Consider the following 72,089-nt stretch of genomic DNA (forward strand, 5'->3'; position numbering starts at 1 on the left):
GCCCTCTTCGCCGCTGGTCCTGCCCAGCTCAAAGCCCTCTTCGCCGCTGGTCCTGCCCAGCTCAGAGCCCTCTTCGCCGCTGGTCCTGCCCAGCTCAAATCCCTCTTCGCCGCTGGTCCTGCCCAGCTCAGAGCCCTCTTCGTCGCTGGTCCTGCCCAGCTCAGAGCTCTCTTCGCCGCTGGTCCTGCCCAGCTCAGAGCCCTCTTCGCCGCTGGTCCTGCCCAGCTCAGAGCCCTCTTCGCCGCTGGTCCTGCCCAGCTCAGAGCCCTCTTCGCCGCTGGTCCTGCCCAGCTCAGAGCCCTCTTCGCCGCTGGTCCTGCCCAGCTCAGAGCCCTCTTCACCGCTGGTCCTGCCCAGCTCAAAGCCCTCTTCATCGCTGGTCCAGGACTCTTTACCGGGGAGCCTCCCCAAGAAAATTTTGGGGGGGGGGCAATACACCTCCGGACCAGCCCGATCCGCCAGGACCGCCAGAGGGGTGGTCTCCTGTTCCGCCCTGGCCGCCCGAAGGGTCGTCTCCGCCCTGGCCGCCCGAAGGGTCGTCTCAGCCCTGGCCGCCTGAAGGGTCGCCTCCACCCTGTTCGCCTGCACCGCCTGATCCGCCCTGGCTGCCTGCACAGCCTGCTCCGCCCTGGCCGCCTGCACAGCCCGCTCCGCCCTGGCCACCTGCACAGCCTGCTCCGCCATGGCCTTCTGCCCTGCCGGAGTCTTCAGGCCCTCTTCTGCTCCACGGGCCTGGCCCCCCGTCCCGCCCCCGGATCCGCCTCAGACCCACCACCCTCCTGGACTTTTTTTTTTTTTCCTCTTCTGAGGAGTGTCTGGAATCCACTCCTTAGGTGGGGGGCTATGTAATGTTTCCTGTCCTGTGTTTCCCTTGTCTTGTGTGCACTTTTGTTATTTCCTGTTCTGTGTCATGTTTTGTAGTCCTTTGTAGTTTTTCTTGCTTATTAGTTCTCCCAGGTGTTTCTAATTAGCCACACCCCCTTGTTATCTTGTTTAGCTTGTTTGTCTGTGTATTTAAACCTCTGTGCTTCAGTTGTTGGTTGTCGGTCGTTGTTTAATGTAGCTGTTACCTGTTCATGTCCTGAGTTCCGTGTTCCGCCTGGATTACCTGTTTGTTTTATTAAATGTATGCTTGCATATGGATTCTCTCTCTGCTTCATCCTTGCTCAGCGTGACAGTTCTGTGATGATTACCACTACTACTAAATTAGTGTAGGGTGCAAGAGAGGACCACTTATTTTGCTACCTTGCTTAAGGAAAAGTATTATCTATATTTATAGACTGTTTGAGAAACTGCAAATGGAGGACTTCAGGAAGGCAAAGGAGTTCATGGAGTTGATGTCTGTACTCTACACGTCGACACTCTGTGTTTCTAGTGAAAAAAGCCCTACATGTGGCCAAATCATTCCAATTTTAAAAAAGTTGGAGTGCCACTATGCAGTCCAGGCCGAAGACTCTGCATTTGCAAGAAACATTAAGGAGAAAATCTGGACTTACCAGGTTCCTTGACAGATACTCATTAATTTCCAGTCTTCATGTAAATGATTCATTGTTCTATCTTTTTTTTTATTTTTTATTTTTTTATTAAGAATGAAAATGTCCAGAACTTCCTGGAAGAAGCAACGGTGACAGACCCAAGTTTCAAGTTGAAAATAGACAGTGATGCCATTTGGGACAGGCTGAGGTCTGCAGCAATTGTAGCAGCCACACGCAGAGAGACAGCAAAGGTATTTGATTCACAGTTTGAGGCTTATTTCTGTTGTGATGCTGTACTCTGGTTCCATTCGTAGGGCTGACATGTTCTTTCACAGCAGGAAGACAACATACAGAGTCTAGGACAATCTCAGGAGGTGGAAGAGAAGCAACAGGAGCGGGTAGAAAACTATGTAAGTCCTTTTAATCATAGTAAACGTGGCATAGATGAAGATATAATAAACTAATCAAATCATTGATCTAAACATTTTGGTGGTAAAGTAACAGTTCTACTACCAGTTGCACTAGCTTTGATAATAGAAGAAGAAGTAGTACATAAATATATATATTTTTTGGACATCAGATTTACTTGATATACCTTTCAGACACCACATGTAAAACACTGATGGAAGACAGCCATGGAGAAGCTGTTTGCGGAGGAGGAGCATGATTTACAAACAGCCCCACAACAGACTCAGACATTTTTTGAACGACTGGACTGAGAAATACTGATGTACAGAGGCATATCTTCCATCTCTGTATCAGTGGATGCTACTCTTTGGTGGTGGCAGAAGAGGGACACGATGCCTCTTTTGGCTGATCTTGCCCAAACATATCTGTGTGTTCAGGCATCTTCTACCCCTTCTGAGAGGGTGTTCTCCACTGCTGGAGACACTGTTAATCGAGAGAGAGAGCTAGGATTCTCCTAGAAAAAGCAGATGTGCTCATTTTTCTTCATAAGAATTGTTAAATGAATAAAATTTGGTTCAAACATATTTCATTGCAAGCCAGTTTGTCACTGTTAGGCTTCCATCCCTATTTTTATAGAGAATAGTTAATTCTATATTAGGAGGAAGAGTTTATGACCTGTATGCTTATGTCCACATATTTTTATTTTGTAAATCTTATTTATTATTCAGTACTCAAGTGTAAACTTTAAAACAAATAAAATTTGTTTTGCACGAAAAAGCAATTGACTACTTTTTTCCAAAATGTATTAGGAATTGTTAAGAGAATCGTTAAAGAATCGTATCGATAAGCAGAATTGTCAGTGGCATTGATATTGATCAAATCTTATCAATTCCCATCCCTAGTGCTCGGTGACTTCAAAATACTCTTTATGAGGGGTCGGCGTAATGAAACCTCTGCTGCAGTGGGCTTCATGCTCTCATCCAACAGGTCATTCGCACGTCCTGGTTCTGCCAAGTTAGACGCGTTCCTGGGTCAACAAGGGAGGTGCTTAAAGAAAAATTGATCGACCAATCAGATTCATCAGTTTGCATCATCCAGATTGAGCGCCACTTTTTGAGTTTCTCAGCCTTGAGCAAGCATTCAACGTCCCTACTTCGTTTTAAAAAGGTAAGTGCAATTTCTTTAAAATGTATCATTTCAAATGTGTGTCCGTCATCCATTTCACTAGGTATTCATTACTAACGCTAACATTAACTAAACTGCAAATATAAGGCGCAAATCACCCAAATCCCTTTACTGCCAGACAAGAATAGGCGCCCGCGATCGTTTCGCCATCCGACACGGGGTGCTGTTTTCCCCGTGATTGTGGCGTTGGATCTTTTCTCCCGTTGATTTAAATCACTTTCCCCCTGCATTCGTTTAGGAGACCTTTATAGGCCTACAAACGTTAATCCTTTTGCAAAAAAAAAAAAAAAAAAAGTTGGATGTGACCAAATAAGCTATCAATAATGCAGGTTATTGAATCACTTGATTTAAAAAATAATATCAATACAATATATATAAGACAAACTATAATATACCACTATGTTATGATATTAATTCAATATCTGTGTTGTTGTCCCAGGGACATCATTCCTTACAACTCATCTAAGACAAACAGTGGGCTAATCAATCATTGTATTTAAATAATAATAATAATAGTACAATATCTAATTTAAGACTAACTGTAATATACGAATAATAATAATGAAATAGCTTGTGTTGACCCAGGGACATCAAATGCTTATGTTGACCCAGGGACATCATTCCTTATAACTTCTAATATAAGACAAACCATAATTAAACACTGTATTTAAATAATAATAATAATAATAATAATAATAATAATAGTACAATATCTAATTTAAAACTAATTGTAATATACGAATAATAATAATGAAATAGCTTGTGTTGACCCAGGGACATCATTCCTTATGACTCTTCTCTCTTCTAATATGACAAACCATAATCAATCACTGTATTTAAATAATAATAATAATAGTAGTACAATATCTAATTTAAGACTAATTGTAATATACAAATAATAATAATGAAATAGCTTGTGTTGACCCAGGGACATCAAATGCTTATGTTGACCCAGGGACATCATTCCTTATAACGCTTCTAATATAAGACAAACCATAATCAAACACTGTATTTAAATAATAATAATAATAATAATAGTACAATATCTAATTTAAAACTAATTGTAATATACGAATAATAATAATGAAATAGCTTGTGTTGACCCAGGGACATCAAATGCTTATGTTGACCCAGGGACATCATTCCTTATAACTCATCTAATATGACAAACCATAATCAATCACTGTATTTAAATAATATTAATAATAGTACAATATCTAATTTAAGACTAACTGTAATATATGAATAATAATAATGAAATAGCTTGTGTTGACCCAGGGACATTAAATGCTTATGTTGACCCAGGGACATCATTCCTTATAACTCTTCCAATATGACAAAACATAATCAATCACTGTATTTAAATAATAATAATAATAATAATAATAATAATAGTACAATATCTAATTTAAGACAACTGTAATATACCTGTCACGCTGCGGCAAGGATGAAGCAGAGAGAGAATCCAAGTGCAAGCATACATTTAATGAAACAAACAGGTAATCCAGGCGGAACACGGAACTCAGGACAAGAACAGGTAACAGTACATTAAACAACGACCGACAACCAACAACTGAAGCACAGAGGTTTAAATACACAGACAAACAAGCTAAACAAGATAACAAGGGTGTGTGGCTAATTAGAAACACCTGGGAGAACTAATAAGCAAGAAAAACTACAAAGGACTACAAAACATGACACAGAACAGGAAATAACAAAAGTGCACACAAGACAAGGGAAACACAGGACAGGAAACATTACATAGCCCCCCACCTAAGGAGTGGATTCCAGACACTCCTCAGAAAACAAAAGTCCAGGAGGGTGGTGGGTCTGAGGCGGATCCGGGGGCGGGACGGGGGGCCAGGCCCGTGGAGCGGAAGAGGGCCTGAAGACTCCGGCAGGGCAGAAGGCCAGGGCGGAGTAGGCTGTGCAGGTGACCAGGGCGAAGCAGGCTGTACAGGCGACCAGGGCGGAGCAGGCTGTGCAGGCGGCCAGGGCGGAGCAGGCTGTGCAGGCGGCCAGGGCGGAGCAGGCTGTGCAGGCGGCCAGGGCGGAGCAGGCTGTGCAGGCGAACAGGGTGGAGGCGACCCTTCAGGCGGCCAGGGAGGAGACGACCCTTCAGGCGACCATGGCACAGGAACAGACACCGGCTCAGAGGAGACCATCTTGTTCGAAGACACAGGCGTGGTTTCGGCCATCTTGTCCGAAGACACAGGCGTGGAGTCGGCCATCTTGTCCAAAGACACAGGCGTGGAGTCGGCCATCTTGTCCGAAGACACAGGCGTGGAGTCGGCCATCTTGTCCGAAGACCCCTCAGGCGGCCACGGCGGTGAAGACCCTTCGGGCGGCCACGGCGGTGAAGACCCTTCGGCTGGCCACAGCGGTGAAGACCCTTCGGGTGGCCACGGCGGAGAAGACCCTTCGGGTGGCCATGGCGGTGAAGACCCTTCGGGCGGCCACGGCGGAGAAGACCCTTCGGGTGGCCACGGCGATGAAGACCCTTCGGGCGGCCACGGCGGAGAAGACCCTTCGGGTGGCCACGGCGGTGAAGACCCCTCGGGTGGCCACGGCGGTGAAGACCCTTTGGGCGGCCACGGCGGAGAAGACCCTTCGGGCGGCCACGAACCTTCAGGCGGCCAGGGCGGATCGGGCTGGTCCGGAGGTGTATTGCCCCCCCCCCAAAATTTTCTTGGGGAGGCTCCCCGGTAAAGAGTCCTGGACCAGCGATGAAGAGGTCTTTGAGCTGGGCAGGACCAGCGGTGAAGAGGGCTTTGAGCTGGGCAGGACCAGCGGTGAAGAGGGCTTTGAGCTGGGCAGTGATGAGAGCTCTGTGCTGGGCAGATCCAGCGATGAGAGCTCTGTGCTGGGCAGATCCAGCAATGAGGGCTCTGTGCTGGGCAGATCCAGCGATGAGAGCTCTGTGCTGGGCAGATCCAGCGATGAGGGCTCTGTGCTGGGCAGATCCAGCGGTGAGGGCTCTGTGCTGGGTAGATCCAGCGGTGAGGGCTCTGTGCTGGGCAGATCCAGCGGTGAGGGCTCTGTGCTGGGCAGATCCAGCGGTGAGGGCTCTGTGCTGGGCAGATCCAGCGGTGAGGGCTCTGTGCTGGGCAGATCCAGCGGTGAGGGCTCTGTGCTGGGCGGATCCAGCGGTGAGGGCTCTGTGCTGGGCGGATCCAGCGGTGAGGGCTCTGAGCTGGGCGGAACCAGCGGTGAGGGCTCTGTGCTGGGCAGATCCAGCGGTGAGGGCTCTGTGCTGGGCAGATCCAGCGGTGAGGGCTCTGTGCTGGGCAGATCCAGCGGTGAGGGCTCTGTGCTGGGCGGATCCAGCGGTGAGGGCTCTGTGCTGGGCGGATCCAGCGGTGAGGGCTCTGTGCTGGGCGGATCCAGCGGTGAGGGCTCTGTGCTGGGCGGATCCAGCGGTGAGGGCTCTGAGCTGGGCGGAACCAGCGGTGAGGGCTCTGTGCTGGGCAGATCCAGCGGTGAGGGCTCTGTGCTGGGCAGATCCAGCGGTGAGGGCTCTGTGCTGGGCAGATCCAGCGGTGAGGGCTCTGTGCTGGGCAGATCCAGCGGTAATGTAACAGCTACATTAAACAACGACCGACAACCAACAACTGAAGCACAGAGGTTTAAATACACAGACAAACAAGCTAAACAAGATAACAAGGGGGTGTGGCTAATTAGAAACACCTGGGAGAACTAATAAGCAAGAAAAACTACAAAGGACTACAAAACATGACACAGAACAGGAAATAACAAAAGTGCACACAAGACAAGGGAAACACAGGACAGGAAACATTACAATACCACTATGTAATAATTTATCACTGTATTTAAATAAACATAATAATACAATATATTTTGTTGACCCGGGGGCATAATTCCTCATTGCTCATTTAATAAGTTTTTTTCTCATTTGAATATGATCACAGGATGAAACCAATTAAAATTTCTTAATGTTAACATTAATTATTTTTTTTTTTTAGATCATCTATGGAGAAAGATAAAGGGTAAATATTCATTACAATATTGTCTGTCTGTGTATAAACCATATACTGTACTTACTGTAACATTTGTAGCAAAACATTTTGTATTTCTTTCTAAGGTCCTTCTGTGCGCCCTTACTGACGAAAGAGTCACTTGCAACACTAGACGATGGAATGTGGCTGAATGACATTGTCATGGACATTGTATTGAGGTTATTCTTTTGAAGCATTATAAAACTACAAATCATAATTTATTATATTATTATATTACAATAATATTCTACTAAATCTTTCTAGGTCTGTTCATGAAGAATTGGGACGTCATATAAGGCGCAAGTCTTTGATTTACCCAGTGCATTTTTACACCAAATTAAAAACCAGGAAGGAGTTACTGATATGTTAAGAAAGGTAAAGGAATAATTAAATTAATTTGATTTGTAGATGTTCATGCAACAGTATAGCCTTGCATGACCTTTGAAGAAGTGTCAAAGTTATATATTGAATCCTATTATTAAAGAATTATTGTAATCACATGAATTATCATGTCATCTATGCAATTTTAGTGGATTTTCTGGTGTCATCAATTGGACAAAACACGAGGACATTTTTCAAAAGGACTATCTTTTGATAGTCGAGAATGTTGGGTGAGAACTTTATTTATTTACTGGTTGTTATTCCTTATTACTGTTATTACAGCTCTGTGTAATTAGATGTATTATCCATAACCAGTTTAATGTACTTTTCATGTTACATATTAGATGTCTTTAACCATTTATAATTAAGGAAGTGATTTTTATCCTTAAAATAGCAGCACTATGAATGGCACATAATATGCATTTATCAAAACTTATTTTACTTATATTGTCTATTATTTGTTTTTCAGAAATCACTGGAGACTCATGATTGTGTGCTTCCCTGGAAATGAAGAAGTGGAACACATCAAAAGGGGGCAAAGATTGGTGCAAAAAAGGAGGTAAATATGTAATTTGCATTTGGGTTATTAAATTTGACACTGTTGCCCCTACAATGAAATAATGCTGCTATATTTATATTATTAGATTTCTCTGTGTTAAATCAGTTATTTTGTACATTTAGGCCTTGCATTTAATGCTAGACTCCCAGTCTGAGCAAGTGGGTGACAGCATGGATGTGTTCCAAAACATTCGAAGGTTGGTTCTGTTGTATATTGGCCCATATTTTTATGTGAATACAGCACAATTATTATTATTATTATTTTACTCATCCTCAATTAAGTTTTAAACATGCATGACTTTCTTCTATAGATCACAAAGGAGGACTTTGAAATGGTTACCTGGAATCATAAAGGGACAATTATAAGTACTGTATGTTAGCTTTTGAAACTCCATTAAAGGACAAGTTCGGTATTTTACACTTAAAGCCCTGTTTACAGATCGTTTCTGATGAAATAGAACGGTTAAGATTAAAATTTGGACACATGCTGCTGGCCCGAGAATTTTAGGTTTCTTTCGCTTCTCCCCCCCACCTACAGAATGGCAGCCTATGGGCACTGGAACAATCCTTCCAAAAAACGCATTAAACTTTCGTTTACAAAGACGTGAAACTCACCGAGTGGTCAGGGGTGTTCACTGATATGCTCACACAAAAATCGCTGCAAAAGATGCTTTCCAACAGGTTTTATCGTAGTTTTTGTCAAACACACAAAAAAAAACTTGGACAAAAACTACGATAAAACCTGCTGGAAAGCATCTTTTGCAGCGATTTTTGTGTGAGCATATCAGTGAACACCCCTGACCACTCGGTGAGTTTCACGTCTTTGTAAATGAAAGTTTAATGCGTTTTTTGGAAGGATTGTTCCAGTGCCCATAGGCTGCCATTCTGTAGGTGGGGGGGAGAAGCGAAAGAAACCTAAAATTCTCGGGACAACAGCATGTGTCCAAATTTTAATTTTAACCATTCTATTTCATCAGAAACAATCTCTAAACAGGGCTTTAAGTGTAAAATACCGAACTTGTCCTTTAAGCATGAAAAAGGACCACAGGATTAGTTGCAAAGTAGTAGTCATTACACATTTATTACATTCCAAGGCTTTTTAAATTATAGACATAGTTTGTAACAGTAAGACAGTAAAATTAAAATTCAATTTGATATCGGCAAACTTAAAAAGTGGATAATGGTTAGCGAACAATAATTGTAGTTTCTTAGCTATCCTTCTAAGCTGCGTTTCCCAAAACCTTCTTAACGCTACCTGGGCAGTTCTTAGACTATGGGCACTTTCATGTCCTTTGATCATATTTTATAAAAAACATTTAATTTTGAAAAATTAACACTTTCATAGTTAAATTTACAATGAAAGTACTTTAGGAACTTTTTACCGGTAGTCTACGATGATTTTTTCACCTTTTTAAACATCATTATACATGCAAATATTGCTGTTTTGTGCTTGTCCCACACCCAGACTTCTGACCTTCAATAATGAAAAAGAAGTGTAAAAAAATTATTTATCTTTTTTTTTTTTAATATGAGTGAATAAAGTATCAGTAAAAGAATCAAAACATAATTGAGGTATTTAAGGTCAGACAACTATAAATGTGATTTTATATACAAAATATAGTTGTCCCACAGTATTGCCGTAATTTCCACCACAACGCTGTAATGTCCCTTTAAAAAGTTTTTTTGAAAGATTGTTTGGGTAGTTTCTATGGAGATGAACAATGACATCACAGTACATGTCTGACTTGGAGGAGATTTTAAATTTCTTTAGCAACTTGAAGAAGAAAACTCAAGGTAAATGTTGCTTAAAATGAAAATATTTTTATTGTATGTCATTTCCAAACATGGCGTAACAATAAATGAGTTTGTAAATAAATTGATTTTTTAACACAAATAGATGTATTTTGCATGCATGCAATGCTAACTACCAATTCATAGCTAATATGTAATACTAGCTTGGATTTTTTTACAAAATACTGTAGGATTATCATTTCCACCACATTACCGTCATTTCCACCACCTTCGTGGGTGGAAATGACAAAGGTGAGGTGGAAATGACATTTATGCTTACAAGGTGGAATTCATAGATTGAGTGGCTACATATGAATATTTTATTTATTGAAATGTACAACGCTAATGTATTTATTCAAAAATATATTTGTTTAAATGCCTTTTCATCTATTTTTAAGATGCTGCGGAGGTCAACTGGATAAAGGTCTCACTATTTGTGGTTAAAGTTGTTTACAGTAAGACTGTAACTGTTCATCTGGTTATGGAACCAAACAGACTAATGACTAATGATTTGTTAATGTGATAAGGAAGAGATAGGATCCAAATGCAATTGAAAGGTTAGAGTTTATTGAGAGAGCAGTGAAAAAGGTCTCTTCAAACAGGAACACAGGTTGCTGCAGGTTATGCAGAAATAACTGTCTCTTCAAACAGGAACACAGGTGTAGCTGCAGGTTATGCAAATTAAATAGTCTCACTCTCTTCAAACAGGAACACAGGTAGATTGTTAACAAGTCTCTTGAAAAGATAACTGGTCGGTCTCAGAAGAAGGTCCCCCGTAAATGGGTCAGCAGCTCTCTCGTAACTCTCTCGTTCGTGGCTGGAATGCAGCAGATTACAGGGAGACGGCTAGTAGACTTAAGACCTCTCGTCTCCTCGTGCAGGGCGGCAGCAAAGAACAGAACACAGCTCAGGGCGTTCGTCGACAGCGGGTGGGCTGGACACAGTGTAGAAGAGAAGATTAATAGACAGTGAAATGGCTTAGCTGACCTGAATCAGATTGTAGAAGGGACTGGGACACGACAAGACAAGACAAGACAGGAACAGCAGGGTTCGTAGATTGCCACCAGCGTCATACTCTAACGAAATAATCCGGCAAAAGGCAAGAAAACAGGGAACATTAAATACCAAGCGACTAGAGGAGAGAACAGGTGAAATGAATCAGCAAGATAACAGCTAATGAGAGTCAGCTGAGGAAGGAAAAAAGGGAAAAAGAGAGGTAGTGACCAGCAGAGGGGGAAAGAGGACAGGAAAAGCCAGAGAAAAGAACCAGACTCATGACAGTTAAATGGGTTTCACATAAATGTTTTCTGTTTTTCTACATGGATGTCCATTCATTGTCATTTCCACAACACCCAGTCATTTCCACCACCTCATAACTTTTTAAAAAATATGTACAAAATTCTAATCACTCATTAAAAATGTCTGCATAGTTTATAATGTTCCACTTAATGTAATAACACAAGTAGTTATTTTTCTGAAATGTATCTAAACCAATGCAATATTATATTTCAGGTTGTGCTGGATGTAAGCTTTGTGTTTGGGCCTCATGACAATTAATTTACTTAATCCACAAATCTATGGTAATTGCAATATAGGTATAAATTGGTAAAACTATGTGTGAAAGTGGTCTTACACTTAAGAAATTATGTATATCATAATAATTTTAAATAATAATCAAATATTTGCATGTGATGGAAATGACATTTGTTCAGTGCGGATCGGAAAATATGTAAAAAAACACCAATTTGTCTTATAATGTAAGTGCGTTCTCTTATGGATCATTAAACTAGACTAGTTATATTTAACTGTTAGACTGTGACAATTTTGATTTGAACACTTTTTTTTACCTCAAGTTCACAAGGCCAAAAGTGCCCGTAGTTGAAGAACCACCCACCTACGTCATTCCTAAGTTTCACCTTAAACTGTACCTTATCATTAATACGTGTTTCCAAAAACGTTCTTAGTTAAAGGTCCAATATGTTAAAAAAAATTGTCGCTAGGGGTCGCTAACCTCTTACAATAACAAAGGCGCAAGTTTGATGATGCAAAATTTGCTAAGAATTATGGAGCTTGTCGTCAACGGTTGTCACAGACTGATCTAATGATGTTTATGGATGAGTGAATACATCTATGTTTTTATCATGACTGTGCAGCCCGTTCCCATTCCCAGGGCGTCATAAAGGTACGCTTTTGACATGTCCGTCGGCGTCTTCTTTCAACGCACATGGCACCCTTTAGCATCGATATGAGACGCAGATAGATATTGGCCAGAAGGCGCTTCCTGCGCCTACTAGCGGATAAACAGTATAAACAGTAATATAAAACACAGTAACGTCATGCAACACTGGAGACATACGAACACGGTTTGGGGGGGTAAATAGCGAGGGACATACACATTGCAGACATACAAACACGGCTCGGGAGGTACATATGTTACGTCAACACTCAGTTTGCCGTACCCTGGGCGTCCAATAGTACCGCGGATGGTTTACATTGGAGTCAGTGGAAAGCTCTGTGTGTCTCATATTGACGCTAAAGGGTGCCATGTGCGTTGAAAGTAGACGCCGACGGACGTGTCAAAAGCGTACCTATATGACGCCCTGGGAATGAGAACGGGTTGAAGCATGAGAATGAGAGCGTGATATGAAGCAGATTGCGATTGCTAAGAGACAGCTATCAGCTCCACACGTGACGTGAGTGCCGCGGATATAAAGGAATATGGTCATTTCTATTCTACCGAAATACACTGTGCTGAATTACATATTATAACATTGATTAGTTTTATGTACATTTTCTTACCTGTCTAATAAAGTACATGTAAGAGCGTCAAATGGAAGTTAGTCTCGGACGTAGAGCTCTCGACATCTCGAAAACAGTGCTGATGTTGATACACGTTTTAGTTCTCCTTTTTTATCCAAAGTCTGCTTGCCATGGTCCATAATGTTTGAACAAAACAACAAGCGTGCAGATAGACATTGCAAACTACACAGTTGTCCACGTCTGTCGCCTTGGTTACAATCAGAGGGCTCTGGTTACTATGGCAGTACGAGCGGAAACCAGGGAGAATGCGGATATGACGCCATTGATGGGCGACAAAACGGAAACAAAGAAACGGTCTGTGTCTTCAAATTTATTTACAAATGTTGGAAACAATCGGGATAATGTAAGTACACAACTAAAAAAAATATGTAACATAGATATAATGATTTTTGCTATAAAAAAAAAAATTAAACTACATATTGTGGCTTAAATCTTACTGGCTCTGGTTACTATGGGAGTACGAGCGGAAACCAGGGAGAACGCGAATATTACGTCAGTGAAAGGCGACAAGTGAAAAAAAATTCCGGAACGGACAATTATTTAAAATTAAAATTTCTCTGAAAATAAAAATCTTTGGGGACTTTTGGGATATTGTAAGTACACAACTGCAGGAATATATAACACTGTTCAAGTGATTTGTGGATATTTTATTACAAAATTCTTACATATTGGACCTTTAAGAATACCTTCTATAAGTCATACGTTCACACTCTTAGCTTTACCTTATCACTGTTGCAGGTCTATACAAATATAATTCTGAAGTTTTAATAAACTCAGACAGTGTATGCAAAGAATAAAATTGTCATTATACAGTATATGATACAATTTAAAAATACGTAGGCTAGGGAGAAAGTGAAGAGTTTGGATTATTTTATATTGTCCTAATAAATCCAATTTCCACTATTTCTGAAGTGTTTCTTTTATAAAGAACACCGCTTTCTCACATAATGCAGTGAAGCAGCCCCTGCACAAGAGAATAATTGATTCTCGAGCCATCAATATCAACCAATTCAGCAAAATAGTCACAGACAGCACCGGGTAACATCGCATGTAAGAAGGTATCCGACTTATGCAGCTTCCTAAGGGATGGTTCGGGCAATACGCCTAGCAGTAGTATACCTTCAGTTAAGTTACACCTTAAGGGTCTTATAGCGTGCTAAGAGACAACGTTATCGGGAAACGCAGCCTTTCTAATATACATATAAAGTGATACAAAGTGTCTTAAAGTCTTCTGTTTGGCTAAACAAATAATTAGACTGTGCTTCACAGACACGTTCATTACAGTATGAGGCTGTCACAGAGATAGATGTAATTTCAGGACTATTCATTCTCTATTTATAAAGCTTGAAATGTTATATAATGTTATGTTATATAATGACAATTGTCATTGACTGTAAACTGACTGAGAAGGACAATCCTCAAAGATGACAATCTTCTTCTATTCTGTTTGGCAGAAGAAAGTAATTTAAAGCAGTGGTTCTCAATCCTGGTCCTGGGGACCCACAGCTCTGCACAGTTTTTGTGTCTCCCTCATTTAACACACCTGATTCAGATCATCAGCTCGTTAGGAAAGAGCTCTATGAACTGAACTGGGTGTGTCAGATAAAGGAGACATATAAAATGTGCAGAGCTGTGGGTCCCCAGGACCAGGATTGAGAACCAGTGATTTAAAGTACATGAGGGTGATTAAATGATTGATACATTTTTCATTTTAAGGGTGACCTATCTTTTTAAGATATGAGTAAGAGCTATGTTGCAAAACAAGGACAAGATGTGGTTTAACAAAAAGTTGAATAAAATGTGGCTGTTATAGAGATAACAATTTAATAAGGTTGTTTTCTTTCAGTTATGCTGGGTACACACCAAAAGATTTTTTACATCTTATAAGATTTTCAAAATGTGATAGACCACAAACATGAGGACAAAAAATCCTAGATTTAAGCATTTTGCTCCTATAGTGTGTGGTGTGCCATGATAAGACAAAGACAGCACACCACACACAAACAGATTTTCAACCAGAGTCTCAACTGTGAACACAGGACTTCTCGCAAAATGACGCGAGACTTCAGAATAAGCATGGCGGACGATATGCTGGAAGAAATTGCGTTAGTGTTTGGAATGATTTTCACATAAAATTCAAGTGAAAAAAAAAACCCATTGTACCCACCATTAGCCCATATATAACCTTTTATACAGAAATATATTCATTCTTTATTGTCTTTATTTATTCTTTATTGGATTTATTGTCTCTTTAGAAAAAGTTATAATCCCTCTTTTTTTAATCTTTTTTTTAATTGATTTTAAGAATTACAATTACAGTCAGGGGGGTACAAAGAGTAAAGCCGATAAACAAACATAAAAAGACATACATAAACAGTGACAAACTTAAAAGTTAAACAAAAAATTTAAAATGTTTACAGATTGAAATGCACTTTGCAGCTTTCTTATTTTTCAAACCCAATATTGTGTTTAGGTTTTGTAAAATGTCTGCTCTTAAAATGAAAAACAAAGGCTTGTTTCCTCCAAATTTACACTTATGAATATTAAATCTTAACACTCAGCTTCCTGCAAGTGTGTGTGTGTGTGTGAGAATGACCGTGTCTGTCTCGCTTTCTGATTGGATATTGTTTTGTTTCACGTGATAATCTCCAGAACGTGTGCGCGTTTGTCCTCGGGGTTCCCCCCACACATCAGGATTTCTGATCGTAAATATTAAACATGTTGAATATTTACGATTCGCGATCGGAGCGGCTCCGACGTTCTTCCGAGCAGGTTAGGACACTCTTAACACACCTCACACCAAGGGAAAATCTGATAAGATAATCTGTTGAACCATCAAGATAATCGGGACATAACTAGGATTGTCGGAAGGGGGGGAAATCGGCCCAAAATCAGCCCGATTATCTTTTGGTGTGTACCCAGCATTACTTAACAGAAATGTGGAAAAACACAAGAAAAAAGCCCCGTATATTTTCTGCAGATGCTATGCCAGCCCTGAAAGTGCAGGTTCCCGGACAGCAAGGAAACACCTCTGAATGCGGCATATTTGTGTTACTCTATGCAGAGAAATTTCTGAAGGTAAGTAAAATGGTTTTGTAGATGTTGGCTAGCACTTGTTTTTTTTTTTTTTTTCGTTTTTGTCTCTTCCTATCATGGCACTGTGCATGTCACTAAAAGAAAATAAATAATTTATGTTTCAATTCCTTCCTCTAGGATCCTCACAAAGAACTAATCGATGAGCTTGACTGTACATCCTGGTTTACACTGGCCGATGCATTTTCAAGGCGTGCACAGATCAGGGACAAATTGCTAAGTAGTTTAGAAGGTGTATATATTTTTTTATGATTACAGCCTGATGAATTTAATTCAGCTAAAATATCTAAAATCATGTGCCACTATTTTCTTACATTTTATGAAGATACTTTAAATACAGTATAGGTTGCACAAGCATAACTTTCTATTGTTTTGATATGGCAGATGATATGTACATAACCTGTGCTACAATAATCTGGTTATACTGGTTATTGACTGACTTTTGCTTATACAGCACAGGGAAGAGAAGCAGAGGAAAACAATGCAGAAGAAAGAGAAAGTGAAGAGGAGCAAATGGTTGCTGAGAGTGGGCAAGAGGAAAACATAGCCAAGAAAAGAAAGATAGAAGGTATAGAGGAAGGAAAGAGGAAGGAAAAAGAAGAGGATGAAACAACTCAGGGAGGAAACTATACAGTTCTGATGGAACTTCATAAAGGTATGTGTCGTTGGATATAAGATTAATGCTATCTTGCCAACCTTTTTCCACCAATCTAGAGGCAGACTTAAGTACTTCTCCTGACTTCAAAGAGGAATTTTTCATTCTTCCAACTGCCTGCAAATCTTGAATGACCTTGAAGTATCCATCTGTCTTCTTGATGAGATTGCTGATAAGATCATCCAGTCTACGGTTCCTAATCCCACCCAAAAACTGATATTTTAGGCGATGGAAAAATCTAATTGGACAAGCAAAGAAAAACAATGCATGTTTTATATTGATTGTGTTAGTTTAAAATGTAATAGCTAAATGTGATTTTATTACGTTAATTTGCATTAACTCATAATCAAGTTTCATAAGTTTAATTTCAAATATTACCTTTCAACAAGAGTGTTTGTATCGGAGTCAGCATGGTTGTAGCATCGTCCAAAGTCAGACCATGTGTGTCCTATTTCCAGCCAGTGATCCTTGAAGTATGAGCAAAGAGCTGGGAAATCTTCAAACTTCTTGAGGAATTGTTCAGAAGTTGACTTAAAATCTTGATGCTATTTTAACAAAATTTAAAAAGAATAGGTAATTTAATGTTAAAGGTAACTGTTCAATTTAATGCTTATTTTAAAATAGTTATATAAATAGTAATGGTACAATTAAAGGGGCTATATGCAACTGTTTCCCCAAAATAAACGTAACAATAGCCTTTTTATTTGACCATGTATGACTCAAACATCTCCTGATGAGCATACTGACACCTTGTCAGCTCACAGTGGGTGCACCTATAAGCCTGTATCCTATTTTTCCTATTTTCTGTCGGGTCGGATTTTTCGCGCGCTGTCTGCGGATGTGACGTCAAGCGCGTTCATGTTAAACGTTTCAGATCACTCTGCCACCACCGCTAGTCAGCAAACAAACTTAGTTTCTCAAACAATATATGTATTTGACTGTTCTTACCTCTGTAAACATAATGTTGACTTCTTTGCAGCGGATGACTTGTGAAGTGTGCACGTACGAGAGCGAGCAGAAAGGAAGAGCAGTTCCGTTTTTTGGCCACAGGTGTCAGTTGCGAGTTTAAATTTCAGAAAAAAGCATATAGCCCCTTTAAGGAAGCAAAATTGAAGTGTTCATTTTACGCACCGTTGCACAAAGCTTCATCTTTCTGACAAAGGAAATTATTTCCATTCTAATGTCAGTATTTGATGGGTGTCATGCTGATAGAACGAGGAAGCAATAGCAGGTGCAATAAACTCTTTATTGGAAACACAGATGAAACATATAAGGCAACAAACACTGGCGGGTGACGCAGGGACCTCGATGGTCAAACACAGGTGAGTCTGAGCTGGTGCAGAGTGAAGTGATGGTGATGGTGATCTCCGGCGTGAACAACGAACTGAACAACGAACAGGAATCCAGGAACGAACACCACACGATCACAGAAACGGGAACAGGAACACCAGACAGCAAGACTTCAAACAACGATCTGACAATGGAGAGGAGAAAACTGTGAGTATTTAAGGAAGTGATGATGAGTCGCAGGTGGCGCCGATAATGATTGCAGATTGATGAATGAGCATGATTGCTCCGGCCACACCCAAGGATCCACGCGACACACACACATACACAAATAACAAACACACGAGACAAAAAGGAAGCAATGCATTCGTAAACCGTGACAATGGGCCACTGACTCCAGAGTCTGTCTTTGAAAGCCAGCGGACAACAGCCTGAAAACAGAGACAATAAATAATTTTGCAAAAAAATGTTTTAATATAAGGAATATATACATTTGTATGTATACATACTTGCATAACATGATACCAGCAAAGCAAGATATCTGACTCTGGGAAGACTTTCCGCAAGGCATTCATCTCAGACATATCCTTGTCCACCATAAAGCACCTAGATGAAATAAAATAATACGAGCGTATGGGACGCTCAAAGGGTTCGTTAAGCACTAGTAGAAATGGTGGTGGGAGTTTCCGGTTAGAGAAACTGTAGCCAGAGAGAGAGTGTCCCAGCAGAAGGGATTTATTTTGATTATTTCAGCATGTATGAAGTATTACAGGCATTTGCCCATAGGTATGTGTGGTCTACAATGAACAGAGAAAACAAAATACAAAATAAGTTTGCTAGTATAAACAGTATTACCGATAGCATAAAGAATAGTCACTATACAAAACAGAAGTAATAGTAAATCAGGTTATCATTACTCTGGTAAAGTGTATTCAATTATTTAGAATCTAAATATATAGCATAAATGATTTGCTTACATATCTGAATTATACTGCAGAACATAAACCACTGAACAGTATCAAACTAGTTTCAATATGACTTTACATGCATTTAGATAGTATGCAATTCACACAGAAATATAATTATAGTTGAACTAGTACATTCTGCAGATGACAGTAACTGAATATACAGAATATTAAAGTTCGAACAGCATAGAATGTAAATCAGATAACTTAATTCTTAATCAATCACTCACGGGAACAACAAACATGCAAAAGTCCGCTTTGTGTAAGAAAGCAAGTCAGTCTCTCCACCTATGTATATGGACTGCCCTCTGTTACTAGTTCAGACATGCCCCGACTTGCCGTGCAAGCACCAACAAAGTAACTTACATAAAGATACCTCCAGGGGGCATTGTTGGGCTTTCGTACAAAAATAGCATACAAGAAGGATATAGAAACAATAGCCATGTTAACTATATATATATATATATATATATATATATATATATATATATATATATATATATATATATATTATGGCAAGCCGTTCAGGAAATTATTATATTTATAATATGAAGTCTGAATATATAGAATGAATGTCTGAATATATAAAACGAATGTCTGAATATATATGGAATGAAAGTCTGAATATATATAGAATGAAAGTCTGAATATATAAAATGAAAGTCTGAATATATATATATATAGAATGAAAGTCTGAATATATAGAATGAAAGTCTGAATATATAGAATGAATGTCTGAATATATAAAACGAATGTCTGAATATATATGGAATGAAAGTCTGAATATATATAGAATGAAAGTCTGAATATATAAAATGAAAGTCTGAATATATATATATATAGAATGAAAGTCTGAATATATAGAATGAAAGTCTGAATATATAGAATGAATGTCTGAATATATAAAATGAAAGTCTGAATATATAGAATGAAAGTCTGAATATATATATATATATATAGAATGAAAGTCTCAATATATATATAGAATGAAAGTCTGAATGTATATATAGAATGAAAGTCTGAATATATAAAACGAATGTCTGAATATATGGAATGAAAATCTGATGCTATCAGCGCCATCTTGTGTTATTCATCTACTATTTTTTATACACATTTTGAACAATGAGCGAGTCCGCACGAAATTTAGTAGCAGCAATTTTAAGTAACGATCATCTAATTAACACCCTGGCGAATGCGTGTACGGGCCAAAATACTAGCAACCGTACTCAACATCGTTCTACTGATGAAGAAATGAATTCGCTATTTCATCGCGGAAGAGTGAATGCGGTGAATTCATAAGATTCATAAATTCCTTCGAGAATGATGCATAATGTTCTTTCAGCAACATTTTGTTGAACATGACTGCCCATAAGCGCTAAGAATGTTGCAAGAATGGAAATATGATCCTCGGGATAACGTGATGTAGACTCCAAATTGTTTATGTTGTTTGGAGTATGACCAACTGTTGCAAAAAAGTCTTGTAGCTCACCAAAGTATTGGAAAATTTCAGGGAATGACATTTTTAAATGAATCACAATTCAAAAGGCTAAAACAAGCTACACATTATTCAGTGAGAATTGTCAAATGTACACTTTCTTTTCACATATTCACACTTTCACATACATTTAGACTTTCATTCTATATATATTCAGACTTCCATTCTATATATTCAGACTTTCATTCTATATATATTCAGACATTCATTCTATATATATATTCAGACTTTCATTTTATATATTCAGACATTCATTCTATATATTCAGACTATCATTCTATATATATTCAGACTTTCATTCTATATATTCAGACTTTCATTCTATATATTCAGACTTTCATTCTATATATAGTCAGACTTTCATTCTATATATATATTCAGACTTTCATTCTATATATTCAGACATTCATTTTATATATATTCAGACTTTCATTTTATATATTCAGACATTCATTCTATATATATTCAGACATTCATTCTATATATATATTCAGACTTTCATTTTATATATTCAGACTTTCATTCTATATATATTCAGACTTTCATTTTATATATTCAGACATTCATTCTATATATTCAGACTTTCATTCTATATATATTCAGACTTTCATTCTATATCTTTCATTCTATATATATTCAGACTTTCATTCCATATATATTCAGACATTCGTTTTATATATTCAGACTTTCATTCTATATATTCAGACTTCATATTATAAATATAATTATTTCCTGAACGGCTTGCCATAATATATATATATATATATATATATATATATATATATATATATATATATATATATATATATCATTCAATAAAGTTACATACAAATGTGTTATATCCTACTGCATTAGCAGGTTTTTTTTTTTTTTTTTTTTACTTAAAGATTCATTCTACGCACAAATCTTTTTAACTTATGTAGTGTTGCATCAGAACGTAATTATTTTTGTTTTAAGGATGTAATTACTTTGGTAAGTACATGTATGAAGGAAACTGCAAAGTAAAGTGTTACCCAGTAATGTTTTGGCAGGGCAGTGATATATCTGAGGCTAGACCAATGATTCTACTTCATGCATGTCAATATAAACAAACTAAATAAAAAAAATATACATACCTTGGTGCAGCAGGACACACTCTCCTTAACTGCTGTAAAGCTATCTCTAGTGTTGCCTCTTTCTCATTACCTGTTACCATAAAAACAACTGGAACTTCATGGCCATAGTCATCTCTTATAGCCAGGGTATAAAGTGGAAAATTATACTGGTTGACGCAGTGAGTAGCATCCAAAAATATGACATTATTTCCATGTCTGTGTAGATTCTCTCTCATGTTGGGAGTCTGAAGGATAATTACGAGATCCTTCTCATGAGAAAAAGGCTGAAAAAAAACAACATTGTCCTTGAGGTGACTGGTCAATAATTTTGCTGAACTAACAGCATCATCTTTATCCAAATGGCTTCGGCGTACCAAGCATGTACGTATATTCTCAATGTCCTTTGGAGTGACAAAGTACTGACGGTTGTTCAAGTCAGTGTGTCCACGAGATCTGGACCATTTGTGGGCTTCCAGTAGAATGATATCTGGCTTGACACCCAATGAGATCCATTCTTCAATTTGTTTGACCAAATCTGGAAACACTGTTTGAAAGTGTCCTTCTTGTTCACAAGTTGTATTGTGACCATTGTGCTCTTTACTGGTGCGTTGTACAATGATTTTGTGGCTCAGCCAATCATTTTTAACCTTAAATGATGTGTAAGCCATACATCCTGAGGTCTTTTAACTTCCATCAACAGGGTTCCCTGACCGGATACAGTAGAAAATGTAGTACCCTTTATCCTTGTCCTTGTGACTTGCAGAATTTGTGTTTCTAAAATTTGTCAAAGTTTTAAATTTTTCTTGAATGAATATGTCATGCTTTTCTTCTTTCTTCAGGATATGCACATCAACTGTATATTTTTATTTTTTCCTCTTTGTCTTTCTTCACGCAACACTCTTTTCTTAATGTTATCCTCCATTTCTCTTTACATTGCTGGGGAAAAAACAAATACTTATTAACTCTAGGGTTGTTGTCTCAGGATGAAGCTCTTAATAACAAATAAGAAGAAGAAGAGGAAGAAGAAGAAGAAGAAAAATAAACTATCACCAATTATTATATTATTAGGATAGTGTAATCACTATTCTTATTAGAGTAAATACAACTTAATGATGTTCCCAGGTCAACAATAGACTGCAAATGCTCAACATAATATTTTAATTTCATTCATAACATCATAGGTCAACTTTTTTTTTTATTTTTTTTTATTATTATTATTATTATTATTATGACATAGTGGTAGATTACTGTTTGTCTTATATTTGATATTGTATTACTATTATTATATAATGAAGTGATTCATAGCTGTTTGTCTTATAATAGAAGAGTTATAATAAATTATGTCCCTCGGTCAACAGAATATATTTCATTATTAGTATTCCATAGTGGTAAATTACAGTTGTCTTAAATTAGATATTGTATTATTATTTTCATTATTTAAATACAGTGATTGATTATGGTTTGTCTTATATTAGAAGCGTTATAAGAAATGATGTCCCTGGGTCAACATAAGCATTTAATGTCCCTGGGTCAACACAAGCTATTTCATTATTATTATTCGAATTTTACAATTAGTTTTAAATTAGATATTGTACTATTATTATTATTATTATTATTATTATTATTATTATTTAAATACAGTGATTGATTATGGTTTGTCATATTAGAAGCGTTATAAGGAATGATGTCCCTGGGTCAACATAAGCATTTTGATGTCCCTGGGTCAACACAAGCTATTTCATTATTATTATTCGTATATTACAATTAGTCTTATATTAGATATTGTACTGTTATTATTATTATTATTTAAATACAGTGATTGATTATGGTTTGTATTATATTAGAAGAGTTATAAGGAATGATGTCCCTGGGTCAACATAAGCATTTGATGTCCCTGGGTCAACACAAGCTATTTCATTATTATTATTCGTATATTACAGTTAGTCTTAAATTAGATATTGTACTATTATTATTATTATTTAAATACAATGATTGATTAGCCCACTGTTTGTCTTAGATGAGTTGTAAGGAATAATGTCCCTGGGACAACAACACAGATATTGAATTAATATCATAACATAGTGGTATATTATAGTTTGTCTTATATATATATTGTATTGATATTATTTTTTAAATCAAGTGATTCAATAACCCGCATTATTGATAGCTTATTTGGTCACATCCAACATTTGTTTTGTTTTTTTGCAAAAGGATTAACGTTTGTAGGCCTATAAAGGTCTCCTATACGAATGCAGGGGGAAAGTGATTTAAATCAACGGGAGAAAAGATCCAACGCCACAATCACGGGGAAAACAGCACCCCGTGTCGGATGGCGAAACGATCGCGGGCGCCTATTCTTGTCTGGCAGTAAAGGGATTTGGGTGATTTGCGCCTTATATTTGCAGTTTAGTTAATGTTAGCGTTAGTAATGAATACCTAGTGAAATGGATGACGGACACACATTTGAAATGATACATTTTAAAGAAATTGCACTTACCTTTTTAAAACGAAGTAGGGACGTTGAATGCTTGCTCAAGGCTGAGAAACTCAAAAAGTGGCGCTCAATCTGGATGATGCAAACTGATGAATCTGATTGGTCGATCAATTTTTCTTTAAGCACCTCCCTTGTTGACCCAGGAACGCGTCTAACTCGGCAGAATCATATGACATTGCAGCTGCACAATGGTTGGAGCCAGGTTGTCAAGAAATATTTTCTTCTCTGCTTGGAGGATGTTTAGTGCAAGTGTTAAAGGCCTCATCACATCCACAAACTTGTGTATGAAGTTGACTTCCTGTGGAGAGAATCGGCGAAAGCCAAACTCATCACTCAAAGTGTGCAAAATCAGCTCGTCATGTAGGGGAGTGGCATCATTTTCAGGGGTGACCTCAGCCACGTTCATTTCTGCCTTGGTAGTTATAGTGTTGCTATGCGAGACAGTCGCTCCATGGCAAGAAATACTGAATGCCATCTTGTGTCATTTGGCACAACAAAGCCAATCCCAAGCTTTTCCACCACAGCATCAGAAGCCTTTGTACTTCGCTTAACCAGGTTCCACAGTGCAGATGCTTTTACAAAAACAGCCCTTGACATTGTTTAGTAACATTTTTCAGTTACCTTTTCCATATCTTTGGCCACTAGATTCAAGGTGTGAGCCATGCACCTTCTATGAGGGGGGAGAGAGGGATGATCCAGACCTGAGAGAGGCTCAGGCTCCATCTGGTCATCTTCATCTGAGCTCTCACTGGCGGCAGCAAAGGCTAACACTGGTTCATTGTCATCTTCACTTTCAGTTTCATCAAAGTGGACCAGTCTCTGGCATTTCAGTATCAATAGCACCAACATCCACCCCTTCCGTCTGGTACTGTACACCCTTATTGTGGATTTTGAATTCTTTGTTTACATCTGACAATAATTTTGCCATATACACAATAAAACATCCCAGTGCCATAATCAATATCAGCACTAACTCTTATTTAATATCAAATATATTACTATTGATTAATGTATATTTTTAAAGTCTTTAGAAACCTAGCTAAACATTGATATTGTGTAGTTTGTGATCCTCCATCAGCAGCTGCAGTTTCTCTCAGCTGTATCAGTGCAGTCACTGTGACGTCTGACTGACAGAGGTTTTTGTACGACTCTTTATCACTGTGTGAACCATCTAGTGCTGCCCGGCCAGTGTAAACTCTGACAGTAATAATCTCCTGTATCTTCAGTCTGGACTCCACTGATGGTCAGAGTAAAATCTCTGCCAGATCCACTGCCACTGAATCTAGATGGAGTTCCAGTAAAACGGTATGTTGCTGCATATGAGGAGTTTAGGAGCTTCTCCAGGTTTCTGTGAGTACCAGGCTAACTCATCATAAACCCCATTATACAAATACACATCACTGCTGGTTTTACAGTTTATTCTGACTTCTTCTCCTGGTTGAACTGCTAGTATTGATGGACTCTGAGTTACAGTGATCTGTCCTCTACACTCTGAAAGAAAACACAAACAAAAATTATATATATGATGATATACAGTATATGATAAACATATATATTTAACATATTAAGATAATTAATAATAATTATAAAAACTACACAAACCTTGAATAAACAGTGCAATGGTCCAGATGAAGATGTTGATTGTGTTCATTGCTGTAGTTTAGTCTTGTGTGATGATGAAGAGTGTGTTCTGTTCTGCTCTCAGTCATGAAGTGTTAAACTCACAGCACTATAAACACTCTCAGAGCACTGAAGCATGTGCTGACAATGCAAAGAAGTGGGCAGGATTTACAACAGCTTGTGCTGATAACAAACTAATATACACTAGAGTTACAGAATCATGACTTTATTTAGTATTTTTATTGTGACTCCTGAGACACTGAGGATGTGCAGATGAACGTCCATCCCTGTGTCCATATTCAGTCATGTGACCATCATCACTGCTACACTTCCACTAGATGAACCGCCATCACTAAAGTAAGATCATGAATCATGAATCTGTTCAGAAAGTATCAGGACTGATTGTGAATCTCTAATCAGAGTTCATGGTGTCACTCCATCTATCATGAAGCCTCATGTGTGTCTGAAATCATCAAATGGAGAAGAAACAGACTGTTAAAGATGGAGACATATTAGAGCTTGTTCACGTTTCATGATCTTGTGTGGAGATTCATAACCAGTCCAGATACTTTTAGAACAGACCTTGAATATGAAAACATGCTTGACTGTGTAGAACATGCAAAATACCTTTTATATTTTCATTGTTGACACTTTCTATTGGCGACGGGTCAGACTAAGAGCGGTTCAAAACCCCTTATGATGAAGAAAAAACAGAGGACCGTGACGTCGCCCGGTATGGCGCAGCCGGGGCCCCACCCTGGAGCCAGGCCCGGGGTTGGGGCTCGTATGCGAGCGCCTGGTGGTCGGGCCTCCCCCCATGGGGTCCGGCCGGGCTCAGCCTGAAGGAGCGACGTGGGGCCACCCTCCCGTGGACCCACCACCTGCAGGAGGGACCGTAAGGGGCCGGTGCTAAGTGGATCGGGCGGCAGTCGAAGGCGGGGGCCTAGACAACCCGATCCCTGGACGCGGAATCTAGCTCCAGGGACATGGAACGTCACCTCTCTGGCGGGGAAGGAGCCTGAGATTGTGCGTGAGGTTGAGAGATTCCAACTAGAAATAGTTGGGATCACCTCTACGCACGGCTTGGGCTCTGGAACCACACTCCTCGAGAGAGGATGGACTTTTCACCACTCTGGAGTTGCCCATGGTGTGAGGCGGCGGGCTGGTGTGGGTTTGCTTATAGCCCCCCAGCTCAGCCGCCATGTGTTGGAGTTCACCCCGGTGAACGAGAGGGTCGCTTCCCTGCGCCTTCGGGTCGGGGATAGGTCTCTCACTGTCGTTTGTGCCTACGGGCCGAACGGCAGTGCAGAGTACCCGGCCTTCTTGGAGTCTCTGGGAGGGGTGCTGGAAAGTGCTCCGACTGGGGACTTCGTCGTTCTACTGGGGGACTTCAACGCCCACGTGGGCAGCGACAGTGACACCTGGAGGGGCGTGATTGGGAGGAACGTCCCCCCTGATCTGAACCCGAGTGGTGTTCTGTTATTGGACTTCTGTGCTAGTTACAGTTTGTCCATAACGAACACCATGTTCAAGCATAAGGGTGTCCATCAGTGCACATGGCACCAGGACACCCTAGGCCGGAGGTCGATGATCGACTTTGTGGTCGTCTCATCTGACCTCCGGCCGTATGTCTTGGACACTCGGGTGAAGAGGGGGCGGAGCTGTCAACTGATCACCACCTGGTGGTGAGTTGGATCCGATGGCGGGGGAGGAAGCTGGACAGACTCGGCAGACCCAAACGTACTGTGAGGGTCTGTTGGGAACGTTTGGCCGAATCTCCTGTCAGAGAGATCTTCAACTCCCACCTCCGGCAGAGCTTCAACCAGATCCCGATGGAGTCTGGAGATATTGAGTCCGAGTGGACCATGTTCTCCACCTCCATTGTCAACGCGGCCACTCGGAGCTGTGGCCGTAAGGTCTCCGGTGCCTGTCGAGGCGGCAATCCCCGAACCCGGTGGTGGACACCGGAAGTAAGGGATGCCGTCAAGCTGAAGAAGGAGTCCTATCGGGCCTGGCTGGCTTGTGGGACTCCTGAGGCAGCTGATGGGTACCGACGGGCCAAGCGGACTGCAGCCCGGGTGGTTGTGAAGGGAAAAACTCGGGCCTGGGAGGAGTTCGGTGAGGCCATGGAGAAGGACTATCGGCTGGCCTTGAAGAGATTCTGGCAAACCGTCCGGCGCCTCAGGAAGGGGAAGCAGTGCCCTACCAACGCTTTTTACAGTGGAGGGGGGCAGCTGTTGACCTCGACTGGGGATATCAGCGGACGGTGGAAGGAATACTTCGAGGATCTCCTCAATCCCGCCGTCACGTCTTCCATTGAGGAAGCAGAGGCTGAGGGCTCGGAGGCGGACTCGTCCATCACCCAAGCTGAAGTCACCGAGGTAGTCAAGAAACTCCTCGGTGGCAAGGCACCGGGGGTGGATGAGATCCGCCCTGAGTACCTCAAGTCTCTGGATGTTGTGGGGCTGTCTTGGCTGACACGCCTCTGCAGCATTGCGTGGCGGTCGGGGACAGTGCCTTTGGATTGGCAGACCGGGGTGGTGGTCCCTCTTTTCAAGAAGGGGGACCGGAGGGTGTGCTCCAACTATAGGGGGATCACACTTCTCAGCCTCCCTGGGAAAGTCTATGCCAGGGTACTGGAGAGGAGAATCCGGCCGATAGTAGAACCTCGGATTCAGGAGGAACAGTGTGGTTTTCGTCCCGGTCGTGGAACACTGGACCAGCTCTATACCCTCTACAGGGTGCTGGAGGGCTCATGGGAGTTTGCCCAACCAATCCACATGTGCTTTGTGGATTTGGAGAAGGCATTCGACTGTGTCCCTCGTGGCATCTTGTGGAGGGTGCTCTGGGAGTATGGGGTCCGGGGCCCTTTGCTAAGGGCTATCTGGTCCCTGTACGACCGGAGTAGGAGCTTGGTTCGTATTGCCAGCAGTAAGTCAGACTTGTTCCCGGTGCATGTTGGACTCCGGCAGGGCTGCCCTTTGTCGCCGGTTCTGTTCATAATTTTTATGGACAGAATTTCTAGGCGCAGCCAGGGGCCGGAGGGGGTCAGGTTTGGGGACCACACGATTTCATCTCTGCTCTTTGCGGATGATGTGGTCGTGTTGGCCTCATCAAACCAGGACCTCCAGCATGCACTGGGACGGTTTGCAGCCGAGTGTGAAGCGGCTGGGATGAGAATCAGCACCTCCAAATCCGAGGCCATGGTCCTCAGTCGGAAAAGGGTGGCTTGCCCGCTTCAGGTTGGTGGAGAGTTCCTGCCTCAAGTGGAGGAGTTCAAGTATCTCGGGGTCTTGTTCACGAGTGAGGGAAGGATGGAACGGGAGATTGACAGACGGATCGGTGCAGCTTCTGCAGTAATGCGGTCGCTGTACCGGTCTGTCGTGGTGAAGAAGGAGCTGAGCCGCAAGGCGAAGCTCTCGATTTACCGGTCAATCTACGTTCCTACTCTCACCTATCTCGGGGTCTTGTTCACGAGTGAGGGAAGGATGGAACGGGAGATTGACAGACGGATCGGTGCAGCTTCTGCAGTAATGCGGTCGCTGTACCGGTCTGTCGTGGTGAAGAAGGAGCTGAGCCGCAAGGCGAAGCTCTCGATTTACCGGTCAATCTACGTTCCTACTCTCACCTATGGTCATGAGCTTTGGGTCATGACCGAAAGGACAAGATCCCGGATACAAGCGGCCAAAATGAGCTTTCTCCGCAGGGTGGCTGGGCGATCCCTTAGAGATAGGGTGAGAAGCCCGGTCACTCGGGAGGAGCTCAGAGTAGAGCCGCTGCTCCTCCACATTGAGAGGGGTCAGTTTGAGGTGGCTCGGGCATCTTTTCCGGATGCCTCCTGGACGCCTTCCTGGGAAGGTGTTCCGGGCATGTCCCACCGGGAGGAGACCCCGGGGAAGACCTAGGACATGCTGGAGAGACTATGTCTCCCGGCTGGCCTGGGAACGCCTCGGTGTCCCCCCGGAAGAGCTGGAGGAAGTGTCGAGGGAGAGGGAAGTCTGGGCATCCCTGCTTAGACTGCTGCCCCCGCGACCCGGCCCCGGATAAGCGGTAGAAGATGGATAGATGGACACTTTCTATTGACTTTGGCTCTAATATTCAATAAACTCAGATTATTTGAAGAGATTTTCACTGAAGATTGAAGTCTGAAGCTGCAGGTTTTTCTGTGAATCATGATGATTGATCTGCATATGAAGAACAGAAGCATCATTATGAGAAACTCCACAACATCATCCATGATCAAAGAGGTCAAAGGTCACCTCAGAGGTCACAGCTCATCAAATATATTTCTTTAAACAGTGTTATATCAGAAAGCATTTAGTCAAATCTGAATGAGTGAGTGTTGAGAAGAGCTGAGGATCTTCTAATATCAGTGTGTTGAAGTGTTGTTTCTCTCTCTCTGCTGGAGTGTGTGTTCACTCAAGTGGAATAGAGGTTTTTGTACGAGCGTTTCATTAGATTGTATCACTGTGGTACACATTCGGTGGAGGAACTAAACTGGTGATCAAATGTAAGTCTATTTAATTACATATTTAAAAAAATACAATTTTGATTTCAGAAAGTGTTTTACAGTTGAAACAAGAACAACATTTATTAAGAATAATGATTATTAGATATTGTGGCAAAACTTTACTTGAAGCCTTTATGTATAATGCATTATAAAGGTATCAATAGCGTATGTTAAAATGTCATATATGTTATCATTAATGTAGATTATTTTATATATTATTTAGATTTATTTAGATAGATTTTATTATATATATATATATTATAAATATTTGTAACCAAAGTTAAAATGCATTAAAATATTTGCAAATTTCTTTTTACATCTCAAAGTTTTTTATAATGTGTTTTAGTGTATTATAATGTTTGGGAGGTGTAACAATGAATAGATAATATTATCATGTGTTATAACTACAGTTACAGTTATTCACGCTTTATAATGTGTATTCAAAATACTTTTTATATTGCAATACATATAAGGGCTTTAAGTAAAGTGATTAAGTTATTCATTCAAAAGAACGGCATTTCTGTCTCACTATGAGTTTATTCAGTTTATTAAAGGTTTGTCTTTACTTCATTTATTTCTACACTGAGTTCATATTTAGTTCATCTTTTATTGTAGAAATCATACATGGAAAAAAGAGATTTGACATCAGAATGTAAATGTTGCTCCTTTCTGTAGTTCAGTCAATGATACTGAATCTCTTTTGCTCATGTTTATAATTCAGTGTTTTGTTCATTCTGTGTGATTCAATTGTGTTTTAACTCTGTTTGAAATTGAGTTACATTTTCAGTTCAGGTGAATATCTCAAAATTTAAGATATTTATGTTCAGAATGAATAATTGCTGGAATTAAAGCAGTCAGATCGGCCTGATAATAGATAATGTGTTATAACTGCTGTTACACTTATTGATTAGATCATACATGCACTTTAATGTATATAGCAGTGCATAATTAATGCATTAAAAATACTTTTATAATGCAATATGTATGAAAGCTTTAAATAAAGTGTTACTGATATTGTTTTATAATGATTTATGTGTGTGTGTGTGTGTGTGTGTGTGTGTGTGTGAATATGTTGTGTTTGTCTCCTGCAGCTGGTCCCACAGTGAAGCCCTCAGTGTCACTGCTGCCGCCCTCTTCTCTGCAGATCTCTGGAGACTCAGCTGCACTGCTCTGCCTGCTCAGCTCTTACTCTCCACAGGGGGCGCTGGTGAGCTGGACACTGGACGGGTCAGAGGTCACCGAGGGGGTTCTGACCAGCGCAGAGAGCCAGCAGGACGGCCGCTACAGCCGCAGTAGCGTCCTGACCCTCAGCAAAGCACTCTGGGAAGCGGGAGAGCTGTACGTCTGCAGAGTAACACATGATGGAGCTCCTCATGAGGTCTCGTTCCACAAGAGCTCTGAGTGCTGATGTTTCTCTCCTGAAGATGAGCCGTATCTGAGTGTCCTGTGTCAGGCAGGATTCACATGAGTCTAGTGCTGCAGCTGTAGTGATTTACAACTCAATACTGAAACTGAGTGTGTGTGTGTGTGTGTGTGTGTGTGTGTGTGTGTGTGTGTGTGTGTGTGATCTTTCAATCTGCTGTGTTTGCTGCAACATTCAATAAAGCTTCTCAACAAGTTCACTTTGTGTCTGACAACATCATTCAACTAACAGATGAAGATGCAGGTGCTTTTCAGAAGGTTGATGTAGCAGTAAATGTCAAATAAAGCTCTTGGGGTTTGAACATGGTCTCTGGAGACAGAGCTGCTCTATTCTGAGAGGATCACAATCACTCCACCCTGACAATGCAAATGGGGTTTCAGTCTCACTCTCTGATTGGTTACATGATCTGGACTGGAACACTTTCACTTCTGCTTTAGTGAAGCAGCGCAGACAAACTGATCATTTATAGGAGATTAAAAACTTTATTATATAAAAATATCATAAAAAAGATCAAGATCAAGAATCAGCTGTTCTGACACTAATTGTTACATAATCATTACATTTAATGGCGATGGTGTAAATATACTGTATATGAAAATTTTATTAAAAATATAATACATGATTACAGATCAAGAATCAGCCGTTGTGACAGTAATTGTGTAAGAATGTAAAAGTTTGTGTGTCTCAAATGGAAAGCATCACGTCCAGACAGCAGAAGTGACTGAATGCAGTCTGTTCAGTTTGATTGACAGGATCATATATTACACCTAAAACATGATGATCGTATTGAAACACTGACTCATTCTCTTCATAAACACAAGAGTGATGTTGATTGTAATGATATATTGTTATTAGTGTCTGGATCAGTGGCAGAGGTTTGACAGTTGATGCTGGAAGGCCAAGAGAGCATTACAATAGTCCAGTCTGGAGAGAACAAGAGTTGTGTAGCTCTGATAGGAAGGGCCTGATCCTCCTAATGTTGTATAAGGCAGATCTGCAGGACCGGGCCATTCTAGAAATGTGCTCTGTGAAGTTTAACTGGTAACACTTTACAATACCAATAATTCATGCTTAACTAATGCACAGATAATCATGTGTATGACTCATGAAGAACTAAACCATTAATTAAAGGTCCCATTCTTCGTGATCCCATGTTTCAAACTTTAGTTAGTGTGTAATGTTGTTGTTAGAGTATAAATAATATCTGTAAAATTATAAAGCTCAAAGTTCAATGCCAAGCGAGATATTTTATTTAACAGAAGTCCCCTTTCAAAGCCTACAGCGAACGGCCGGTTTGGACTACATCCCTCTGCTTCCTTCTTTAATGACGTCACTAGAACAGTTTTTTGACTAACCTCCGCCCACAGGGATACACAAAAAAGGGGGCGTGGTCTTGTTGCGCTCCCACGGAGAAGAGGAAGAGTTGCGTTTGTAGAGTGTGTTTGTCGCGTTTGTAGAGTGTGTTTGTCGCGTTTGTAGAGTGTGTTTGTCGCGTTTGTAGAGTGTGTTTGTCGCCATGTCGTCGAGACGCTGTTATTTTCATCCCGGAGTCCAAGTCTACTCAATCCTCTTCATCAATGTTCTCCGGGTCTGATTCTTGAAGGTAATATTAAAGACATGTTTACAATAACACTGAGCGCATGCATCTCCACGTTATGGTAAGAGGTGTGACCTTTCCGGGCAACGTGCGCTAAGCTGCTGTCGAATCACAACACAGGAAACGGAACAATCAGACAATCAGAACTCGTTACGTATTTCTGAAGGAGGGACTTCATAGAACAAGGAAGCCATCAGCCCGTTCTTAGGACAGTGAAAACAGCGGTATACAGATAAGTAAATTGTGTGAAAAACACGTGTTTTTTTACACGCGAAACATGAACACATGTTATATTGCACACTGTAAACACAATCAAAGCTTCAAAAACACACGAAAAACGGGACCTTTAAGGATTATTATATCAGCAACTAATAACGTTTCTAAATGATTAATAGATTAAGTAATATATTGAAGATGGTGAGTCTCTCTCTCTCTCTTATATGCGCCCTGTCCACTGATCTAAATAATTCGTTGTTACGAGTACAACCATCCCTCATTTTGATTTAATGAATTACAACGTGGCCACAATATAGTAAAACGAGGGAACAAATTAGTAAAACGTGCAGAGGTATTATTAATTCGTGGCCACGAAACAATATTCACTTGAATATTCACCAATTCACAAAAATATAGGTCTTTAGCATTCACTATTTTATTAATAGTATCAAACTGTTTTTCTTACCTGTGAAATAGCTCTTAAGTGAAGGCCAACTAGTGTTCTCGTACAGCTTTTTATTCCTTTTGCAAAGAAATTGCCGTTTTAGCTAACGTTTTGGGGTTTTAACTAGCTATACCACTGATCTTAAGCTACACGGAAGTCCCATAAGTGAATAACGAACACTGGACACTTAAAAATTAAATATTATATTTTAAACATGTATTTTAACAAGGAGTTAAGCTGCTTCTTCTTCATTCAAAAGGCAAATCACAAAATAAAACACTTCTTCATTACTGCCACCAGCTGTTAGCCTAGACAGACTCTCTCCAAGCTCCTCTACCCAGTAGTCCAGGCAAAGTAACTCATTTTGGAGCCAATAATAGAACTAATTGTAAAAGATTTTTTTTCAGCATAGATCATTTCTATGAGGTGTCCAGACCAACATACTAAAAGTCCTAAGAAATCCTAGATGAGGAAATATGTTAAATTCTCATGAATCCGAGATGTGTGCCAGTAAGGCCAGGCAACAATACACCCCAATGGGGCTATTTTTTTCCTTTACTCCTTTCAAAATGAAACTTTACACAATGTTAGTACCCATGAAAAGTAAAAAATTTTGAATTACAAGTTTCTTTGAAAATGAATTTGAATATGCAAATGAGCTATACACTAATCGAATATGCCCAAAATACACCCAAATAGGCTTAATTTTTTCCTTTACTCCTACCACAATAAAACTTTACATAGTAAAAGTATGTACAATTAGTCTGTCCTAAAACGCTACTTTGCCTGGACTACAGTATCAAAGCGATTTTTAATAAGCAGGAAAAATTTCCGACTTTAAACAAATACCCATTTAAATGCTTAGGGTGTTTGCGTTGTGAGAATGTACAGGGAGACTTTAGATTTAAAAACGGTGTCTCGCTAGGCAATGTTTTCTCAGTCAAATCATAACATTTCCAATTGATTCAACAGAAAGCGTGAGCTCACCAATATGGCAGCGCGGTGGCTTCACTGTTTATGACGTCATGAGCTATCCAGTCATTCTATATAGATCAGTGGTTATGTATTAATTCCTTAATAACATATTTTATTAACTAATATTGTAAATTAATGCATTAATTACCACAATGAATTTCCCTTTTTGCACTTTGAGTCCCCCGAATCTGCTGTTAAAAATAAATAATCCACCCGACAACCTCCTGAACCTATATGATATTCTCTGATTTAGATATCTGCATCTGATCATCACATTTCAATTATTCAAATTCTCAGTGTTAAGCATGATAATATGATAACATATCACACTGAAGTAGGCTGATTTAAAATTAAGATTTATTTAAAATAAAAGTTCTTCTTTTGTCAAAATTACATTTCCAGCCTAAACAGAGACTTTACTCCCATCAAACTTAAATTGTCAATGTTTCATTACATCGCTGTTGGAAAACACTCTTATCAGAATATTTTTTTTGCTTTATAAAGGGCATTTCTTTCCCTAATTTTTACTCTCTATACTCTTTCCCTACTCTCCGGGAACTGAGGTTACGTTAGTAACCAAGTACGTTATTTCTTATTTTATTTTTTTGATATTGAAAGTTGTTTTAATCAGGTCATTTGTCCGGTTGGGCAAGTACAATTCTCTTTCACTTGTCCCTTAAAAAACACAGGCACGTGTCCCGGACAAGCGTTAATGTCGAAATTCTACACATCAGTAAATTACCAAACAATCATAAAAGAAAGAAATATTATCTTACCGTCATCGTGAGGTGAAAATGAGGATCCACTCTGCCAGACTCTCGAGAAAGTGCTTATCTATAGCACGAAATTTATTTCTCGTACCATTTATTCGCCAAAAATAGTTTTTGCGTGCATATGATACGCACTTTATGGCGTGTAATACGCACATACTCCACACCCCTAATCCTACCCAAGGGGGTTGCAGTGCGTATCATTTACACGCAAAAAATATTTATAAATTCAACAGTCTGTAAATTCCTTCAGAAAACAGCGTGTGGCGCACTTGAGCGTCTTTTCAGACGCAAATCTAATTTGAATTACTTTTTAATGGGAGCAGCAGCGCAATACTTTGATTTAAAAATATATATATATATATATTATCTAATAAATTATGTTTCTATTATTTTAGTTTTAATGAAAAACCAGGGGACCCCCCTAGGTAATTTTTTTGGGCCTTATGGGGGGTCCCTTGATGCTTATGGGGGGTCCCGGACCCCCCCAGCCCCCCCTCAATTCGAACACTGGTTATAATCCTAAATTAGTCTGGGTTACATGATCAAATTAAAAGGACATCGTGCCTTCACTATAAATGAGCTGTGTGCTGCAATACAACACTTTCGCTTGCGTTTCGGGACAGCTGACGGATATCACTTGCCCACATCATTTTAAACCTTGCCAATTTGAACATCCAATGGATTTAATATTATTTAATAGTACGTTGGAGCTGTTTTAGAGACGCTTTTGTTTGCTCTCATACCAGCAACGCACACACAAGCCGTCTGTAAAGAGCTTGCGCATTCAAAACTGAGTATGTTTTCCTCAAACGGTCAAATACACACACAATTATGTCAAAATGTCCGTCTTGTTGAGTATTCACATAAACGCAGTCGGTTATGTCTTGTGTGAATGTAAATGGTGTAGTGTGCGTCATTGCATGTAGTGTATATTGGATCTGTGACAGCAGCCTAACACATGCTCCTGTCTGTCACTACATCATTTTTCTAACTTTAATTGTAAGGATTTTCCCGTTTAATGTATTAACAGTAAAGACTATCCAGTGTTTTTACATTTGATTACTTTTATTCTGTTAGACCTGCCTAAACTTAAGTGGAAATATTATGAGATATAGACATCTTTGGTTCTAGCGTGTAAAACGCACGCTGTAACATTGTGTAATTTAAACGATATGATCATATGTATGTGCGTTGATCAGTGTTAGAAGAAAATAAATGTCTAAATCAGATCGTTTGAATGATGAACTCGCCTGTCGATCTCTTAATGTCTTGTACAAGTCCGGATGGGCAAGTGACAGATGCTTGGCAAGGTTTAATGGTTCTGTATCAGTTTTATAAGCAAAGTATTTCCAGATTTTACTTCTACTGCCCTGTGTATTAAATAGTTTTGGGCATGTTGAGTGAGATTCAACTGCCTTATACATTTTGTTCTATGTTGTCACATTTGCCGGGTTCGGGTCAGTTTGGGAAGCACACTTCAGAACAGCAGCATAAGTACCGAAATTAGCAAAATCATGACATTGTACCGTTTCAAATAATATATATAAATACTGGTATTTTCCCAGTACCGGTACACAGAGCAACCCAATACTTCATTTATTTTTCTAGATTGCCTTTAACCCCTTTTAATCCTTTAAATGTTTCATTCCTTTAAATAAAAAGACCAATAGTCTAACCCAAAAACTGCATTATGAAAACTGCATTACTAGTGTTTCAGTTCTACCTGCAGACAATATGAAATAGTGATCCTCTGTTCTGACGTACGACCCAGAAGCGCTGCGCTGTTACACTCGTGAACTCACTCAGAGAAACACAGAAGAAAATGAAGAGTTGACTAAAGTTGTTATTTTTGTTGTTTTTTGCGCACAAAAAGTATTCTCATCACTTGATAGACTTAAGGTTGAGCCACTGTAGTCATTTGGACTATTTTAACGATGTCTTTACTAACTTTCTGGGCAGATGCAATTACCTTGAAGCCTATGGAGGAGTGATCCAGCTCTCAGATTTAATAAAAAATATCTTGATTTGTGTTCCGAAGATGAACGAAAGTCTTACGGGGGTTGAACAACATGAGGGAGAGTGATTACTGACAGAATTTCCATTTTTGAGTGAACTAAAAGTGCTAAGCTGATTTTGTGACAAATGAGCATTTAACTCCATTGCATGAGTATTCTTCTGCTTGGCTTGACTTGTTTGCATGTAAATGGTTGTAGGTCTACAGTATGTGGGTCATATCAATAAAAAAAAAAAAAAAAGGGTCGCTCTTAAAAAAGTTTGAAACCCACTGGTGTAATGACGTATGACGTGCTGAACGAGCTGTTCTTCCTGTTGAATAAAGTCTCCTATAAATGAGTGTCCCGTCATCCTAAAATCCTCCTTTCACTGCGTCACCCAGGTGAAAAGGAAATATATTTAAATTATACTACACTAAGTGCATATTAAATATATTATTGTGAAACAACTTCAATAATATTAAGTTCATTAAAAATACATTAGCATTACACTACTAGCTTATTATAAAGCTGTTTTTTTTTTCAGTATTCAAAATGGTAATAAAAGTGCAAAAATAATTAATATAAATGTTACACACTTTGAAATAAAAAACAGTTTAATATACTATATTGTTGTGTACATTGCAGCATGTATAATCTTTTGAACAAAATACATGATTGTGAACAACATGAACAAATACATGAAATACATCATTATAATACATGAAAGATCAGTGAAATGCTATGGCAAAGCTATATTTATACATTTCTGTAGAACATTTCTGTTATACTTGTATTACCGAAATGTACACTATGAATATTACATCACTAAATAAGCATCACAAAAGTTACGGAAAAGCAATGTGCAGAAGTGAATAATGCATGATTTACAAACTCAGGCCTACAAACGGAGAAACAGAAGAGTTTGAATATGAGTTAGTTAGACTGAACATGAGATTAGAAGAAGCCCAACACAACTTACAGTGAGCAGAGTTTAATCAAACTCACTGATATTAGCCTGACTTCGTCATACTCATATTCTAGCCAGAATGTGAGTCTGATACTGCTCCATAGGGCTGTGATTACGAGGCGTGTCTTAACCGAACCAGGAAAAAAAAACTCTGCACTCAATTGGATAGACCTACAACCAATCAGAGCAACGCAGTAAGTGACGTATGTTGAGCGAGGCATAGTTGTCAACAGAGCTCAACTGCACACACGCAGGAAGAAGTAGTAAAGTAATGAGTAAAGTAATAATAAAGCACTCCATGAGTGCGACCAAAGGAGAAACCACAATGACCACAGGGTTTTCATTGCGTCCCATCTTCTTAGCGACCATCGGAGTCAGCTGATAAATTAAACCTTTGCCGAATCCCGTAGGAAGGATGGCAAACACATCTTTCCGATCGACAAATGCCTTGATTGTGGTTCTCTGTTCGTCTTTTAAAATTAATGCGCTGTCGATTTATTTTATAACAGACGCGATAGCGGAATCTAAACATCTCAATTCTCCAGCGGCAGTCGTCTTTGTTGAAAACCAATTCAACCCAAGCGCTCTTTGGTGACGTGGGTGATTACGTAACCGCAGATCATCTGTCCATCATCGATTAAAGCCCGCCCTGGCAATTTGATTGGCTCGGCCTTCTGGGAGCCGAGCATAATTACTCCTCAACGGATCGAGTCCAGACCGAACTTCCCGACCAAAAAATGTTGTGGGCGGGGTTCAGGCTGGCACCCAGGCTACACTGATATAGTTATTTGCAGCAATAAAGCGACCTGTGAGTATTAGAGGGTATGTTGTATATGTTGTATATTGATAATTGTGGTTTATTTAAACCTAGGGTTTTTTTCTATGAACGTGTCTATTGAGTTCACGGTAACATATTCATCTCTGTTAAAAATATTTAAGGAAATTAGAAGTTGTGCATAATATTGTATGCCAGGACACTCGCAGGGCTGGACTGGGACAAAAAAAATCGACCCTGGCATTTTGGCCCAGACCGGCCCACTACATATGATCATAAACACCAACCATCTTTGAACGCCCTAAACGCAGTTTAATGTTAAATTCATCAATCTGGTGCACTTTGAGAGTTCAAAATGAAGAGCTCCAACCCATATTCAGTGTGCAAACTGAACAAAGAAAAACTCAAACCGCTTTTAGTCCAGGGTTGCCAACTCTCACGCATCTGGCGTGACACTCACGCTTTCAGCATCAATCTCACGCTCTCACGCACGCGCAAGAAATGTCACGCCAAAATCCATTTTTCTCCCCTCTCAATCTGTTCATTTTCTGTTGATGACTAGACCACAGCGTATTAATGACAGGAGAGGAGTTTAAGGCCCACAGCTGTAATATCTGCCTACAACGTTCTCACTGCAGTTTTCTCTGATTGTTGATTCGCTGAAAACCTTGCACCTGATACATCAGTTGCATGTGAGAAGTTCAGAGAGAGTCCAGAGCACAGGTTCGGAGTTGGAGCCACTGATGCACGTTTGAAAGTTTGGATGACAATCAAGGTAAGCAGATAACGAAATGTGTGCCTTTCACTCACGGGCGCTTTTCGAAATACCGTTCGTCTCCCCCCACTTTCAAATTAGTTTGTTATGATTTTTTAACCGCACGCCGTCATCGCCACAGAGGAGCAGGACATGGAGCGCCTGTCTGCGTCATGCGCGCAGCCGCGTCCAGGAACGTCGCTTGTACACACTAAAAATACCTCACTGAAAGTTATAATGAGCAGGTATCGCGCTGTCTGTGAATGTCCTGACGCACACACACTCACACACACAACGCACAGAAAGACTCGCGCCAGTGTCGAGCGCACAGACAGCGCGTCAGAATCAGTTTTGCTGGGCAGTTCTCTTTCGCGCTTGAACGAACAACACATGCTAAAATATCCGTTTTGTCGAGTATCCTCATAACAGAAAAGCAGTCTTAAATTAGTTACATAAAGTCTTAAATGAACAAGAGTAAATGAGAAAATGAGATGCGTAAGAGCCCGTCAGCAGCGGCAGATCTTAAAGTGACAGCAGCCACTAATGTAGTCACACTGCATGAAAAGAGGTGTATCCGGACCAGTATACTCCTGTATACACTGCTGAAATTCGGAAGAATCCAGGAGTATACTAGCCGGATAGCTCAAATTCCATGGGTCTGTATATGTCCGTATACATCCGAAATGATACCAAATCGGATGTATGTTGTGGACGTATACTCCCGTGCTACAGCCATTTGTTGCCATGGCAAGTAATCCCTCAAAGGATTTTTCAAGAGAACATTTTCACACCTTTGTGCACCTTTTGGCCTTCCCCCCCATTGGTCCTTTTCTTTTAAAACCACTCCCATTACCCAGACCACTATTGGAGGACAGGACACATTGAAAACCCAGGAAAGTGATTTGATTGGTTACTTTTAGAACATAACCCACCCTAGGCCTTATTGCACAGTGATTTGATTGGTTATAGGCCAGCTATGCAGATATTGCTCAGTATACACTAAACCCCCCTTACCCCAATTTTAATACATTCAAATATAATTTTAAAAACACACACAAAGAACAATGAGAAAGTCTGACATTTTTATTAAGGTAAATAAAACATTACAAAGAGCATTATAAACAAGCATTAAAAAGGAATGGGGGAACACAAATATTTGAGGGGATGAAAATGTAAAGGAACAAAAACAAATATAACATGAACATTCCAAAGAACATTATAAACATACATTAAAATGAATGGGGAAAAAGAAATGTTAACAAAGGTGTAAAGGAATAAAATACAAAACGTGGAGATCAGCAACATGCACATCAAAAAGGAACAAATATACAAAGTATACAATATAAAACGAGATCAATAAATAAATATAGAAATTAAAGTGTATATATGTAAATATTCATTTTTTCAAAGTGCCATGATGCACTGGTGGTGTGACGTAGCGTGGGTCAGCCTCTAGTCTGGTTTGTAGTACCTGGCAGAGAGCAGATAACTCTGTGGTTCTGTTTGGTGGAGACCTCAGCATCCACACTGGCCTTCCATCAGCAATAGCATCTTCATCAGACATCAGTTCTATTGTTGCAGTCTTCCACAGTTCCCTTTCTGTGTTGGGTTTGTACAACACTGGACATGGTCTCCAGCATCTGCAAAACATAACAGTAATTTAACCACTAAAACACAGAGAGGAGGATAGTTACATTCTGAAAAACAAAAACTAAAAAAACTGCTTAACCAGTTTCTTAACTTACCCGTCTCTTTCGTTGACGGTTCTTTGCAGTGTTCTTCATAGTGTTTCTTTTCTGGGCCTTTTCAGGCTGAGCCAAAGAATACTTCCTCTGCAAAGTCTCAAAATACGTCTTGCAACCTGTTAAATAAATCATAAATAAATGTAATGCCAATAAAACTAAGTAAAACAGAGGACATTAAAATGATTACAACATCTTTAAGATTACCTTTTGCACATTCAGGGTCAACGTCTGTAAAAGTTGTCCTTAATTCTTCGAAGAGGTTAGTGGTTACAGCCAGGTTATGTGATGAATTTATTCTGGGGGAAAAAGTTGCAGGCATCATTAATGAAATTCAGTTTTAGTATTTCAAATCCATATAGTGGTAGATTAAACTAACATTTACAGTATACAATACGCAGTCTTACCCGGTTTGTGGATCGTATTTGTGTGGGTTGTTCTCTGAATTATGGAGGCGCTTTACGGATTCCTGTAAAGTTTGAAATTAAAAAGCGTTTAAGTGGATTCACAATCTGCAAGAACCACAAAACTGAATTTTCAGTTTGAATAAGTTGGCCATCACAGTAAACATAAGAGACAAAACATATCAGTTCATAAGTCTTTAAGATGTCACGCGGCGCCTCTGATATCTTTCTGGTTCGTGCCGCCTTCTGCCTATACAAGGCCACCAGTGCAGGTGTGTGTTGGTCAAGCACAGCATAGAACTGGTTCCGTATGTTGACGTTTGTGATGCGTTGGAACTTAGCACAAAGCTACAAAAACAAACAAAAATAATTATATAAAAAGACTAATACTCGATTTGCAACAGAAAACACATTTGTGATGCAACATGTTCCGTTAAAATACATTGTTGAGCAACATGGTCACATGCAAAGTGATAGTTCTTACACACAGTGAATAGTGGCATTTGCTGTTCCACTTGAATGTGATACATATAAAAAATTTGGCAGTGAAATATGTGTGAAGAGTGGCAGAAAAGAGAAGTGAGTCTGTTTTACCTGTGATTCAATCCGAAGAGCCGGCCATTTCCCCAAGAAGTCCTTCACCTGCACAGATAAAACAATCAATATGAAACCAGTCAAATTATGCAATCAACCTCTTTACAAATTAATGATACAAAATTTCAACTGAATGTAACTTACCGATAAAGTTGCTCTCTGGTGACAATGTAGGTCTGCACATGCACACAAAAACAGACAGCAAGATATTTAATTTTTAAGAGACGTTTGATTGATGCTAATGAATTAGGCTCCAAATAAAAGAAATGGTGAAAAATAGTTACAGCCTAAATTAACATTTGAGTCACCTTGATTTTGGGGATGCTCACTGCACTCCTTCCACTTAAACCTATAATGAAAAGACGTTTGTAAAGGGTTTAATAAAAACTTGCATAGTTCATTCGGTAACTATTATGTCCATAACCTTAACTTTGTTTGAGTAAAAGTTAATGTAACTGCTAAACGTTAGCCACTAGCTCATTTGGGTGCATGTAGATAACATCACATTGAACTTGCCAGAGCAGGGCGCTTAACACAAACAGCAGCAACACACTCAAAAACAGAAGGACTATCGCTTGCTGAAAAGAGGTATTGACTAACGTTAACATTATTGCCCTGCCACGACATTAACAGTACACAGGATATTATCTGTAACTAGCAGGCGGACTGACGGCAATCGCGCCCGCGGCACCGCGCTTGCAACTTTAAAATTAGCCTCGTCCAACAGTCAAATATCACGTGTAATATGATATTCTTACAATATTACAACAAGCAAAGTAGTTTTGAAGTGTTTTGGTTTACTTACAAGTTGTTTCATTCTTGATACACGTCGCTCGAGAGGGTAGCCATCTTGGACAGATTTTTCAGGTAACGTCAGCTGCACGTCATGACGTCATATCACGTGATCGACAGTACACTTTAAAATAGTGAGTAAACCAGCGGTGTTCACTCAGAAATGCTGAGGCACACAAACATAAAAATACATATTTGTTCATAGACATTAATAGTTTAAAGGTGGATTAAATCAGCAAGAGATTTTAACTGTAGTGACCTCGGTCTTCAATTCAGTGGAGTAGAAAAGCTCAGGTTCCTTCTACCTTTTTAATAAATATCAAGTCACCTTTATTTATACAGTGCTTTTTACAATACAGATTGTTTCAAAGTAGCTTTACAGAGATAACAGGAAAGTAATGCAAGACAGTTTGTTTCCAGAAGAAAATAGCTTCACAGTCCAGCTTAAGTCAGTTCAGTGGTGATTCATTTTGTTGTATAAATAAATAAATACATTTAAATGTGTATATATATAGCCACTTTGGAGAAAACCGTGATATCATCGTCCAGCTCAGCTCAGATCTATGGAGGTATTTTTGGTGCAAAACTACTGAACGCCTGTGACAGTGAAATTTGTAGTTGTAGAGAATAGCCACACATGTGTATCAGTAAATTTGAAGTCACAGAGAGAAATGTTTTAAGAGTTGCAAACTTGTAGACTTTTTTTTATCTTCCACAAACACAACACAACAGTTACACCTTCTCAAATACTTCATTGCAGGTGCACAAATCCTATTCTACAAATCACAAATTAAGAAACTCATACGCTCACATTTTTGCTACAGTTGCTGCAGTGAATATGGTGCAAAACGCATTTAAACACCTGCATAAAAAAATGTGAAGTCACGGAGAAATTTAGCTCATCTGCACATCAGTATGTGAATTCATCCAATGAGAGTTGCACACTTGTAGAATATTTTCTCACAAATGTCTTGTATATTTTTCTAGCACAAACACAAGTACATAACTACAGCTGCTTGAATCTGCTGCGACGAATCTCAAACACTGTTTTTCGCTTTCAAGTGACAAGTTTCGCGCGCTCTCCCTTTTGCACCAAGTGCACCGTGAAATGTGGGGCAAAAGTGAGTTGTGCATCTGTAGAGGCAGTGGGCGGAGCCTACATGAATATTCATGAGTTTCCCGGGCATGCGTGTGCTCATTCTAGTTCACGCTCCTCGTTTCTCAGCAGGTTTAATGGATTATTTAAAAAAAGGTAAATATAGTTTCAGCGCGAACTTAAACTGTTGTGTATCGTTTTGTTCAATTTGTTAAATGTTTTTATTAATTCGTCACTGACTGAATGATTGCTGGCATTCACTTCGTGTAGGCCTTTATACAGTAGCTACAGCAAACTTCAACTCGTCCTATAAATTGCACCTTGCGAAGCTTTAAAACTGTGGCTTTTACTAATTGTTATCATTTGTTGATTGCAATAAATAAAATAAACCCTCATAAATGTTTCTGTGGGCTAACACTTTTTAAAATATATATATAATATATCCTGGTGTGATTGTTCTTAAATTCTTGTTCGTTTAAATAAGCCAAATTATTTAAGACCAAACTCAAGAATGAATGTGTTGCTTTAATACATACGTACAATTTGGATTAAACAAAATTGTATGGACAAAAGTGGATAAATTACATTTGATACAACTAGGTTACTGTAAATGAGAAACAAAAAAACACTTAGCATTATTTTACGGAATATAATAAGCCACCAATTTGATGTTCTAAAAAAATATTTACAAGCATACTGGCAAAATAATGTAACAATATTATTTTTAATGTTTTGATTGCAAGGTGTGCTTGTGCTGGTTTTGATATAATAATATATACACTGTTCAAAAGTTTGGTATTAGTAAGGTTCTTAGGTAAGGTACCTCTAAGGTACCAAGACTACATATTTCTGAAAAACAGTAATTATTGTGAAATATTTTTATCAACTGTTTTCTATTTTAATGTTTTAAAAAATATATATTGTGATGGCAGAGCTCATTTTACTCTAGATTTCAGTGTCACATGACCCTTCAGAAATCATTCTAATACTGATTTGCTGCTCAAGAAACATTTCTGATTATTATCACAGTTGAAAGTGGTTGTGCTGCTTAATGAAGTGTGGAAATTGACCTTGCCTGCTATAAAAGTATAACATTTCTTAAATCATAGTGATTCCAAACTTTTGTCATGCAAATCTTAAATGCCAGAATGTCATGTTTTAACATTGATCCAACAAAGTTTAAAGATTTCATTTTCAAGAGTTCAAGTCAGAAGTAGATCATGCATTTGTATCAATGGTCATCATTGTGTATCATCCACGCACACAGAGCAACACATAAGGTCAAAGAAAGAACATGACACAGAGAAACATCAGTGTAGGGTGCAAAATGTTTATTTGGACATGGATATGGTTGTGGAGTTATTTCCCAGAGATTATAGCCAGAGATGACACAGTTGTAAAGCTTCATAAGGTAAGGTATCAGAAGAGCTTAGCAATAAATAAATTAAATGGTAATGGTTCATGTATTTAGGAATATTCTGCTCTTCTGTTGGAAATAAGTGTTGCTGTAATCATTCAGGTGTTCTGGAATTTTTGGTTTTATGGTAAAAGTGGAACGTAATTTTTTTATTTTATTTTTTTATTGCAGTGACATTCAACAAATGATAACAAAAGACAGTTTAAAGCATTGCAATGTACAGAGGAAAAGCACAACGAAATGAACGAGTTGAAGTTTGCTGTGCTTTATATAGGCCTACACGAAGTGAATGGCAGCAATCATTTAGTCATTAAGGAATGCACAAAACGTGCAAAGTTGCAAACTAATAAAAACATTATGAACTTTATGAAATGATACACAATTGTATTTTAAGTTCGCGCTGAAACTATATTTACCTTTCCATTTCATTAAATTCATTAAACCTGCTAAGAAACGAGGAGCGTGAACTAGAAGCAGCAGTTCCACGCGCATGCCCTTATTATGTAAAATAATGTTAAATGTTTTTTGTTTCTCATTTACAGTAACCTAGTTGTATCAAATGTAATTTATCCACTTTTGTCCATACAATTTTGTTTAATCCAAATTGTACGTATGTATTAAAGCAACACATTCATGCTTGAGTTTGGTCTTAAATAATTTGGCTTATTTAAACGAACAAGAATTTAAGAACAATCACACCAGGATATATTATATATATTTTAAAAAGTGTTAGCCCACAGAAACATTTATGAGGGTTTATTTAATTTATTGCAGTCAACAAATGATAACAATTAGTAAAAGCCACAGTTTTAAAGCTTCGCAAGGTGCAATTTATACGACGAGTTGAAGTTTGCTGTAGCTACTGTATATAGGCCTACACGAAGTGAATGCCAGCAATCATTCAGTCAGTGACGAATTAATAAAAACATTATGAATTTAACAAAACGATACACAATTGTAGTTTAAGTTCGCGCTGAAACTATATTTACCTTTTTTTAAATAATCCATTAAACCTGCTGAGAAACGAGGAGCGTGAACTAGAATGAGCAGCTCCACGCGCATGCCCGGGAAACTCATGAATATTCATGTAGGCTCCGCCCACTGCCTCTACAGATGCACAACTCACTTTTGCCCCACATTTCACGGTGCACTTGGTGCAAAAGGGAGAGCGCGCGAAACTTGTCACTTGAAAGCGAAAAACAGTGTTTGAGATTCGTCGCAGCAGATTCAAGCAGCTGTAGTTATGTACTTGTGTTTGTGCTAGAAAAATATACAAGACATTTGTGAGAAAATATTCTACAAGTGTGCAACTCTCATTGGATGAATTCACATACTGATTTGCAGATGAGCTAAATTTCTCTGTGACTTCACATTTTTTATGCAGGTGTTTAAATGCGTTTTGCACCATATTCACTGCAGCAACTGTAGCAAAAATGTGAGCGTATGAGTTTCTTAATTTGTGATTTGTAGAATAGGATTTGTGCACCTGCAATGAAGAATTTGAGAAGGTGAAACTGTTGTGTTGTGTTTGTGGAAGATAAAAAAAAAGTCTACAAGTTTGCAACTCTTAAAACATTTCTCTCTGTGACTTCAAATCTACTGATACACATGTGTGGCTATTCTCTACAACTACAAATTTCACTGTCACAGGCGTTCAGTAGTTTTGCACCAAAAATACCTCCATAGTTCTCACTTACATTTGGGTTCAACATTGCCACAAAAGAGTTAACTGCTATAGCCCCATGGAGTATCCTCCACTGAAGATCACCAACTCTCTTAGGTAACGGAGGTTTGTACAAAATCCTCCACACTGGTTTTGTTTTTTCAGGGATGTCTAATTTGTCTCTCCATACAGTATCACTTCTATTTAACCATTTAATATTCGTCACTTTCACAATACTTCGGTACAATGCTTTCCCTTTAACTTCAAAGAAATCAATTTGCACATCAATTCCCTTCTTCAACAAGGGATTAATGTCATTAAATGATGAAAGATCAGGTACAATACTTATATCTGGGAAGAAATCTTCACAATCTGGAAAAATGCATTTCTTATTGTACTCATCAAGTAAAATTCTTTCTTGTACATTCAAAGCCCCCTGCAGTTTATCTAAAAAACGTTTAATGTAGCGTGCAGACTTTACCTTTAAAAAGGCTGAAACTGCTTCTACATTAATAAAATCAGGATCTGCCTTATTTATAATGTGTTTCAACTGTAGAGATCCACTTCTGCACAACAAACCCTTAAGACCTGGTATTTCGTCACCAGATACATCGAGACGTGCTCCGCACACGATGGGCTCTTCAAGTAGCCAGTACAGGGACATTAATGGTTCCATCCATTGAGGCTTAAACAGACTCCATATTTTAAAGAGACTTCGATAAAAAGCAGGAACTCCTCTAAAATCAAATTTTTTAGAGTCCATTAAAAATAAAACATTGTCCAGACCAAGTCCACTTATTCTGCGTAGAATGCATTGAGCCACTGGTCTCCATACCAGTCTTTCAGATCCTAGGATAAACTTCTGCAAGAACTGAAGACGATAAGCAGCACATCTACTTGACAAATGTACTAAACCTTGGCCTCCATCTTCTTTAGCCAGAAACAAAACGCTTTGAGGGATCCAATGCAAATTGTCCCAAAAAAAGTTCACTGTTTCTGTTTGAATTTTTGCTAAGAGACCAACCGGAGGGTCGACGCATGCAAGTCTATGCCACAGGGAAGACGCCGCAAGATTGTTGATAATAAGTGTACGTCCTTTAAAAGACAACTGAGGAAGCAGCCATTTCCATTTTTTCAAACGTCCAGTTACTTTGTCTGCCATTCCTTCCCAGTTCTTCTGCATGAAGGCTTCATTACCCAAGAAAACACCGAGATACTTTAACCCATCTTTTTTCCATAATAAGCCTCCTGGTAAAATGGGATTTCCTCCTTCCCATTTTCCAGTCAATAAAGCATCACTTTTCCCCCAATTTACAATTGCTGATGAAATATCCTTAAAATCATTAACAATTTTTTGCAAAATTTCAACATCATCATTATCATTTATAAAAGCAATAACGTCATCAGCATATGCAGATAAATGGAAAGCATTATTACACTGTGGCAATGTTAAACCCTTTAACCCCTTAACTGTCACCCCCCTTTTTGAGTTCACACTTAAAAAGGGGATGTCTAAATTCAAATGAGTGTAATTCTGGAATGCTTTTTAATAGAAGCTTGATTCTGGTCTTGTGTTTAAGAGAACACTTGGAGGTTTATGGTACAAGTGTCTGCAGTTGAAAAAAATCAATAAATGAAAAGTTATAGCAATTTAAGTTTATTATAATAAATAAGGTATATAATAAAACATATTTATTTTATGAAAAATATATATAATCCAAAAGAAGCACAAAATATATACAAGTTTTGTTCCAAATTTGGAATTGATATCACAAACCTTGTAGATTCTGTGAGACTTTTAGCTGCTGTAACAACAAAGGTCACTAGGTGTCATTTTTTCCTCCATTGGTGACACTTCTATACTACTTGATCTCACAACACCACAACACACAAAATTAGATTTTTTTTTTTTTATTCAAAACATTCTCAGAATATACTTTTAAAAAATACTTAAACAGTGTATAAATTGTTTTTGAACATAGGAATAAAAAATAAATAAAAAAAAGTATATAGTATCTACAGTGGTTATATAAATCCAAATGACAAACTGTTCATACAACTATATGCAACTATTTACAACTATTTGCAACTATTTACAACTATTCAGAGCTAAGGATTACAAATTGTCACCATCATGCCAGCGACTGAAGCAATCTCGCTTTGGAACGAAGCAGAGAGGCAAGTCACACACACTGCAGATTACAGGGGTTTTCTGGTGGCACATTCTGCATCTTCTTCTCACTTTACTGGATGGTTGTATGTGTTTTGGAGTGTGTCCTGCTGGATGTTGAGAAGCAGGAGCACCAGGATCAGCAGGAGCACCAGGAGCAGCAGGAGCAACAGGAGGCGGCACCCATTCAGCGAGCTCTTGTACAAGGGCTTCCCGGAATTCCCTCTGATTTTTTGCCCTGTTACTTTGCTTTGCAGCCAGATGCTGGTGGATAATGAAAGCATTAACCACCGCAATGTCCACAAAGTGAAAGAAAAGGGAGCGGTACCACTTTCTGTTTTTTCTAAGCACGGAGTAGTAACCGATGAGGGCATCAGACATATCCACTCCTCCCATGTGCCTGTGTAAAAAAGCATACATAAAAGTCAATACATAAAATATAAACATATCTGCAAAAAAAATTTGCATCATCCACTGAAGAAATTCTGCTTACTTGTTGTAGTCTGACACTACTGCAGGAATTGGAACAGTCATAACGGTCCATACTCCATCTCCTGTCTTCACTCTCCTCTGGACAGTCTGATCTCCATTTGCCGAATGGAATGAGGAACACATCAATACCTCTCTTGTGTCCTTCCATTGGACAAAGAGAAGCTGGTTGTCCCTTTTCCCCCTTATGCTTCCCCGGGGTGCATTTTTGGGCAGCTTGTTTTGGGTGGTTTGTGGGAAGCCCACCCTGTTGTTCCTGATGGTCCCACAAGCAGAGATGTTTTTCTGGAGGAGGTCCCTGAAGAGCATCGGGCTGGTGTAAAAGTTGTCCACATATAATTTGTAGCCTGATCCCAAGACCTTTTCATCCACCAGAGCCATGACCGATTCGTAGCTCAGACCTTTGTTTTGCTGGCTCTGAGCTACTGGGGATTTCCCTTCGTAGATGAAAAAATCCCATGTATAGGCATTTAGGGAGTCTGCCAGGACAAAAAGCTTGTACCCCCACTTTGTTGGTTTCGCTTTCATGTATTGCTTCAGACTTATCCTTGCCTTTGATGCCACCATTCTTTCGTCAATGGCAATTGTCTGATGTGGGTGATAAAAACTTCTACACCCCTCACGAATCTGCTCATACACTGGTTTGACTTTACACAGGCGGTCAAAAGCAGGGGTTCCTTTATTTTTTGCATTCTCAGCATCTACCTTAGGATCGCTGAGGTGGAGGGCTGAGGACATGGCCTGAAATTTCCTGCAGGACATCACTGATGCTGGAAACCTAATGCCATACAGTCTGGACCCATTCCAGTAGTCTGAAACTGATGGCAGCTTCACCAAACCCATATATATTACTAATGAAAGGAATGAGAAAAAGTCCTTCAGGGAGATTTCCTGCCTTGGCCTTCTTGCTGTCTCCAGGTGCTCAGCAGCATAGCTGTTTGAATTCCGGATGATGGTCTGACAAACCGAGGATGAAAAAAAAAGTTGAAACAACTGCAGAGGACTGTAGGACTCTGTTTCAATAATTTGAGGTCCAGGTGTTCGAGCTGGTCTGAATTTTATCACTGGTGGTGAAACATCAGGCTCTTCTTGGGTGTACCATCGATCATCGGTGCTAGTGGAAACACCACTAGAGCCAGATGAAGATCTTTCTCTGCCATGACCGTTGTCTCTCCCTCTACCGCTGCTTCTCCCTCTTCCTCGGTTTCTGCTTCTCCCTATTCCTCTCCGTCTGCCACTGCTTCTCCCTCTTCCTCGGTCACTGCTTCTCCCTCTTTCTCTCAGTCTGTCACTGCTTCTCAATCTTCCTCTGTCACTGCTTCTCCCTCTTTCTCTCCGTCTGTCACTGCTTCTCCCTCTTCCTCGGTTTCTGCTTCTCCCTATTCCTCTCCGTCTGCCACTGCTTCTCAATCTTCCTCTGTCACTGCTTCCCCCTCTTTCTCTCCGTCTGTCACTGCTTCTCCCTCTTCCTCTGTCACTGCTTCTCCCTCTTCCTCGGTCACTGCTTCTCCCTCTTCCTCGGTCACTGCTTCTTCCTCTTTCTCTCAGTCTGTCACTGCTTCTCAATCTTCCTCTGTCACTGCTTCTCCCTCTTTCTCTCCGTCTGTCACTGCTTCTCCCTCTTCCTCTGTCACTGCTTTCCCCTCTTTCTCTTAGTCTGCCACTGCTTCTCCATCTTCCTCTGTCATTGCTTCTCCCTCTTTTTTTGTCTTTGCTTATGGTTCCTCTTTCTCCAAAACTACTAGAAGCAGTAGTTGGAAATGATGCTACAGAGGTTGATGGTTGGCAGTCCTCATCAAAAGAATCATCTGAATGCCTATCACAACAATATATAAAAATGTAAATATATATATAGACAAATACACACATACACACACACACACACATATATAACACATTTACAAATATAGCAATGTGTTTCATGAGATATATTTCAACAGAAATATACATAATTACACATTTACAAGCTACTCCCTAACATATATAAAAAATATAAATATAGCAAAATATTTCAAGATATATAAATAGAATAGGCCCACATAATTACATATCACATTTACACACTGCTCCCTATCACAAATTGGGAAAGCGTATAATGCAACTTACCTATAGAGATGCTTCAGATGCATTCACTCCTGAAAAAAGTAGGTCTGGCTCCTCATCACTAGATTCCTCATTCAGCTCTTCTTCACTAGATTCACAAACCTTGTCTATTACTTCTAAAAGTGTATAAAATTGGTTGTTCGGCCTCTGTGGATTCATGTCACAAACCATGGAGTGAAGGTGCAAATGAAATGGCTGCTCCTGCTGATTGCCAGTTCATTTGATGCACGTTTACAAACAATCAGCAGCTGTTTTCAAACTGCACATGGACATGTGATTAGCAACCACAGGCAATCAGCCATGGATTGGACAATGGTTGTGTAAATATCCATTTTCAAAGAGCCCATAGGCCAGCTGAGTTGCTGAGATCTTACAAGCCTTAGATACGGCTCTGGTTGGACATTGAGACTTATTTGAATGACTTTCCTGATCATTATTGGACAAAGTTTATGAGGGTGGGTTCTTTCTGATCAGAAGACTTTACCAAACATAGCATCTAGTGTTTTATTGTAGAAGTGAAATAAATTATGATAGTGAAACAGAAAAAAAAGTTAGAAGTTTGAGTTTATGATAATGTATAAAGTAAAAATATGATTATTTATATTTTATATAAAATATATATTTTACAAAACATTTTTTTACTCTAAAATTGCAAGAAAATCAAAACCAAAAATCTGAACAAGTTGTGTTCCAAATTTGAGGTTGATATCTAAAAAAAATAGCTTTCTATAAGATTTTGTTTGGGGCACATGCACCATAGTTCTCTTACGAGAGGTTCTCTCGTATTGCGTAAGCTAGCTTACGCTGCGGGAAAGTCTCCTTTCTCGAGATACTGAAGCCAAAAATTATCCTTAATTTTTTAAATCTTGTCAACGCAGTGCGGCAGCCTGCAGACCTAGGGCAGGCGAATCGCGTGCCCATTGGCTGCTCTGCGGCAACTGCAGCAGCCTATGGCTGAGCCTTGCGCGTGACGTCACGTCCAATGAGCGCGCTTGGCGCGCTTAATGCGTCACAGCCCGTCATTAGGGGTGTGGCTTAGCGTATATAAGCAAGGTACAGAGGCTGCTTCGCTGATTTCTGTCTCTTCAGCGAAGCTCTTCGCATCGCTGATCTCCGAGGAAGCCGCCGTCGAATCAAGCGACCAGCACGCCGAGGATTTCAGCCTGAGGACGCCGGCCGCTCGCCGCCTTCAGCCTTCCCTGCCTGCTGCGCCATCCGGCATATATATCCTTTTCTTGCTCTGTGTTGTGTGTTTTGTGTGTCCGCCGCGACACACTTGCATCTAAAAAGAGCGCGAGGCGTTGTTGCAAATGCCTCGCTCATCCTGTGGCTCGTGCAGAGCCGCGCTCAGCGACGGAGACCGCCACGTGGTGTGCGCTCTCTGCCTGGGCTTCTATGACAGCTGAGCGCTCGCCGGAGCCCCTCCCGCGAGCCTCGCTATTTCCTTCTCCCCACCTCCCGACGCGCAGCGGCCGGCTTCGCCCGCACTGCCGTCGCCTCAGGGGATGAAGCAGACAGCGCTGTTTTCTTAGACAGCTGCTTTCTCCCCTCTGTCAAGCCGCGCAAACGGCGCCGCTCACAAGAGATGTCAGAAACGGACGGTCTCGGGCTATAGCTTCCTTTACGTTACAAGAAAGCTACCCCCCGGACGATGCACGCCCCTCCCTGCGCTCTCCCCCTCTGTTCGAGCCGCGCAAACGCGCCGCTCACAAGGGATGTCAGGAGTAGACTGTCACGGGCTGGCTTCCTTTACGTTATAAGAAAGCTAAGTTACCCCGCGTTTCGGTCGCGCGCGTCACTCTCCGGCCACCTCCGTTTCTCACACATTTCTCAGTCCCCTCCTAAGCTCAGGCGACTAGAAATATCAATATTGCAGTAAACGAGCCTGTTTTAATACACGCACGCCTGCAAACATACGATGTCATAGCACATGATGACATCTTCCCGCTCTCTCTCCCTTGTTCGAGCCGCGCAACTGCGCCGTTCTCAAGGGACATCAGAGCACCGGCGAAAAGAGGAAGAGAGAGTGTTTTCGTCCTCGTATATTCTCAGTCCCCTCCAAGTTCAGGCGGCTGGAAATACTATACTGCAGTAACGAGCCTGTTTTATTACACGCGCGCGTCTGCAAACAAACGCCGAAACGAAACATCGCTCGGTCATATGCTCGCACTAACTAAAAGTTTATGTGTGCTCCTGTGGCTCAGTAGCAGAGCATTGGACTTCCGCACGGGAGTCCCGTGTTCGAATCCTGCTCTGGCGGCAGATAAATATTTTTTTCTGCTGGCTTCTCCGAGCTCGCGGCCAGCTTTCTCACATACAGAAAGCGAACCCGTATCTTGCAGGATGGTGCTTGAGTATTTATGAGCGTCTAAACTTATGAGCCATCAAAGCTTCTTGCTCTATCAGTTTCCTATAACACCGATGGTGTTATACGTGTAGAAAATGTGCCCACTCCCACGTGCTCACTGCTACACACAAACACGGTCTCCCCGGTAACGTCCACAGAGCGCACTCTCTTAAAGCGGTCACACGCCGTTTGAGTACTAAGTGTAGGAAATGTGCCCACAACTCTGTGCTCACACCTACCCGTTGCTCGCTCTGCCACTCAGTTACCCCGGGTTGCAGATCCTCTAAAGCTCACTAACATTCCAGCTCTAGCCGAAGATAAGTGTAGAAAATGTGCCCACTCTCATGTGCTCACTGCTTCACACAAACACGGTCCCCATGGTAACGCGCTCAGAGCGCTCTCTCTCTTAAAGCGGACACGCGCCGCTCGAGTATTAAGTGTAGTAAATGTGCCCACAACTCTGTGCTCACACATACCCGCTGCTCGCTCTGCCATTCAGTTACCTCGGGTTACAGACCCTCTAAAGCCCCGAAACACTCCGGCTCCGGCCGAGGGTGTCATAAGTGTAGAAATGTGCCCACTCCCATGTGCTCACTGCTTCGCACAAACACGGTCCCCATGGTTACGCGCTCAGAGCGCTCTCTCATAGGCGGACACTCACCGCTCGAGTATTAAGTGTAGTAAATGTGCCCACAACTCTGTGCTCACACCTACCCGCTGCTCGAGTTGCAACGGCTCAGGCCGAGGGGATATTAAGTATAGAAAATGTGCCCACTCCCATGTGTTCACTGCTTCACACAACATGGTTCCCATGGTAATGCGCTCAGAGCGCTCTCTCATAAAGCGGAAACACGCCGCTCGAGTATTAAGTGTAGTAAAAGTGCCCACAACTCTGTGCTCACACCTACTCGCTGCTCGCTCTGCCATATGGTCACCCCGGGTTACAGACCCTCTAAAGCTTCCAAAACACTGGCCGTGTTATAAGTGTAAACCCTGCGCCCGCTCACGAGCACGCGCACTCACTTTCAGACACTATATCCCCCACGCCGCTCTCGCGCCAGGGGTGTTTGACAGCAAAACGCGCTCCATCCTTCAGGACCGAGCTACTGAACGCTGTACAGCCGGCCAATACTGTTTATCAGCCCCCGTGTTCGAGCACCGGCGGCGCGCGCGCCGCCCCATCCTCTCTGATACAGGATCTCCATCCCGCGCAGCGCGGCGATCTGAACCCAGAGACCATTCGACCCCTAGCTATGCGTGCAAAAGCATGGGAAGCTATTCAGGGCGCGTCAGAATGGGTGTTGAACACTACAAAACACGGCTATTCGCCTCAATTCGCTCGTCGCCCCCCGCGCTTCTAGCGCAGACGGAGACGAAAGTGGGTTTAGAAGCAGCGCACCTGCTTCGAGCAGAAATAGCGAAGCTGCTGCGCAAAGGGGCCATAGAACAGGTTCATCCTTCCTTGAGCGAGTCAGGCTTTTACAGCCGTTACTTCCTCGTTCCCAAGAAGGACGGAGCATTAAGACCTATTTTAGATCTGAGACATCTGAACACGGCTCTCATGAGACGGCCGTTCAAGATGATTACAACCAGACAGATCCTTGCGCAGATCCGCCCAGGAGACTGGTTTATCTCTCTCGATCTGAAAGACGCGTATTTCCAGATCCAGATAACCCCCCGTCACAGGCCATTCTTGAGATTCGCCTTCGACGGTCGAGCTTATCAATACACAGTCCTGCCGTTCGGCCTGTCTTTAAGCACACCGTACATTTACGAAATGCATGGACACGGCTCTCGCGCCCCTGAAAAGTCAGGGAATGCGAATTCTGAACTATCTGGACGACTGGCTTGTTCTAGCGCAGTCAGAGACAGAACTTGTGTCCCACAGAACAGCGCTTCTCAGCCATCTGGAAGGTCTGGGTCTAGCGGTCAATTGGACCAAGAGCTCGCTCTCGCCCCGTCAGTCAATTTCCTTTCTCGGAATAGAACTGGACTCGGTGGCGATGACGGCCAGATTGTCGGAGCAGCACGCGCGCCGCATCCGGCGCCTCGCCGCATCCTTCAAAGAAGGCAATCGGGTTCCTCTGAAAGCATTTCAGCGCATCCTGGGGCATATGGCCTCAGCTGCAGCAGTGCTTCAGCTGGGTTTACTGCGCATGCGCCCGCTTCAACGCTGGCTAAGAGCGCGCGTATCCCATCGAGCCTGGGCGACCGGTGGCTCGCTAATCAGAGTGACTCAGGGCTGTGTCTCAGCCCTGCAGCCCTGGCTAGCAGCTGAATGGTATCACACTGGAGTGATTATGGGAGTGATTTCACACCGGAAAGTTGTCTCAACAGACGCGTCCAACCTAGGTTGGGGAGCGCTCTTCGAAGGCAGACCGGTCTATGGCCGCTGGTCAGACCAGGAGAATCTCCTACACATAAACTGTCTAGAGATGCTCGCGGTCGAGAAAGCGCTCATGCACTTCCTCCTATTCCTCCATGGTCACCATGTTCTAGTCCGCACGGACAACACATCAGTAGTGGCCTATGTGAACCACCAGGGCGGTGTCAAAAAAAAAAAAAAAAAAAAACCTCTGCGCCCTGACGGAACGCCTCCTCGTATGGGCTCAGCACTCTCGGCGCTCTCTGAGAGCATCGCATGTGCCTGGCCATCTGAACGAGGGCCCCGACAGACTGTCCAGGGACAACGTTCCCCTGGGGAGTGGTCTCTACACCTCCAAACAGTCCAGTCGCTGTGGCGCCGCTTTGGCAGAGCGAAAGTCGACCTCTTTGCGTCAAAAGACAACGCACACTGCCCAGTATTCTTTTCAAGAGCGAGGACGCGCTGGCCCAGACATGGCCCAGCGGCCCGCTATATGCTTTTCCCCCGGTCTCTCTGCTGCCTCAGGTCATCGAGAGAGCCAGGAAAGCGCGCCACACAGTGCTCCTCATAGCCCCGTTCTGGGAGAACCAAGCTTGGTTCCCGGAACTCATACAATTGGCAGATTCAGCCCCTTGGCCGATCCCGGTGCGGAGAGACCTTCTCTCTCAAGCCCGCGGCTCGATTTGGCATCCCCACCCAGAGCGCTGGTCTCTGCATGCGTGGAGCCTCAACAATTACATGCTGATTTACCAGAAGGGGTGATGAACACGATCATACAATCTAGAGCGCCCTCCACGAGGCGGCTCTACATGTCTAAATGGTCGGTGTTTAACAAATGGTGCACTGCCAGAGGGCTCGATCCACAGACATGTGGGGTCTCACAAGTATTGTGCTTCCTTCAAGAGCTACTGGACGCGGGCAGGTCCCCCTCCACGCTCAAAGTCTATGTCGCGGCCATTTCAGCGCTCTCTGTCTCAGAGCCGGGCCGCGCATTAGGAAGGAACGAGTTTGTCATCCGCTTCCTTAGAGGAGCGAGAAGGATGAACCCCCCGCGACCCCCTTCGGTTCCTATGTGGGATCTTTCACTGGTCTTAGACGCCCTGAAAGCACATCCCTTTGAACCCCTGGAAACTGTGGATATGAAATACCTCACGCTCAAAACCGTTTTTCTGATAGCACTGTCTTCAGTAAAACGTGTGGGAGACCTTCACGCGTTATCCACTAACGCTGAGTGCCTCGAGTTCGGACCCAATGACTCTAAAGTTATTCTCAGACCGAGGCATGGGTATGTCCCCAAAATTTTGGGCACTCCCTTCTCTAGAGAGGGAACGAGTATTGCGTAACCCGCCGTGCTCTCGCCACGAGCTCATTTCGCTTCATGCGACAGAAACCAGCGAAGCAGCCTCTGTACCTTGCTTATATACGCTAAGCCACACCCCTAATGACGGGCTGTGACGCAGGTCATTTCCCTTTCAGCCCTGCCGAATGCTGGCTGCGAGGCAGATAGTAATCTCCTCTGCCCAGTCAGGGCGCTGAGAAGCTATATTTCACGCTCCGCCGCCTTCAGGCGTTCAGAGCAGCTCTTTGTTTCGTTTGGTGGGCGCACCAAGGGTCTCGCCGCCTCGAAACACACCCTATCCAGATGGATAGTTGACGCTATCGCAGCTGCTTACGCATCTAAAAACCTGCAGTGCCCTTTGGGCATTCGGGCGCACTCCACCAGAGGCATGGCCTCATCGTGGGCGTGGTCCAGTGGGATTCCCATTCATGACATTTGTGCAGCGGCAGGCTGGGCCTCCCCTTCCACATTTGTTAGGTTTTACAACCTGGAAGTTCCCGCTTTGCAGGCCAAAGTGTTATCAGTCTAAGTCTCGCGTAGCCAGCCCACTGTCTGTGCGCGGGCTATGTTGCTGATTTAGCTCTACTGGTTGAGCTGCACTATGTGGAAAGTGTCAGTTGGACCGGCTGTGCCGCTCCCTGCCCCATATTATGTGCTTGTGTACTGTGGTATCTTGGCCGCCCAGCTCCGCTTCGCGTTCCCTGGGCTCCCCATGGGATTCATTCAGGATGCTGGGCGCGCGCACGGCGTTGACAAGGGTGTTCCCGCAGCGTAAGCTAGCTTACGCAATACGAGAGAACCTCTCGTAAGAGAACGTACTCGGTTACTAACGTAACCTCTGTTCTCTCTAGAGAGGGAACGAGTATTGCGTAACCCGCCGTGCTCTCGCCACGAGCTCATTTCGCTTCATGCGACAGAAACCAGCGAAGCAGCCTCTGTACCTTGCTTATATACGCTAAGCCACACCCCTAATGACGGGCTGTGACGCATTAAGCGCGCCAAGCGCGCTCATTGGACGTGACGTCACGCGCAAGGCTCAGCCATAGGCTGCTGCAGTTGCCGCAGAGCAGCCAATGGGCACGCGATTCTAGCACCTGCCCTAGGTCTGCAGGCTGCCGCACTGCGTTGACAAGATTTAAAAAATTAAGGATAATTTTTGGCTTCAGTATCTCGAGAAAGGAGACTTTCCCGCAGCGTAAGCTAGCTTACGCAATACTCGTTCCCTCTCTAGAGAGAACAGAGGTTACGTTAGTAACCGAGTACGTTTTTTCATTAGATCACATCCAAGCTTCCTTACTGACCATATAAGGGCGCCTCCATTTCCATATATGGTTTTAGTGATCTAAACTATATTTTTCCATAATTTTAATACAATTTATGAAGTAGACATCCTATTCAGAAATAGTATGGGAAGTTTGGATGAATTTGATTTGAATTCAACCTCTAATAAACGCAAAAAAAAAAACACGTTATAGCTCGCAGCTGCATCACAAATCGAGAATACATAATATTTTTCTTTATATTTAAAACATTTTCAGCACTTTTTTTCTCATTTAATTGAATTGGTGTTGTATTTTGAACTCTTGGCATGAAAATAATCTGAGGTTTCTACCAATCTTTCATGATTTTTCATGTTTGTCGCTATTTCAGAATAAAGACCTAAACACGCCTAATGAGTATGAAATATTCTTGTTGCAATTTGATAAATTATTGCTCCTGTGTAATTTATTTTAAAAAACAATTACCAAATATGAAAACTAGAGATTGTAAGCTTTCAAATGATATATAGTTTGTCAATATTGCTTAAGGTTTTTACTAAGATATTATTGTTTTAAAAATATAGGGGCAAGCGTCCCACCTGTGGGACGGTGACAGTTAAGGGGTTAAACTATTTCGTAACATGGACAACAGTGGTTCTATAGCCAACACATATAATAGCCCAGACATGGCACAACCTTGTCGAACCCCTCTCTGTACACTAAAGGGGGCACACAAACTACCATTAATTTTAATAACACTCTCAATTTCACAATACATTGTTTTAATCATATCAATAAAACATGAATTAAAACCAAAGGCTTGTAAAGTATGCCACAAATAAAGGTGTTCAACCCGATCAAATGCCTTCTCTTGGTCTAGAGAAATAAGGCCAATATTTATACCAAACAACTTTGAAACTTCTAAAACATCTCTAATTAAAGTTATATTATCAAAAATCAATCTATTTGGTACACAAAATGTTTGATCGTAATGTATCACCTTCCCTATTATCTTACTCAATCTTGTAGCTAATGTTTTGGACAGGATTTTATACTCAGAGCACAGGAGAGAAACAGGCCTCCAATTTTTTATATTCTGAAGATCACCTTTTTTGGGCAATAAGGTAATAACTGCCCTTCTGCAGCTAAGGGGAAGAACCCCATTAATAAGGCTTTCATCAAACACTACTAAGAGATCTTCTCTTAAAACGGGCCAAAAAGTTTTATAAAATTCAATGGGTAACCCATCAATCCCGGGAGATTTCCCATTCTCCATGCCCATCATTGCTGTATACAGTTCTTGTTCTGTCAGAGGTAGTTGTAAACTTTCATTGCTCTCTTCATCAAGTTTTGGCAAACCTTAAAAAAAACTACTAATAGCCATCTTTTCATTTACCAGATCAGCTGTATATAACTTTTTATAAAACTGTAAAGCAACTTCTCTTATCTCAGAAGTTTTAGTTAACTCCTGTCCTGCATCAGAGACCAAGGAATGAATTGTTCTGCTTTGACTATTTTTTTTTCTCCATACTGAAGAAAAATTTAGAAGGTGCATCCATTTGTGTGATATTCTGGAAACGTGAGCGAACCAGCGCTCCCTGTGCCTTAATGTCCAACAGGTTTGCCAATAAAGTTTTCTTCGATGTCAGAGCTTCAATGTGTTCTTTTTTGCCTGTGGATGCAGACAAACTGTACAAATCAACTATCTCAGTCTCTAAAGTCTTCAATGATCGAGTTATTTCTTTTGTAACATTAAGAGTGTACTGCTGGCAAAAGTTTTTGATTTGTATTTTCCCGCAATCCCACCACTGTTGTAGAGAGCTATATAAGTACTTTTGTTGTTTAAAAACATCCCAGAAAAAAATAAAAGAATCTTTAAAGTGGTTGTCATCAAGTAAAGATGTATTAAAATGCCAATATGCACTGCTTGACTTCACACAACTTACTAATACAGAACAAAGAACCGCACTGTGATCTGAAAATCCTACAGGATTAATTTGACAAGATTTAAAAATATTGAGCTGGTATTGAGGTGTAAAACCGATCAAGACGTGCCAAAGACAACGAATTATCCTTACAATGAACCCATGTATATTGCCTTAATTTTTTATGCATTTTTCTCCATACATCACAGAGATCAAAAGTTTAAACGAGTTGCTTAATAACTCTTTGAGATGCAACATGCGGTTCTAATGATTTCGGTCCACTTTGTCATTCTCTGTACAGTTAAAATCTCCCCCTAAAACTAGATAATCATCTGTACTAAGGCTTTTCAAAGTAGTGTTGACTAAATTTAAGAACAAAACTCTTTCCACTCCACTATTAGGAGCATAGATATTTAAAAAAACCATAACAATTTTTTCAAATTTAAAGGAGTCATAACCTGCAATTTTCACTTTTCCACGAGAATCAATGTATGTTATGATTGCATAATGATTATACACTGGCCGGGAAGCCGATATTTAAAAGTGAAGCGTTTGTTTACCTCAGGGTTTGTAAAATAGGCCACGTGCACGCGCACTAAAAAACGAGATTTTGATTTCTGCCCCGTCTTGACGTCAAGACGGGGCAGGATATACCATATATGGACACCGCAGCAGGAAGCCCACCCTTCCCCTCTCCCCCTCATATTCAGTCCCGAAAGATGCAGAAACGTAGTGCACACGTGAGTTGCTCTGTGGTTGACTGCTAGAATCAACATGTAAATGTGTTTTCTCTACCAAGAACGGACCTAGCTATCAGGGACCAGTGGATTAAATTCATTTTTAATGACGCGGTTCCTTCAACCCTTCCCACTGGCTTATCGTTAGGTGTTTGTGCTGTGCTAAACATTGTACGCCGGAATCCTTCACAAATTTGGGGCAATATCAGGCGAAGTTGGCATCGAAGCTCGGGAAAAGCGCCATTCCAACAAAATTGCCTGCAATTGAAACGGTAAGACTGTGTTTTTATTGCTCTACTGTGTGTAACAAACAGCAGCTAACTGCTAATGCGGCTATTGTATGCTATTGCGTCTGTCACTAAACAAATAAACGAAAGACTCGAGGTGAAGTAATTATTTATGTTCCCTGTAAACAATTTTTGACTGCATTATAATGATTTCTTATTTCAGAATATGATCAAGATTGCGTAGGTTGATGTGTTCGGGGAATTTGCCAGTTAATAGTAACATTTAAAGCCCCTTAAATGAACGAAATGACTCGAAAAAAGATTTGTTCATTTTGATGAACGAGATCGAGTTCACAGTAACGTTCATCAGGCAGTAATGCGGTACGTTCAGTTCACGTTCGCCCAAAATATGAACGAGTTCATGAACTATCGTTCAATGAACGCGTTCAGGCACAACACTGGCGGGAGTATTAGCTTCGAGGTAAACATGGGGAATGGCTGATACTTTGCAAAAAACAAATGACTGAGATCATCATGAACTCGGCTATTGTATATTGATTGCCTAACGCTTATACACTGGCCGGGAAGCCGGTCGCGGCCAGGTCGGGTTCATTCACAACTTGCGCCATGATGTCATTTTGGAATGATATGCTAAAGAGTTACCTGCGGTGTCAACCCCCCTCCTTCCTACAACCAATCAACGCGCCCCTCATTTGCATTATTAAAATGACCATCCACGACAGCCAAAATATCGCATCAGATCTCTCGAGACAATAATGCCTTCAGAAATAAGGGTCTGAGGAGCTCTGTGTTTATTTTTTTTCCACTTTTCTTTTTTAGAAGGGCCTGAAAGACTATAATACAGCAGTAGGTATCCAAGGTAATACTAGGTTATGACTCCTTTAACAATAACTTTTAAAAAGTGACCTTTTTCAATTTCAACAGATTCAAAAGATACTGGAGTCATATTTTTAGAAAATAAAACTGCACACTTACAGAGGATTTGTGACTAAGAAAAAGTTGACCTCCCCACTCTCTTTTCCAGTCCACCTCATTCCTTTGGTCACTATGCGTTTCTTGTATAAACATGACATCAACAGACTTCTGATTTATATATTCATACAACATCATCCTTTTACGAACATCTCTAGCTCCATTTAAATTGAGAGTTCCAATTTTTAGCTGACTCATAGTTTTATTTAGGTTCAACAAGAAACTCAAATGGAAAAAGACAGAGATTATGGTAAAAAAAAACAGGCTTAAGGATTTAAACCATGGCATTCTTATCATCTCTAGGATTTTGTTTTTTTAACTTGTTTACAAATTTCCGTAAACGATACACTTCAAGATCTATGAAAGCCCCTTCTTTTATCAAATATCTGGTGTCCTTCACAAATTGTGCACTATTAGGAAAATAATCCTCAATTTGCACTCCCTTTAACCCTTTCGTTTCCTGAAGAAAAACACGAATGTCTTCAGCTTTGTACAAAACATTTACTGCTTCATTTTGAGAACAAGCAGAAAACTCTGAACACACAGAAACGCAAGAGTCAGAATCATCATCGTCAGAAGCTATGGTTTCATCTTCAGCAGTGTCATTTATTTTGATTTGTTTACTGGTTTTATCGTTTCGGCTCTTTCTTCTTTTAATTGGTGTTTTGAAAGTTGATTCAACTTCCATGTCCAATCCAGTCATTCAATCTTAGATCTTCCTTTACAATGTCTCTGTCTTGTTCTAGAAGCACAGAAGGTAATATACTCAACCCCAGCGCGTTCTCTAGTGCCACGGACTCCGCCACAACACCTCCAACATCAACAACAGTAGAACACGACGCCCGCGCCTCCGCGCTGCTCACTGCCTCAAGCGGCTCGATCGGTGTATTCGCGGGATTCACCGCTGCACTAGTTTCGGCCGCGCTAGATTCTTTAACAGCGATCCCCGTTTTACCTGCATTAATCTGCTCTGTGTTCGTGTTCATTTTATCAGGGCAATTACGACTAAGATGTCCGATTTTAGAACAACCAAAACATTTCATTGTTGTATCAGATGATGCGAAGACAGCATAATCAAAGCCTTCTATTTTAAATTTAAAAACCAGATCAAGTTCATCCTCGCCATTCTTCAAAATCATAAACACCTGTCTCCTAAAAGACACAAGATGTTTCACTAAAGGCGATTTACATCCAAGCGGAATTTCTTTGATAGGAGAAACTATCTTTCCATATCGTGACAATTCCTGCAAGATCATCTCATCTTTCACAAACGGAGGGACATTTGAAATCATTATTTTCTTGGCGGGAGTGCTCAGAGGAAACACCGGCGTGAGTGAACCTTTGATTACAACACCATTTTGCACTATTTCATTCGCCTTCTCAATAGTGCAAAAAAAAAGCACAAACGCATTATTCATCCGGGAAGCGGACACAATGTTTTCATGACCCACAACGTCTCCTACAGCCAAACAAACATCTTCCACGTTAGCGTTTGAATCAATTTTTACTCCATGACGCCGAGTTAAATTTTCAAAAACCATTGTGTTTGGAGTCGCCATGCTTCCCAGCAAAAAAGCTGGAAGCAGACTATCCTCACAAAAACAACAAAAACAAAACAACCAAACAAACAAAACACTTACAAGAAAAAAGGAAAATGTTTGGAAAAAAGCACTCTTACCGGCCACAGTCGGCAAACCACTCACATCCACACTCACCACGCTCCGCCCACTCACTCCCAGCATGCACTCCAGAGAGAGAGAGAGAGAGAGAGAGAGAGAGAGAGAGAGTATGAGAGAGATGGAGAGGATGAGCGAGCGAAAGTGAAACTAAACTCTCAGGATAGCAATTTCCCAGACAAGGTAACCTTTGAGAGACAACAAAGAAATCACATTAAAAGTTAAATTCAATAATCAATACTTGCATATGTTTCTCTTTGTATGAGGAAGGAAGGCAGAGTCCTGCGTGTGTCTTTAAGAGCAGCGTGAGTCGTCTGAGGGGAGGCGTGCGCGTGCTGTGTCTTCCTGGCGAGCGCGGTCGCGGGAGGTTCAACGAGTCTCTTTCTTTGAGGTGAAGTTGCCGGGAATGATTCAGGCTAAGTTCATTCAGCTCGTGAATAGGAAACTAAACTAGACTATAGAAAACATAAAAAGAAATAAAAGAGAAGAGAAGCAGGCCGAAGCCGGTCCGGAGACGGTGGCCGAAGCCGAAGTTGGTGTTTCCCGAAGTTTTTGACCGGAGAGGAAGATAATGAGGAAACTGAAGGTTTAGACTTTTATGAGTGTCCCGTGTACCGTCCCCTTTTTCGTGGAGGACGAATCATCCTAGAGCATTCCGAGCGGAAGATATTCTTTGTGTGTTAATGCAGCCCGATCCTCGTGTGGAATCACGAGGGGGCAAAATATGATCTTATGCTCGGGGAATTAAAAACGCATGGAACCATAACGTTTATCACAGTCTCTTATCAAAAATCTCCTTCGTCGTGCAAAGGGGATTAAAACAATACCAAGAACGAATAGTGACACAGATAGACACATAGGGATACATTCTTTTGTTGAACAAAGGCACTTAAAGATTACATTACTGTAATTCAAAAACACAACTACTCTAATATCACACTGGGGAACATGCAAATCACCCGGAACACTCTTTATAAATTTGTAATAGATGGTAAAATGAAATTTTACTACGTGGAAGTCCATATATGGCAATGTGCGTGTGTGTGTGTTAGAATGTCTCCTCAGTTGCATCTCGTGGTGGCATACCACGTGAGGGGTTGGGGGTTTGATTGGAACATGTTACTCAGCAAAAACAAAGGTAGTTCTGTGGGCAAATTAACTTATCAGCCCGAGGCGTCGTAGAATTTTGCTGAGGGAAGCAGATAGTCCTAGAGAACTGAATGGAACCAGACTTGTAATTTGCCTTTAGTACACAAAGAATAAACGTTAGACATAGCAAAAGGGGTGTTGTCGCAGCACGTGATAGTTTGAGAAACAACAGGGGCCTGTTCGTTGATTTCATTAAGTCGTGGTAAAACATCAACCGTAAAATATTAACCAGTGGTCTGCTTGCAGACTTGGAGACATGCTACCAAGCTACATTATTCAAAGCTTTCTGAATATGACATGTATATGCTCATATGTGTTTTAGCATGAGAGAAACAATCAGGATTCGCTAATTCAGAACATCTGGCCAGATGCCAAGTCAGTGTTGCTACATCTGTAAAAGGTTTGATATTGTGAAGTTTGTGATCCTCCATCAGCAGCTGCAGTTTCTCTCAGCTGTATCAGTGCAGTCACTGTGACGTCTGACTGACAGAGGTTTTTGTACGACTCTTTATCACTGTGTGAACACCCATTTACTGTTTGGATAGTGTACACTCTTACAGTAATAATCTCCTGTATCTCCTGGACCCCACTGATGGTCAGAGTAAAATCACTGCCATAGGCAGATCCACTGCCACTGAATCTAGATGGAGTTCCAGTATAAAGGCTTCTTATGCCATAAATCAGGAGTTTAGGAGCTTCTCCAGGTTTCTGCTGATACCAGGACACACAGTTACTACAGCCAGAAATCGGCTGACTGGTTTTACAGCTGATCGTAACAGTTTCTCCTTGTTTGACGGGTTGTATTGCTGGATTCTGAGTCACTGTCACTTGTCCCCAGATCTCTGAAATTAGACAGTTTAGTCATTAATATGATTGTAAATGAGATGTAATTGCATATTTTGCAAGATGTTTATACAAGATATTTACCCTGAATGCAGAGAGTCAGAGTCCAGATGAAGATGTTGATTGTGTTCATTGCTGTAGTTTAGTCTTGTGTGATGATGAAGATTGTGTTCTGCTCTCAGTCATGAAGTGTTAAACTCACAGCACTATAAACACTCTCAGAGCACTGAAGCATGTGCTGACAATGCAAAGAAGTGGGCAGGATTTACAACAGCTTGTGCTGATAACAAACTCATAAACTCTACATAGAAGATTTTACTCTCAGAATAATGTTATTGAACCATTTAGTGATTAATTGTGAAAATATTTTATGTTTGGCTGATAAGACACTAGGGTTCTTTATATTGACGTCTTTCAGTGTGGAAGAAACATTTTCAGTTTTCAGAGCCGCTGTAGAAATAATCTGTTCACTGTCTTGCAGTTTCATTTACATCAAGTGAATGTTTCTGATAATTTGCTACCAAGATAAAGTGAGCAGAATTCAGTCATGTGATCTCAACATGATGGACACCATAAAGAGGTATTTCTAGGCCACTGAAATGACTGGAAAATCATGAGTGTATGAATGTCTATTAATTCCCCACATTTTCCACATGCATGAAGTTCATCAGGACTCATAATCAGGTCATTATATATTAAACAATGTGCATCTGAAATGTTCAGAATTATTGATTCATTTATTTGAAGCTGCAGGTTTTTCTGTGAATCATGATGATTGATCTGCATATGAAGAACAGAAGCATCATTATGAGAAACTCCACAACATCATCCATGATCAAAGAGGTCAAAGGTCACCTCAGAGGTCACAGCTCATCAAATATATTTCTTTAAACAGTGTTATATCAGAAAGCATTTAGTCAAATCTGAATGAGTGAGTGTTGAGAAGAGCTGAGGATCTTCTAATATCAGTGTGTTGAAGTGTTGTTTCTCTCTCTCTCTGCTGGAGTGTGTGTTCACTCGAGTGGAATAGAGGTTTTTGTACGAGCGTTTCATTAGATTGTATCACTGTGGTACACATTCGGTGGAGGAACTAAACTGGTGATCGGTAAGTCTGTCTATTTAATCACCTAATAAAAAAATACAATTTAGATTTCAGAAAGTGTTTTACAGTTGAAACAAGAACAACATTTATTAATAATTATAAATAATAATGATTATTAGATATTGTGGCAAAACTTTACTTGAAGCCTTTATTGAAGCCTTTATGTATAATGCATTATAAAGGTATCAATAGCGTATGTTATAATGTCATATATGTTATCATTAATGTAGATGTATGTAGATTATTTTATATATTATTTAGATTGATTTAGATAGATTTTATTATATATTTTATCTTTTCATAAATATTTGTAACCAAAGTTAAAATGCATTAAAATATTTGCAAATTCCTTTTTACATCTTAAAGTTTTTTATAATGTATTTTAGTGTATTATAATGTTTGTGAGGTGTAACAATGAATAGAGAATATTATAATGTGTTATAACTGCGGTTACAGTTATTCATGTGATCATACATGCTTTATAATGTGTATAACAATAATCAAAATACTTTTTATATTGCAATACATATAAAGGCTTTAAGTAAAGTGATTAAGTTATTCATTCAAAAGTTATTATTCAACAAAAAATAAAAAAAATAACGGCATTTCTGTCTCACTATGAGTTTATTCAGTTTATTAAAGGTTTGTCTTCATTTATTTCTACACTGAGTTCATATTTTGACATCAGAATGTAAATGTTGCTGCTTTCTGTAGTTCAGTCAATGATACTGAATCTCTTTTGCTCATGTTGTGCTTATAATTCAGTGTTTTGTTCATTCTGTATGATTCAATTGTGTTTTAACTCTGTTTGAAATTGAGTTACATTTTCAGTTCAGGTGAATATCTCAAAATTTAAGATATTAATGTTCAGAGTGAATAATTGCTGGAATTAAAGCAGTCAGATCGTCCTGATAATAGATAATATGTGTTATAACTGCTGTTACACTTATTGATTAGATCATACATGCATTTTAATGTATATAGCAGTGCATAATTAATGCATTAAACTACTTTTATAATGCAATATGTATGAAAGCTTTAAACAAAGTGTGTTGTGTGTGTGTGAATGTGTTGTGTTTGTCTCCTGCAGCTGGTCCCACAGTGAAGCCCTCAGTGTCTCTGCTGCCGCCCTCTTCTCTGCAGATCTCTGGAGACTCAGCCGCACTGCTCTGCCTGCTCAGCTCTTACTCTCCACAGGGGGCGCTAGTGAGCTGGACACTGGACGGGTCAGAGGTCACCGAGGGGGTTCTGACCAGCGCAGAGAGCCAGCAGGACGGCCGCTACAGCCGCAGTAGCGTCCTGACCCTCAGCAAAGCACGCTGGGAAGAGGGAGAGCTGTACGTCTGCAGAGTAACACATGATGGAGCTCCTCATGAGGTCTCGTTCCACAAGAGCTCTGAGTGCTGATGTTTCTCTCCTGAAGATGAGCCGTATCTGAGTGTCCTGTGTCAGGCAGGATTCACATGAGTCTAGTGCTGCAGCTGTAGTGATTTACAACTCAATACTGAAAGAGAGTGTGAGTGTGTGTGTGTATGTGTGTGATCTTTCAATCTGCTGTGTTTGCTGCAACATTCAATAAAGCTTCTCAACAAGTTCACTTTGTGTCTGACAACATCATTCAACTAACAGATGAAGATGCAGGTGCTTTTCAGAAGGTTGATTTAGCAGTAAATGTCAAATAAAGCTCTTGGGGTTTGAACATGGTCTCTGGAGACAGAGCTGCTCTATTCTGAGAGGATCACAATCACTCCACCCTGACAATGCAAATGGGGTTTTCAGTCTCACTCTTTGATTGGTTACATGATCTGGACTGGAACACTTTCACTTCTGCTTTAGTGAAGCAGCGCAGACAAACTGATCATTATATTCATAGGGGATTAAAAAGTTTATTATATAAAAATATCCTAAAAAAGATCAAGATCAAGAATCAGTTGTTCTGACACTAATTGTTACATAATCATTGAATTTATAGGCAATGGTGTAAATATATATGAAAATGTTATGAAAATCAAAATTAATACATAATTAATTTATAAAAGGTCCTGTGTCTCAAATGGAAAGCATCACGTCCAGACAGCAGAAGTGACTGAATGCAGTCTGTTCAGTTTGATTGACAGGAATCATATATTACAATTAAAACATGATGATCATATTGAAACACTGACTCATTCTCTTCATAAACAGATTTTTGTACAACTTTTTATCACTGTGTTAACACATATTTACTGTTGATGTAGTGTAAACTCTGACAGTAATAATCTCCTGTATCTTCAGTCTGGACTCCACTGATGGTGGGAAATACAATCATAAATCATTATTCAAACCTGAACTAAACGCTGCCAGAGTCAAGAGGAAGATGATGCTGAAAGTCATGTTTGTTGGTTGATGAAGAAGAGCTCTTGATCATGTCATGTTCAGTTCATAGAGCTATAAACACATGCAGAGTGAAGCATGTGCTGATCATATAAAACGTCTCGGTTACGAGTGTAACCTTAGTTCCCCGAGAAGGGAACGAGACGATGCGTCGGTGACGCTTTGGGAACACCTCCTGCGTGATTGCGTCTGAAGCATCTATGTCAACTAGTCAAATGGCGGGCATGAGCCTCACAGGCAGGTGACGTCATGACCAGGAAAGAATAAAAGCCCAAATCGCCATAATTTCAAGAACCTGAGTGTCAGCCTGAACAGAACTAATACATCAAGCATTAAGAACCTGAGACCCTGGAGTAGCGTCCAGATCTAGGCTATAAAATCTGACGAATGTGAGCAGTGAGGATCAGCCTGCTGCATCACAGAAGTCTTGAAAAGAGGCCCCAGATAACAAGGCTTTAGAGGTCGCCATACTCCTAGTAGAATGAGCTCTAACCTCCAAAGGACACGGAAGGTCAAATGACTCATAGGCAAGAGAGATAGCCTCAACTATCCATTTGCTCATAGTCTGCTTAGAAGCAGGAAGACCTAACCTAGGTGATCCGAAACAGACAAATAATTGGTCGGACTTCCTCCAGGAAGAAGTCCGATGAACATAAGTATCCAATGCTCGCACTGGATACAAAAAGTTAAACTTTTCCTGGTCCAAAGATGTAAATGGAAGAGGACAGAAAGCCTGTAGCACAATAGGCCTCGGAATATTGGTCGGTACCTTAGGGACGTATCCCTGCTTAGGGAAGAGAAAAGCTTTGACCATCCCAGGTGCAAATTCAAGGCAGGTGGGAGAAACCGAGAGGGCCTGAAGGTCTCCGACTCTTTAAAAGGAATGAAATAGCAAGAAGAAATATACTCTTAAATGTGAGAAACTTCTCTGAGACTGAGTCTAGGGGTTCAAATGGAGCCCTAGAAAGGCCTTCTAATACTATTAAAAGGTCCCAGGCCAGCACCCTAGTGCGTGTTGCAGGTCTCAACCTCAACGTGCCACGAAGAAAATGAGTAATGAGTGGGTCTCTACCCAGGGATGTAACCCCCACCGGGGCGTGGAAAGCCGCAATAGCCGCCACGTAAACCTTTAAGGTGGAAGGACATAGACCTGATGAGAAGCGGTCCTGTAAAAACAAGTACTGACCCAACAGAACAGTGGACTGGGTCACACTGCTGCTGGGGACACCAAGTAAATACATTCCATTTGAGTAAATAAAGTTTCCTCGTAGCTGGAGCTCTGGAGCTAAGAATGGTCTCCACAACCTCGGATGAGAGACCACTCTCTAAGAGTTGTGCCCCCTCAGGGGCCACACCCACAACTTCCAAATCTCTGGCCGGGGGTGAAATATAGTGCCCCCGGCCTGAGACAGAAGGTCTCTCCTGATCGAGATCTCTAAGGGAGGGCCGTCGAGGAGATGAATCAGGTCCGCAAACCAGAATCGGTTCGGCCAGCGTGGTGCTACTAGCAGTAGGCTT

General features: G+C 40.7%; 1 protein-coding gene, 2 long non-coding RNA genes and 1 gene segment (V, D, J or C); 1 reads left to right on the forward strand and 3 right to left on the reverse strand.

The window, feature by feature from the left end:
- The first annotated feature begins 29,512 nt into the window (after positions 1 to 29,512).
- Positions 29,513 to 31,468, forward strand: LOC311282763 (immunoglobulin lambda constant 7-like). The segment is given in 3 exons: positions 29,513 to 29,584; positions 29,796 to 29,847; positions 30,939 to 31,468.
- Positions 31,469 to 40,616: 9,148 nt separating this feature from the next.
- LOC311282509 lies at positions 40,617 to 41,805 on the reverse strand. Its single transcript, XR_014625952.1, has 3 exons — positions 41,716 to 41,805; positions 41,512 to 41,627; positions 40,617 to 41,406 (listed from the first exon to the last, which is right to left on the reverse strand). It is a non-coding gene; the product is annotated as an uncharacterized lncRNA (long non-coding RNA).
- A 24-nt stretch (positions 41,806 to 41,829) lies between these two features.
- On the reverse strand, positions 41,830 to 43,755 carry LOC311282508. The gene is made up of 5 exons (XR_014625951.1): positions 43,312 to 43,755; positions 42,815 to 42,855; positions 42,651 to 42,682; positions 42,507 to 42,554; positions 41,830 to 42,260 (listed from the first exon to the last, which is right to left on the reverse strand). It is a non-coding gene; the product is annotated as an uncharacterized lncRNA (long non-coding RNA).
- A 5,835-nt stretch (positions 43,756 to 49,590) lies between these two features.
- On the reverse strand, positions 49,591 to 51,477 carry LOC311282764 (piggyBac transposable element-derived protein 4-like; the record flags this gene model as incomplete). Its single annotated transcript, XM_084396773.1, has 2 exons — positions 50,138 to 51,477; positions 49,591 to 50,044 (listed from the first exon to the last, which is right to left on the reverse strand). Exons 1-2 carry the CDS (start codon positions 50,974 to 50,976, stop codon positions 49,591 to 49,593), a joined length of 1,293 nt encoding a protein of 430 aa, XP_084252899.1. The 5' UTR covers positions 50,977 to 51,477.
- Positions 51,478 to 72,089: the final 20,612 nt, after the last annotated feature.

Source organism: Rutilus rutilus (assembly GCF_951802725.1).
Source record: "Rutilus rutilus genome assembly, chromosome: 23".
NCBI lineage: Eukaryota > Metazoa > Chordata > Actinopteri > Cypriniformes > Leuciscidae > Rutilus > Rutilus rutilus.